Here is a 72089-nt window from a genome sequence, read left to right on the forward strand (position 1 = left end):
CTGGGTTAGATCGGGCGGTTGAGACTTCACGATACCCCTTCACTGTGCGTTGTTTGCAAATAAACCCTTGTAGTTCTGTAGAATAAACCCGTCGTCCTATCTAGAAGTAAGAAAATTTAATCTAGGTCCTAAATATTACACAGAGCACCCTCGCCTTTCCAGAAATTGAAGCCACCGTCCACTAGGAATTTTATTATATATAAAACAAATCTGGAAATGATTTTTAGGTACGAGAATAATTCTAGAACCTTGTTTAACTCATAATTAATTCATTTTAACTCTGTTTCACTCCATTCAAGTTGCGTATCTTTGTATAAATATATATTACGCAGTAGAAACATTGATTATATAATATTCCATACTTTTATAATTACGTAACTAATTTTATTAATCTATGTTTATTGGATTAACTTTTCTAATATTAATATAGTACTCTAATCTTATGGTTAGAATTCGACTAAAAGATGATCTTTAATAACTTGGATTAAAGTTGAGTTAATTATTCATAGAACATTCTCCCATATGATGTATATTAACCAATTTATAATATAGTTTAACATTTAAATCACATTTATCTTCCATAAATCATAACTCCTTAACCGTAACTCTGATTTTAGTCGTTCTTGGACCAACGATCTCGTAGCAGCGTCTAGATTATTACTACACGGTTTATTCTTATGTTTGGTGTGGTGTTAATTTTGTCTATACATGTTTGTTTGTACTGCTACGACTAGCAGTGAGGTCACGTGTCATCTGAAGAGCAAGTTGGTACCTGGAATCTCAAGTCTCAGGCAAGTTGTGCCCTTGATCACTTCTTTTTACCCAGCCATGTTCTGATTAATCATAATGATCTGCATAGGTTAATTTTGATGGGACCCAATAGGTTACCCTAGTTTGATTATCTTTATACCTTGTTACCACTGAACTTTTTGGGTAGTACTTGCTAGTGCTTTATGTGGTTTTGGGTATGAAGATACATTACTCATGATTATACTTTTGTTATCCGTTGTTATTTATCGTTCATGATAAGATCATTATGTTAATTGGAACATGGAGCGACCACCCGGGAAAACAGTGCTACCACAAGGGTATAATGGGACGCCCTTGGCTGATTAATTAGGAAAGCTAGTGGAGGACTACCTTACCCGAAAGGGGCAAGGGCAGTAGGGGAGTGGTCAGTGTAGGGAGGCCCTCGGGAGGATTTTGCTGCGATGGCGGTCCTGCAAGGGATTCCTGCATTGGAGCTTCCTATAAACTGTAGCGGGTTTTCTGAAGCTAGTGGAACTTTGTAAAGGCCTCGTAGTGTTACCCTGCCTCGCCTCCTCGGTAGAGGTGTATGGGAAGTCGCGATCCCTTGGCAGATGGGTAACATGACTTGTGGGTAAAGATGTGCAACCTCTGCAGAGTGTAAAACTGGTATACTAGTCGTGCTCACGGTCATGAGCAGCTCGGACCCTCACATGATTAAATTATGGAACTTAAACTCAATTTGTCATATGCATTGCATCGCAGGTGAGGTTGTTACTTTTGTTCTACTACTTAATTGGGTTGGTATTTACTTATACTTAGTAATTGCTAATAAAATTTTGACCAACTTTAAAAGCAATGCTCAGCTCTAACCATCCTCTTTGGTAAGCCTTACACTTCACGTGAGCTCCCATCTTTGGCGAGTTCATGCACATTATTCCCCACAACTTGTTGAGCGATGAACGTATGTGAGCTCACTCTTGCTGTCTCACACACCCCCCAGGTCAAGAACAGGTACCGCAGGGTGAGGCGCAAGGAGGATGCTGTGGCGATTTCGTGAGAGGTCTAGGTCGTCGTCTCCCAGTCAACTTTGGGTTGCTGGACCGTTGTCTCCTTACAATGTAATTACTTATTTATTTTGTATAGAACTCCTGTTAAATAGTAAAGATGTGACATTCGATCATGTGCCATGATTCATCATATGTGTGAGACTTGGTCCCAGCACACCTGGTGATTATGTTTGCGCCCGGGTTTTGGATCCCTAAAACCCGGGTGTGACAGAAGTGGTATCAGAGGAATGTTGACTGTAGGACGAAACCTAGATAGAACTGGACAACCAATACTTACTTACCTTTGCTACTCTGATTCTTTTCTACACTTATCTTGATCTTTTCTCATCTATTTCCGCTTACTCTGATTATTCTTACCTTTTCTTTCTAAAGACAAATGTGGATTTCACACTTTGAAATCCCGTACCTAAAGTGACCTTTAGGAATAGGAGACCTACTCTTAGGAACAAAAAAAACAAAACTATTTTTATAGGTATTTATACGCTTAAGTGCTTGTTCTTATGATACTTGTCTGATTTGGATCTTTGATTGATTGTGATGGGTTGTGGAGTAATGTCCATAATTACATCTGCATATACATATAAACATAAATAGAATTTATAAGATAACTAGACAATCTAGAAAAAAATATATATAGTATTCCGTATCTATCTCATCTTGACATATTCTATCTTACCTTTGGGCATTCACCTCGTACAACTAGATACCCTAGTCTTGACATAAAATATCTGGTCAAGCCCTACCAAAGAATCTTCAGTACATAACCAACTATTAGCTCATTCATTCCGCCTACCAAATGATTCCCTTGCAAAACTATCTTACCATATGTATCTAACACAGATGGTCAATACTAGGCGGGGTGGTGGAATTGATTTACCTCCTAATTGACACACTCGGCGGATATATAGACAACCCCAGCCACAGCCAGCAGAGATGAATCCTCCTAATCCTCCACCAGGCGGAGTTGACCCACTGATTGCAGCTCAAATGAGGATGATGCAGTAAATGGCTGACACTATGGCAGATATGCGCGCCCAAATGCAGCAAGAACGCCAGGAAATGCGCCAGGAAAGAGAGGATGCACGTCGGGAGATGCACCAAGAGCGGGAAGAGATACGCCAGGAGAGAAGGGTGCAACAACAGCAGCTGCAACAACAACTTCAACAACAGCAGCAACAGCAACAGGTGCCACTGCCTCCACCTCCACCACCAGTTCCACCCCGAGATAAGCATCGGGAATTCATGAGCCACAAACCACCAACCTTCTCCAACTCCACGGATCCACTACAAGCTGATGACTGGCTAAAGTCTATAGAGAAAATGCTCAACATAGCTCAGTGCTCGGACCGAGAGAAAGTACTCTACGCATCAGGTCGTCTCGCTGGTCCTGCTGCAGATTGGTGGGATGCGTACTGCGCTGCTCATGCTGCTGTCGATACAATTACCTGGGCAGAATTCTCCACACAATTCAGGAATTACCATATTCCTGCTGGACTCATGAAGATTAAGAGAAAGGAGTTTCTCTCCCTCAAGCAAGGAAGTATGTCCGTGAGTGAATATAGGGACAAATTCATCCAGTTATCTCGATATGCTCCTAGAGATGTTGAGGATGATGAGCAAAAGCAGGAGCTTTTTTCTGGACGGTTTGATTGGACCCTTGCAATATCAACTGGTATCGCACACATTCCCATCCTTCCAAAGGCTACTGGACAAAGCTATTGCTGTAGAAAATAAGAGGAGTATATTTGGAGAGAAAAGAAGGGCGACCAACCAAGGGCAGGCTGGAAGTAGTTCCCGTCCTCGCTACACTACCACTCCAAGTACACCAGCTAGTGGCAGTTCCGGGCAACAAACTCAACGGGCACCAACTGCTCCTCCGCAAGTAAGCACCCCATCAGGACCCGTTGCTCCTAACACAACCACCAACAGGGCATGCTTCAAGTGTGGACAACCGGGACACTACGCCAACTACTGTCCCAACAGGGCTGCCTACACCACACCGGCTCCGATGAAGCAAGGTCAAGCCTCGGCAGGAAAAAGTCAGCCCCTATCTGTCAACCGGGGACAAGCTCATCATGCCGAAGTAGAAGCTGAACCAGGTGAACTGGAAATTCAAGAAGAAGAGCTGGTTGAAGATGAAGTAGTCGGTGAAGAAGTCAACGAACAACAAGAATAGAGATAAACATAAATATAGATACATATACATATTTTACCATTTGTAAGACCTAAATATTAGTTTAGCTAGTAGTAGTATTTTACTCTTTTAGTAATCATAATAAGGTCTATTGACCCTATGTTTTGCTAATGAGTTATGAATCATGCTGAGATTTTGTTTGTGCATATGTTCTGAGAACAATATGAGTATACATTTTTTTTTCTTCTTACAAATCTCGAGGACGAGATTTCTGTTAAGGGGGTAGGATTTGTAAGGCCCAAAATTGGTACAATAAAAAAATAATGAAATGAAAGGAAAATGTTTAGGAAACCATTTATTCCTTCCATAAATAAATGACAAGGAAAATAAGTAATAACAAGGTAAAACAATAATGTTTATACCCCTTTAGAATAAATTGTGGCATTTGGAGAGAGAGGTGGTTCCAAAACATGAATTTAAATTTAGTTAAAGCTTCAACTCTGTGTGAATTGAATTAAAACTTAGAATTGAAAATAAATAAAAGAATAAACCTTGCGCCCATGTTGATATTGTGGTCTGTGCATTTAATTAGATTGAAGTTGGACTACATTAAAAAGATTAATTCAAAATTCGAATTCAACCTGATTTGAATTTGGGAAAGTGAAAATAATAATAATAAAAAAAAGACCTGGAACGCCTCTGGGCCGGCCTTCCCATCTCCCGGCCCAAAACGCACCACTACACGGCCACTCTCCCCTGATGAAGCGCCAACAACCGGGCCCACCTGTCAGCTTGCCTATCTGTGAACGCCAAAGTTTGGTCGCTGCCGTGCGGGGTCGCTTTGCCAGCATCTGCTACTCCCCTTCCACTACTGTGCATTTTTCCAGCCGGGGATCTCGGCGTTGGTGGTTGCGGCCACCGCAAATCCTTGTGGATCAGGTTGTTGCCGCGCCCCCGATCTCACTGCCCTGGGGACCCATCTTGTCAGCGCATTCTTCCCCCTCTCAACAAACTCGCGCATAACAGAATTGCGCTGCCCGCCGCGTTCGTCGCAACGGCTGACCGCGAAGCTCGCAACTCCAACCCTCGTTCCTAGCTCGGACACCACCGCTAGGGTATAAAATCATGGGTCCCTAAGCTTCCCTGTGCCGTCACCATCGGTGCATCCACAAACCTCATCGAGACCTTGGCGCCATTGACGTATTCCCCTCCCCTGGGCACCATCGATCGGCCCCGTCTTCATCCCAACCCGCGGTGAGGCACCCCTCTCGAGTTCGTTTTAGTTTTCGCTTAATCCTGTGCTAGTCAACGATTGGAAATATGCATCCGGCCGCCGGGCGGGATTGGCTGGCAATGGCACCGCTGCCTGGGCGCTCGCATCCCTTGCGTCCGTCGGCCGGGGTGAAGAAGACAACTGGGATCCGTTGATCTGGTAGCGTGCGGCTAGGATTAGAGCGTGTATACCCGTTCGGCTGGGACGCTTTGGGGCCGTTAGATCCTGGTTGGAGGGCACGGATCGGTTTGCGCCTTAATAAAATCCTGGCCTTTGGATCTTGATCTGTGGGCTTGAATCGTATACCGGTTTGATTAAAGCGTGATCTAATCTGGACCGTCTGGGTTAGATTGGGCGGTTGAGACTTCACGATACCCCTTCACTGTGCGTTGTTTGCAAATAAACCCTTGTAGTTCTGTAGAATAAACCCGCCGTCCTATCTAGAAGTAAGAAAATTTAATCTAGGTCCTAAATATTACACAGAGCACCCTCGCCTTTCCAGAAATTGAAGCCACCGTCCACTAGGAATTTTATTATATATAAAACAAATCTGGAAATGATTTTTAGGTACGAGAATAATTCTAGAACCTTGTTTAACTCATAATTAATTCATTTTAACTCTGTTTCACTCCATTCAAGTTGCGTTATCTTCGTATAAATATATATTACGCAGTAGAAACATTGATTATATAATATTCCATACTTTTATAATTACGTAACTAATTTTATTAATCTATGTTTATTGGATTAACTTTTCTAATATTAATATAGTACTCTAATCTTATGGTTAGAATTCGACTAAAAGATGATCTTTAATAACTTGGATTAAAGTTGAGTTAATTATTCATAGAACATTCTCCCATATGATGTATATTAACCAATTTATAATATAGTTTAACATTTAAATCACATTTATCTTCCATAAATCATAACTCCTTAACCGTAACTCTGATTTTAGTCGTTCTTGGACCAACGATCTCGTAGCAGCGTCTAGATTATTACTACACGGTTTATTCTTATGTTTGGTGTGGTGTTAATTTTGTCTATACATGTTTGTTTGTACTGCTACGACTAGCAGTGAGGTCACGTGTCATCTGAAGAGCAAGTTGGTACCTGGAATCTCAAGTCTCAGGCAAGTTGTGCCCTTGATCACTTCTTTTTACCCAGCCATGTTCTGATTAATCATAATGATCTGCATAGGTTAATTTTGATGGGACCCAATAGGTTACCCTAGTTTGATTATCTTTATACCTTGTTACCACTGAACTTTTTGGGTAGTACTTGCTAGTGCTTTATGTGGTTTTGGGTATGAAGATACATTACTCATGATTATACTTTTGTTATCCGTTGTTATTTATCGTTCATGATAAGATCATTATGTTAATTGGAACATGGAGCGACCACCCGGGAAAACAGTGCTACCACAAGGGTATAATGGGACGCCCTTGGCTGATTAATTAGGAAAGCTAGTGGAGGACTACCTTACCCGAAAGGGGCAAGGGCAGTAGGGGAGTGGTCAGTGTAGGGAGGCCCTCGGGAGGATTTTGCTGCGATGGCGGTCCTGCAAGGGATTCCTGCATTGGAGCTTCCTATAAACTGTAGCGGGTTTTCTGAAGCTAGTGGAACTTTGTAAAGGCCTCGTAGTGTTACCCTGCCTCGCCTCCTCGGTAGAGGTGTATGGGAAGTCGCGATCCCTTGGCAGATGGGTAACATGACTTGTGGGTAAAGATGTGCAACCTCTGCAGAGTGTAAAACTGGTATACTAGCCGTGCTCACGGTCATGAGCAGCTCGGACCCTCACATGATTAAATTATGGAACTTAAACTCAATTTGTCATATGCATTGCATCGCAGGTGAGGTTGTTACTTTTGTTCTACTACTTAATTGGGTTGGTATTTACTTATACTTAGTAATTGCTAATAAAATTTTGACCAACTTTAAAAGCAATGCTCAGCTCTAACCATCCTCTTTGGTAAGCCTTACACTTCACGTGAGCTCCCATCTTTGGCGAGTTCATGCACATTATTCCCCACAACTTGTTGAGCGATGAACGTATGTGAGCTCACTCTTGCTGTCTCACACACCCCCCAGGTCAAGAACAGGTACCGCAGGATGAGGCGCAAGGAGGATGCTGTGGCGATTTCGTGAGAGGTCTAGGTCGTCGTCTCCCAGTCAACTTTGGGTTGCTGGACCGTTGTCTCCTTACAATGTAATTACTTATTTATTTTGTATAGAACTCCTGTTAAATAGTAAAGATGTGACATTCAATCATGTGCCATGATTCATCATATGTGTGAGACTTGGTCCCAGCACACCTGGTGATTATGTTTGCGCCCGGGTTTTGGACCCCTAAAACCCGGGTGTGACAGGGAGGTAAGGCTTCCCTTTGCCACTATCCACTGGATGAAGTTCCGGTCTGATTTGAAGATCTACTAGATCATTGCGTGATTTGAGTCCGTCTTTTGTCTTACTCGGCATGCCCAGCAAGGTTCCAATGATGCTGTCAAAAACATTTTTTGTTACATGCATCAAATCAATGCTGTGGCAAATTTCCATATCCTTCCAGTACGGGAGGTACTTGAAAAAAATTGATTGCTTCTTGAAAGTTGTGTAAGTTGAAGGGTCAGTTCTCTTTCTCTTTTCTCCTTTGTTTTTCCCTTTCCGAATACAACATGAATGTTCTTTACAATTTCAAAAACAAGTTTCCCACTATAAGGCTTTGGTGCACCTTCACTTTCCAGTTGATTGTTAAATTCCGCTTTCATCTTTCGATACTTATGTTGCTTCATCAAGAACCGTCTGTGTCCCATGAACACCAACTTCTTGGATGATTTAAGGTACATGGAAGCAGTTCCATCGACGCACACTACACAACCATTCTTTCCTTTAGTCTTTTGCCCTGATAGTGTGGCGCCACCGGGAGAATCATGGATGGTAACAAATATAATTGCTCTTAAGTTGAAATACTCATGGCAATACTCATCCCATATTCTAACTCCTTCATTCCAGAGCTTTGTCATATCTTCCATAAGAGGTTCTAGGAACACATCAATATCAACACGAGCTGATTTCGGACCTTGAATAAGAATAGTCAACCTAATGTACTTTCTTTTGTGACACAGCCATGATGGAAGGTTGTACATCGTTAAAGTCACGGGCCAGGTGCTATGTACACTTCTTTTTTCACCAAATGGATTCATTCCATCTGTACCCAAAGCAAATCTTACATTTCTGGTTTCTTTGGCAAACTCAGGATACATAAGATCGAAATTTTTCCATTGTGATGCATCAGCAGGGTGTCGAATCTGTTTGTTATTCTGCTTGCGATTTTCAGCATGCCAACGCATAAGCTCAGCCTCCCTAGGATTTGAGAACAAACGTTTTAAGCGATTAATTACTGGAAGATACCACATCACCAAAGCTGGGTTCTTTGACTTTTTTTCCCATCCATGTCATCAAAAGTGTCATCGTCACTTTCAGGTCCAATAGTGGATTTCTTGTTTTTATTTTTCTTCGGGAATTTTTTTACACAGTCTTGATTGTAGCTTTTCTTGTATCGACTGACATTGCAAACTGGGCATCTTGATGCGTTCTCAAAATCGTCACGATACAGAATACAATGGTTCGGACATGCATGAATTTTTTGCACACCCAGAGCTATGGGAGATATAAGCTTCTTCGCTTTATAAGTGCTTGTTGGTAGTTTGTTGGGTTTTGGTAGTAATTGAGACAGAAAATTCAAAAGATCTGTGAAGCTAGTATCAGACCATCCGGCGCTAGCCTTCAACTTCAGAAGTTCTAGAACTGTACGCAGTGTAGTAAACTCTTTGTCACAACCTTTGATTCATCATATAAAGGTTTTTTTGAAGCACTTTTCAGTCCCTCCATTTTAGATAGCCCTTTAAGTGATCCCACATAACTCAACATTTCTGGTTCCATATGGCGCAACATCTCTTCGCAATCAAATTCTTCAAAATCTTGATTAGCATCCACATTATCCACTTTACCATCAACTTTAAGATCTAAAATTCCGACAACTCTCTCGTCATTACCAGGCACTTCACACGGATCCAACTCACCATGTTCTGACCATATCGTGTAATTGTTTGTAAACCCTCTTTTTAGCAGATGTGATTGGATTACTCCTGTATCTCTCCAAGCTATCTTATTATCACAGTCGATGCACGGACATAATATCTCCTTGCTCTTTCGCAAATTCGCGTGCTTTTTGGCCGCTTCAATAAAGCTTCTCAATTTTCGAATATATGACGAATGTGGTCTTGGCACATTGTACATCCAACCTCGGTCCATTACCTATCCTTATATTGATTAACATCAATAAAATCATTAATTAATTGAATTCATCCATAAAACATGAAACGAATTGATATGTATGAAAATAAAACAAACATTGCAACAATAGATACCTTGAGGTGAGACAATTGTGTTTTTAAAGAATCTTTAAACTAGATCAACTATTATAAGTCCAAATCTTGAATTCCAAAGCTTTTCTTCAAATCCGTTCTATATTATAAAATTAAGGCAAAAAATCACATCAAAATGAGAAAGAAAACAAATGGAGATCATATATATGCATAAATTATTGAAATCAATCAATAAACTCAAAAACAAAACCTTCTCCCTGTAGATCTCAAAAAAAACCGCCGCCGCTAGTGCTGTGAATTAGGGTTCTGCGAGTTAGGGTTCTGGAACCCGTCGGGGGCTAGCCCTTTTATAGTGTACACACATCACAGGCGGTTATTTAGCAAAACCGCTTGTGATAGATAACATCACAGGCGGTTTTTTTTGTCGACCGCCTGTGAAGTTAATTTATCACAGGCGGTCGGAATTAACAACCGCATGTGATGTTGTCTATCACAGGCGGTCGGAATTAACAACCGCCTATGATTCTTTACAATATAAAAAGCTGAGCGCCGCCAGGAACCCTAACTCTTCCCGCCCGAGCACGAACCCGAGCGCCGCCAGGCTGCCGTCGTGTCCCCGTCCCCGAGCACGAACCCGAGCGCCGCCGTCCCCGTCCCCGAGCTCGAGCGCCGCCGTCCCCGTCCCCGAGCCCGAGCGCCGCCGTCCCCATCCACGAGCCCGAGCGTCGCCGTCCCCGAGCGCCCGAGCAACGCCGTCCCCTTCACCGAGTCCGAGCGCCGCCGTCCCCTTCACCGAGCTCGAGCCCCGCCGTCCTCGTCCCCGAGCCCGAGCGCCGCCGTCCCCGAGCGCCCGAGCAACGCCGTCCCCGAGACCGAGCCCGAGCGCCGCCGTCCCCTTCACCGAGCCCGAGCGCCCACCGTCCCCGAGCCCGAGCTCGAGCCCCGCCATCCTCGTCCCCGAGCCCAAGGGCCGCCGTCACGGTCCCCGAGCCCGAAGCGCTGCCGTCCCCAAGCTCTTAAACTTCTTCCTCTCGTAGTAAGGTCAAAGTTCAGGTTCATTTCTTCTAAGTTCATGGCTCGAATTTCCTATATGTGTTTGAATCATATATGTGTTTGAATCATATATGTTAATTGATGGCAGATTACTTGTGTTTGAATCATATATGTGTTTGAATACACAGCTGGATATATATGTGTTTGAATCATAGCTTAGGTTAATCAAATGGTTAGGTTAATCGAATGCTTAGGTTAATCAATGGTTCAAACACATTAAGGTGTTAATCAATGGCTATCCCTGATTATCAGTTCTTAGATTAATTACTGTTGTTGTTTTCACTTACATATTTTGTTTGGTTGTCAATATGCTTATTGCTTATTGCTTGGTTGTCAATTACTTGTTTGGCTATCCCTGAATCATATGCTTATTGCTTGGTTGTCAATTACTTCTCATGTATCAATTTTTTTATTTCTTTTATCCCTTCTGATTAAATGTTTGTATACCATTAAGGTGTTAGTATCCTTCGAATGAAGAATTTTGTGTCCCTCCATCGATTGGGATCTATTTTTATCCCTTCTGATTAAATGTCTTTTCACTTACATATTCAGTTATAAGAAAATCATGGAAGTACATAGCCATGACAATGTTATTATCTCCCTATGTTATAAGACTTGTTCTTATCTCCCTTCTTAGTTTTTGGACTACCTATCTTTGCTTCCCAACCCTATGTTATAAGACTTGTTCTTATCTCCCATCTTTGACTTGTTCATAGCCATGACAATGTTATTTGGACCCCTCTTTTTGCCCTATAAGCCACATCCTTGTTTTCCCTTTGATCCCTGCCTTTGTTGCGATCTCAATTTTGATTGTGAGACTTGGCCATTTTCAGTTTTAGAGATGGAAAAAGAGCCACTTGACATGGTTGAGAGCTCAGTTCGAGTCATCGAGACACATGTTGACATCATTCGCAGTCTAGTGACTGATGGGGTTGTGGATACTAGTGAACCGGAATCAGTGTACACACTTAAGACCACTTTGTTTCAAATTGGAGATGTATGCGACATGCTTGAGAAGTGTGCTCTGTCCATCAAAAAGTATGTTGACTCCAAGAGGGCTAAAATTATTCAAGATGAAGCCCTGCAATATGCTGAAGATGATGAAGCTGCAGATGATTTGGAGGAACTCCCAAGCCCAGATCTCCTTACTCAAGCCGACATATTGGAAAAATATTTTGGAATTGAGTATGATAGCGACCAGTCAAGGGGTTGTTGATGTTTAGTCCTAAACAACATGATATGAGTATCGTAGGTTTCACTCTTAGAGATAATGTATTTTGTATGAACCTCTTAGAGAGTGTCAAGTCAATGAACTATCTTCGAGTACTATTGGGAAGTGGATCTCTTTGATGTATTTTTTTAGTGATATCGATGGTGCCGAGTAGCACCAAATTTGGACTTGTGTCCATATCTATAGATGCTAGTAGTTGAGCACTAGCGCCTACAATCTTGACTAGCTCATCCCTATTCTCTGTTTGGGACTTATATGGAGAATGGCATCGGCGGAATGCCTGAATCGGGTCGGGAAGCAAGCTCGTAGATAGAAGTGCACTTTCCAATGCAGTTAGACAGAGAAGGCATGGCTGTGATGTTATAATGCTGAAGGACCCCAAAAAGAGATTAAGCCCTGTAGTCTACCACCTCCCGTTATTTGTGGGCTTCACCGATGGCTGGAAACATTTGGTGATAGCAAACGACCTTCGGGCTGAAGACGTCTGCGAGCTTGTTAAGGGGCCAGACGATGGTGAGCCGGTGTACTATGTCCGGATGTGTGGTCACAAAATTTAAAGCCGCCCCGGCTGCATGTGTGTGCTTCTCTTCTCTTAGGTGGGGTGCTAAGTGATCTTAGTAGCCGACATAAGAGAAGAGAAGCGCACAGATGAAGCCGGGGCGGCTTTAAATTTTGTGACCACACATCCGGACAGAGTACACCGGCTCACCATCGTCTGGCCCCTTAACAAGCTCGCAGACGTCCCCAGCCCGAAGGTCGTTTGATGTCACCAAATGTTTCCCGCCCTCGGTGAAGCCCACAAATAACGAGAGGTGGTAGACTATAGGGCATAATCTCTTCTTGGGGTCCTTCAGCATTATAACATCACAGCCATGCCTTCTCTGTCTAACTGCATTGGAAAGTGCACTTCTATCTGCGAGCTTGCTTCCCGACCCGATCCTGCCCCGGAGGGGGGTTTGGGCTCGATTTCTTTTGAATCACCTTTTCTCCAAGTTCCCTTATTGATGGAACCAGTATATCAGACTAACAGTATATCCCTTTATCGATGGAACCAGCTTGAATGGCAGACAACGAGCAGCCTAGTATGGATGTGGTCTGCACCGGTGCGTCTAACAAAGTTGATGAAGACGCGACCAAACTTGAATGGCAGACATCGAGCAGCTCCGGTGAAGGGAGCGGGGAGGATAGTTCTAGTGACGACAATCCTTGTACTCCTATACCTCCAAGGAAGAAAAAAACATCAGATGAGCTTGATGCCGACTATATTCCCAACGATGAAGAGGTAAATAGAAATATGCCGACTATATTCTAAAATAATGTTCATATATGAAAGGCCATTAATTGTTTCACTATATAGATTTCAAATGAAGAGAAGAAAGAGGATGCATCTTCTACACGAAACACGGAGGATGCTCCGATGCCTGAATCATCCGTTTCACATAAGCGGAAACGAGGGCGACGAGGTCCGAATCAAATGAAAGAAGGTGCAGTTATGTACGTAACAAAACTAAATGCAGAGGGGTTTCCTGAAGAATCACTTGACGTGGTTACAAAGTTTCGAAATTCCTGCGGGTCTACTGTTAGAGATATAGTGCCAATCACACTTCAAAAATGGAAGGATTTAGATGAAGACACCCGCAACAAGCTATGGGCTAAGTTGTCTGAGTCATTCAAGTTCCCAAAAGGCACAGAGGATGCAGTAAGGAAGTCGATGCTCTCTGCTATGGCCAAGATGTTTCGTGGGTGGACGGCCGAGATGAATAGGGAATTTGTTAAGAAGAATAAGGTTCCTCCGCCCAAGAAAATGGGGAAAATCACTCAAGCTCAGTGGGAGGAATTTGTTCGTCAGAAGACCGAACTGAAGGCCAAAGAACTGGGCGAAACTAATTCTCAGAGAGCGAAGATGAACAAACACCCCCATCGCATGGGGTCAACCGGATATCACCATAAAGTTGTGCAGTGGAACAGGATAATCGAGGAAGCTATAACTAACGGCACTTTGGACCCAATATTAAAAGATATCGATGAGAGAGCTATTCGTTGGATCTTAGGTCGGGCAGGTTTGAGTGAGGACGGCAAACTTTTGCATCCAGAATTGGTAGGCGAAGTTTCGACAAAAATTCAAGAATATGCAGATAAGAGAAAAGAAGGAGAATTTAAGCCTCGGAGGGAGAATGACATACTAACTGCAGCACTAGGCAATCCTGAACACACTGGACGGGCTCGGGGAATCTCTTCTAAGATTTCCTGGAGAGAGGCGTTTCCAAAGTATGCGTCGTCATATAGGAAACACGAGAAGTCGAAAAGGACCCTTGAAGAGACTATTGATGAAAGGGTACAAAAGGCTATTAATGACATGATGAACAAAATGAAGAAAACAGAATGCATATCATTTGAACTCAAGCCAAGCCACATGAGTCCACCTATAGTCCCTAGCAGCGTTGGATCTGTGCAAGACTTGACCAAGTACCCTGTAGACGATATTGTTGAGGACAAGCCTTGCTTTCTTCATATTCCAATCAATCGATCTGGGACAAAAACAAAGCAAGCTGCTACTGGTTTGGTAAAACCAGGACTTGTTAACTACAAGGATAATCCTGTCCCGCCACACTATGCTGTGGTCCAAGTTCTAGAAATCACAGACAGTGGTTGTGAAGATTGGGAGATAGATTTTCCAGTTGAGGGGATCATAACTTTGCAGGAGGCAATGAACGAGTTGGTCCTTTGGCATCGACGCGACATCAAGTTGGGTGATGAGCCGAATTCAACACCAATGCAACAAAAAGATAGTTCGATCATTCCACACCCCATGGTGCAGGAAAATATGACACCGACCTCCAAAAAATCGTTGAAACAATCATATCGCCTCTTGCGAAGGAACTCGACGAGGGGGACGTAGACAAAATTGTTCCTCAGAATGTCGACGTCAACATCAAAAAGGAACCAAAGGTTGGCACCAATGTTGAAGGGCCAACTATTTCAAAGAAAATTCATAAGCGAATCGCCACTGACGATGTCAAGAAATCGTCAGAATCAGTGGCACGCTACCTGCATAAATTGCAAAGAGTTATGACAAATCAATCAAAAGCGGAATCAGCATCTCATGGAGTAGGCACACGGTCGACCCAAATAGACAATTTCGAAGTATGGGAAGAAGATGGAATGATTCATACTAGAGAATCATTACGTCTTAAAACCAATATCTCGGTATACAAGGAGGATGTTCCTCCAAAATTTGTGAATGGGAGGCCGTTCTTAACGACGGTGCAACTTTCTAAGTTGTCGACTCCGGAGATTAGAATGCATGAGTGGTACATGGTGGCTAGCAACAAATACAAACTCAAGGAATTCACATTTGTTGTGCCAGAAGATGCATTTTGGAGCAATGATCATATAGATCATGTGCGGCATTTATTCTTTGACGATCTCTGGTCGTTGTACCACCGACAAAGGATGGAAACCAACTACTTAACCCTCTTTTGCTTGTAAGTACCTCTAAACTTTCATATTTGTTAGTTTTGTACACGCACACATAAACGAGAGTCTAACGATTAACACTATTACACGTAGGATGCAATACATGGATGATAAGAAGAAACAACTTAAGACAGGGTTTCTTGACCCGTTGATGATATCCCAAGCTCGCTACAAAGTAGTTGTTCGGAGGCATGGAGAAGAATATAAAGACTTGGACGATGCTGAATTTGAGAAAGCCGTCAAACAGAATCAGAGAAAGAAAATGAAGGTAATGGCGGCATACATTGGACGAGCCATGTATAATCATGTACAACATGGCAAGGACTTAATAATAGCTCCGCACCACTTTAAGTAAGTTATCGACATGGTTTAATTTTGAACTATAAATTATGGCAATCGTGATATTAACATGTGTTTTCGTCTATGTCTATATAGTGACCACTACATTTGTATCATGATCTGGCCAAAGGATGGTAAAGTCGTGGTCTTCGACTCACTGAGAATGGAAAAGACTACGTATAATGACTTCTTGAAGATTTTAGAGAAGTATGATTATTATTGCACACTTGTACTTATTACAACTTAACAAATGTATTCTTAATCTCACAATGCTATTCTTATATGCAGTGCATACCGTTTTTATTGGAAAGATCTTGGCGGCGAACATCCAGAGGACAAGCCTAATTTGTCAATATCATTATTTCCATATGGTGACAAACAACCTCCGAGTACTGTCCTGTGTGGTTATTATGTATGCGAATGGTGTCGTGTCACCTTCCATTACATGGTCAATCGTGAGGATGTAAGTTCGCTATCATTGTCTATGTTGCAATTTTTATGTTATATTGTTGCTCATCACATTACTCTTAGCACCGCTTGCTTTTTGCTTTCATTGCAGGTTCCTAAATCCAAGATCAATGCTGAATGGTTAGAAAGAGATATGGTTTCCGTCGGCGTTGCTAAGGTTGTAAGAGACTTGCTTTACTTTATGCGCCGTGAAGTTCTTCATCAACAAGGGCTATTCTACAATATAAATGGAAATTTGCAAAAATTCCCAGAACTAAGTTTGTACACAATATCACACAGTGTTTAGGTCTTTAGTTAGGAACTTTAGATGTTTAGTTGTCTATGGAACTTTGAGATGTTTAGTTGTATATGGAACTTGATATGTGTATAATTCTGTGTATGACGATGGAACTTGATATGTGGATGAATCTGTGTATTATACCTGTTATGGAACTTGTAATCTGTGTATTATACCTGTTATGGAACTTGTAATATGTGTAAATCTGTGTATGTGGATGAATCTGTGTACAATCTGTGTATTATGCAATCTGTGTGAATCTGTGTATAATCTGTTTATACCTGTTTGAAAATTCTGTGTATTATACCTGTTTGAAAATTCTATATATATGAATCTGTATAATGAAAACCGTCTGTGATTTATAGTGTATGCAGTCGGTTCCTTTGAACTGGACCGCCTGTGATGTGTGTCTATCACAGGCGGTTCCTTTGAACTGGACCGCCTGTAATCTGTGTTTTTCACAGGCGGTTTTTGATTGACCGCCTGTGATGTTGTTTTACATCACAGGCGGTGCACCACAAGCGGTTCCTGGAACCGCCTGTGTAGTGGCGAACCAGACCGCCTGTACAGAGGTATGCTGTAGTAGTGTTTGGTGATGTACATGGAGCTTTTGCATAGAGTAGTTTATGTGGCAGTTATCTCAAGAATTTTCATCTGGTGGATGTACAGGGTTTGTATAGCAACATTTCCTTGTAGAAAGTTGAAGTTGTATATCGAGGGTGGATTTACATGTGTTTATCTTTTCGACCCCAAGCCTCTAGGAAGCTGTGAACCATAGCCTCATGAAATATGCCTGTTGTTGATTCAGTGTTTGTGTTTTTCTTGTTTGTCATCAATGTGCACTCACTTTTAATATAACACACATTTTGTATATAAGTTACCGTAGTATTATATATCCCCGTTGCAACGCACGGGCACTCACCTAGTCTATTTTGAAGTATTATCTTGTCTGACATTATGCCACCACATTTTTCTTAACAAGTGTGTTGACATGCCTCTGTTCTTCATGCATATGTGACCATAGAATGTCTAATCTACACAGGAACAACATCCCACCATTTCTAGGAGACCCTCCAAATCAAGGTACCCCAAGCTCCCACCCCCTAGTGTGGCCACCCCAGTACTGGAACCACCAAACATTTGATGGCAACATGGTTGGTCCCAACATGTATTGGAATCCCTATCCTGGCATGGGCTATAGGAAATTTGGTATGACACCACCTCTAGTTCAAGGACAATCCGAGCAGCGACCCATGGGAGGCCAACCTAAAACCCAGAATACCCAAGGCCAGAACTCTCCTGAACCCAACAAATCCCAAGGGGATCCAAGCCTGCAAGAGATAAGTAGCCTACCCGACAAGTACCCCCTTAGGAATGTTCTTAGGAAGGTAAAAGAATATAATTTCAAGGCTAATGAGGACATATTATTATGCAAGACATGGCTGTAGATAGCTAGTGATTTAGTGGACAACACCGACAGAGAAGAGAGGGGATGTGGACTAGAATCGAACAGAGGTACAATGCCCAGTGAGGTAACTACCCTCTTAGAGCTAATAGGGCACTTAGTATTCAGTGGGATAAAATTCGTCCAGAATGTGGCAAATTTGCAGGCTATTATGCCAGGGTTCAAAGAGAAAACTAGAGCAGCCTCAGGGACCATGACAAGGTAATAACATGTCATATATTCTATGTATACACATTTTCATGTTTACAAAGCTTTACAAAGTATTGTAAGTATGGTCTCTAATTCAAGTCATATGTGTGGACAAACTACCGGGCTGCAACTAGTTATGCAACGGAGAAAGGGAAGGTGTTCTAGTATATGCATTGTTGGGAAATCTTGAAGAACGAACCAAAATGGGAAATTTTGGTGGATGGATAAAATGGATGAGTTGGTACTAGTCCACCAACCCCCGGTTACTGAAGCGTTTCAATCCTTTGGGACTCAAATGTGATATAAATACTAGTCCAAAGAGGCTAGTATCCATATTTATACGTCAGATGGTTCTAAATCCACATTATGTTGTGGCCCAAAGAAATGGAAGAATCCAAACATTGTTCAAGGGAGGAGTTAAGGAAGGGAATGAAGCAAGGAAGAAGCTGATGAAATGGAAGTAGAATGTGTGTCGTAGCTTGGGCGTTGTGCACCATTTTATAGGCTAAAGAGTGGACAAGCTTCAACTGGAAGCTACTCCTTTGCTTGAAGCTTACATTGGAAGCTTGGCTTTTGGTTCAGTTTTCGAAAAGTTGAGGGATGAGTTTTCGAGAAGGAACACTACCTATGACAGGAGTGCCAAATCGTGCCGGAGAAGATAGATGGACTGTATAAATATGTGATACTTGATAATGCTTTGATTCAAGGTCCTTTCGGTTGCTAAAATTGAAACGTTTCGATTACAGTTGAACAACATATGGTACATCGATTTTGCTTTTTTTAATTTAGAATATTGCTCTGTTGGGGGTATGCTTCGTAGCCGAAGATCCTAAAGGGAGAAAACACCTTCGGCAGATCTTCTCAGAAGCAGTGCCGAAGTTGTCACCTGTGAAGCTTCGGCATAATGACAAATCTCAAGACGAAGGGGTGAACCGACTTAAAGATGAAATGACTTAAAAGACCTATGATGTTCTATGTCATTATTGTTATCAATTGTGAAGGGCATAAATGTAATTATACATAGGCTGCATCCTGTGCCTATAAATAGATGAGCAGTACCCCTGTACTGTTCACGCAATCTTGTAATCAGCATTGTATTACACTAGAATTATTGCTTTCTGCCAAGGCGAAGGTATAAATGTACCTAAATATTATGTTTTAATATTTAGGTTTGTATAATAAAATATGTGAGTAATATTATCTGATTTTGGCATATCTTTTTATAATGTTTTGTATTTCATACTACGTTTTACATTGTTTCATAAGTCTGATCACGAAGGTATGACCTTCGTGACATTTTGTCCATGGCCTTCGTCCGAAGTTCATTAAATCCCTAGGGAGATAATGCTTCAGCGGACGAAGGGCATCAATGTTTAACATTTTATGTTGCCTTGTTCTTAATTCATAGCATTTGAGAACAAATCCCCAACATTGGCGCCCACCTCCGGTGAACTCGCTTCCACATTTTGAACTAATGGTTTCGTTCAACAACCAAGCTGGAGCTGCTTCGGCTACGAAGCTGGTGCTCCCGATAACAGGCGGTTCATGCTCAGAGTCGGCTAACAAGAAGCAGAAGAAGGAGGCACAGAGAAGGGTACAGCATGTCAGGGTGCAAGGACCCTTCATCAAATCAAGATGGTCTCACATCCCAATCACCTTCTCCCAAGAGGACCTTCAGCTCAAGGATTACCCTCACAATGATGCTATGGTCATATCTTGTGTCATCAAAGGATTTCTGGTCCATAATGTTTTGGTTGATACAGGCAGTGCAGCTGACATCATATTTGCTAAGGCCTTCAGACAGATGCAAGAGCCAGAAGACAAGATTCATGATGCTACGCACCCTCTTTGTGGCTTCGGAGGAAGGCAGATTGTAGCGCTCGGCAAGATCACCATGCCAGTGACCTTCGGATTTGTCAACAATACAAGGACTGAGCAAGTTGTGTTTGACATTGTCGACATGGAGTACCCTTACAATGCAATCATTGGTCGTGGGACACTCAATACTTTTGAAGCAATTCTTCATCCAGCATATCTTTGCATGAAAATACCTTCGGATCAAGGACCTATTGCTATTCATGGAAGTCAGGAAGCTGCCAGAAAGGCTGAAGGAAACTGGACAAATTCGAAAGCAATTCATAACATAGATGGAGCCGAAGTTTGTGAGCAGTACAAGTACAGAAGGGAGAAGGTTGCTTCAGCTGATCAGCCGAAGCCCATGCTCTTATGTGAAGATATAACAGAGCAGAAGGTGTTACTGGGATCTCAACTGTCTGAGGAACAGGAGAAAAATCTAACAAGGTTTCTGTTCAACAACAAAGATGTCTTCGCCTGGTCCGCCAATGATCTCTGTGGTGTCAACAGGGATGCCATTGAACACTCGCTCAATGTCGATCCATCCTTCAGACCCAGAAAACAGAGGCTTCGGAAGATGTCTGATGACAAAGTCGAAGGTGCTCGAAATGAAGTGAAAAGACTTCTTAGTGCTGGAGTCATTAGAAAAGTAAAATACCCAGAATGGCTAGCTAACACTGTCATGGTGAAAAAGGCCAATGGTAAATAGAGGATGTGCATTGATTTTACTGATCTCAACAAAGCTTGTCCGATGGATGAGTTTCCATTACCAAGGATAGATTCTCTAGTAGATGCAGCAGCTTCGTCAGAGCTCATGAGTCTACTAGATTGTTATTCAGGCTACCATCAAATCTGGATGAAGAAGGAAGATGAGCCAAAACCAGCTTCATAACCCCCAGTGGTACATATTGTTACCTTCGGATGCCTGGGGGGCTCAAGAATGTTGGAGGAAGCTTCAGCAGAATGACAGCTAAAGTCCTTCATTCTCAAATAGGCAGAAATGTGCTAACATATGTCGATGATATCATCGTTAAAAGCACGAAGCAAGAAAATCACATTGCTGATCTGCAGGAAACATTTGCTAACTTTAGGCAAGCTGGCCTGAAGCTGAATCCAGAAAAGTGTCTTCGGAGTGAAGAAGGGGAAATTCCTTGGTTGTTTAGTTTCAACAAAAGGGATCGAAGCTAATCCAAATAAAATTGAAGCTATTCTTCGGATGGAGCCGCCAAGCACAAAGAAGGGGGCTCAACGGCTGACAGGGAGACTGGCATCTCTGAATCGATTTATATCTAGATCAGCAGAGAGAAATTTACCATTTTTTGAAGTGCTGAAGTCGGCCGAAGTCTTTCAATGGGGATCAGCTCAGCAGAAAGCCTTCGAAGAGCTGAAGCAGTATCTGATAGACTTAACAACGTTAACTCCACCCACGCCAGGGGCTCCTCTGTTATTATATGTGGCAGCTTCGCATTCTGTGGTAAGCGCAGCACTTGTGCAGGAAAAGCTTGAAGGGCAACTTAAAAAGCAAGCCCCAGTATACTTTGTCTCCGAAGTTCTCAGCCTATCAAAGAAAAACTATACATAATTGGAGAAGGTGCTATATGTTGTCTTAATGGCCTCCAGGAAGCTTCGGCATTACTTTCAAGCATTCCATATAATTATTTTTCATCACAGCCTCTCAAGGATATTATGAGAAACAGAGAAGCTACTGGAAGGATTGGAAAGTGGGCTGCGGAACTCAACGAGTTCAGCATTGGTTATGTACACAGATCTTCGATTCAGTCCCAGGCATTAGCAGACTTCATCGCTGACTGGACGCCAGGGGCTCAGGAAGAAGAAGCAAGTAAATATGTCGAAGCTTGGACAGTGTTCTACGACGGTTCTTGGGGAACCTTCGGGGCAGGTGCAGCTGCTGTTTTAGTTGCACCTTCCAAAGTCAGAACATGTTACGCAGTGAAACTTGATTTTAGCTGCACAAATAATATTGATGAATACGAAGCTTTGCTTTTGGGGCTTCGGAAGTTAAAGGCAATGGGGATAAGAAGGGCGGTTCTTAAAACTGATTCCCAAGTTATTTCTGGTCATATTGACAAGAGTTGTAAAGCAAGAGACCCGAAGCTTGAGAAATACTTGGATACAGTCCGAAGGCTTGAAGCTTCTTTCGAAGGGTTTTCTGTCAAGAATATTCCTCGAGGAGAAAATGAACATGCTGATCTGCTAGCCAAGTCAGTGGCACAGGGGCTGCCTTTACCTTCGGAAGTATTTTTTGAGACAATAAGAGCACCTTCGGTGGAATTACTTGAAAGAGCAGTGCTTAATATATCTCCTGTTCATAGCGAAGATTGGAGAACTGAAATTATATCCTTTCTCCAGGGCAATCACCTTTCAGATGACGAAGCTTATAATAAGAGAATAGAAGCAAGAGTCCGACCATATGTAATAATAGAAGGGGAGTTATACAAACATGGAGTCTGCTCTCCATTACTCAAATGTTTATCCAGAGCTGAAGGTATAGAATTGATGAAGGAAATACACGCAGGTCTGTGTGGATCTCACATCGGATCTAGGCCTTTGCTGGGAAAAGTTTTTCGTCAAGGATTTTATTGGCCGAAGGCAGCTTCGGATGCAGCAGAATTAGTTCAGAAATGTGAAGGTTGTCAAAAATGTGCAAGAGATCAAAAACAACCTTCATCTCTGACTCAGTTAATACAGCTCACTTGGCCATTGCAAAGGTGGGGTCTTGATTTGCTCGGCCCACTTCCACCAGCACAAGGAAACTTAAAATATGTTGTGGTGGCGGTAGAATATTTTTCCAAATGGATTGAGGCAAAGCCTTTAGCCACAATAACTTCGGTCACTGTTCAGAAATTTTTCTGGCAGAATATTGTTTGTCGCTTCGGAGTGCCGAAGGCTATTACTGTAGACAACGGAACACAGTTTGATGTCGAAGCTTTCAAAGAGTTCTGTGAGCAAATAGGCACGAAGATCCATTTTGCATCAGTTAGACATCCGGAGTCAAATGGACTTGTCGAAAGAGCCAACGGTATTATAATGACGGGAATAATGAAGTTAATCTTCAATTAGCCTAGGGGAAAGTGGCCAGATGAATTGATTAAAGTGGTGTGGAGCCACAACACAACAACGTCAAGGTCAACAGGCTTTTCACCATTCAAATTGTTGTTTGGTGACGAAGCAATAACTACGGAAGAAGCTAAAGCATGATAAATAAGAACAGTGGCTTCGGTAGAGGATGAAGTTGATTATTCTGTGGAAAAAGATGCTTTAGAAGGGATCAGGCTTCAGGCCGTGGAGAACATCAATAAATATCAAGCCGAAACAATAAAATGGCGTGATAGAAAAGTCCGGTTAAAAAATATCAGGCCAGGGCACTTGGTACTTCGGAGAGTTGCCAACCCAGATACAGTAGGCAAGCTACAGTTGAAGTGGGAAGGACCTTTTCTGGTAGTATCTTCGTCAAGACCCGGTTCCTACAGATTGAAGGATATGGACGGCAACGACATTCCAAGATCTTGGAATGCGGATGAGCTTCGGCGATATTATGTATAGTTTGATGTAACCTTTTTATTTTTTCCTATGGCACCCTTTTCCTTTCCAAAGGGGGAGAAAGGTTTTTAATGGGGCCATAGCATGTAATTTTTTTTCTTATTTCAGCTCTACAAGAGCAATATCCCCCAAAAATGTAAATGTAAAAGCTGAGCACGCACCATCGAGTGCAAAGAGAAAAGAAAAAACAGGGAGAAGCTCGAAAGACGTCCCTAAGGGGATGCAGAGCACGACGAAGCCACAAAAAGCCATTCCTAAGGGAGCGCAGCGTAAGTTTTCTGCTCAAAAGTCGTTCCTTAGGGAATGCAGAGCCAAATACCGCCGAAATAGAAGGCGAAGTAGCTCCTGAGGGAGGCTTACAGCGAAAAGTCAACGCTGATACCGCCGAAATATAAGGCGAAGAAGCTCCTGATGGAGGCTTACAGCGAAAAGTCAACATTGATACCGCCGAAATAGAAGGCGAAGAAGCTCCTTAGGGAGGCTTACAGCGAAAAGTCAGTGCTGATACACCGAAAAATAAACGGTGAAGCCGAAAAATAAGCGGCAAAGAGATTTGAGTCATTCCTAAGGGAATGAAGGCTATGGTTGTGGCTTCGTATATGTGTTTGGACATTCATTTGCACGGTACATTACATCATAACATTTGCATTCATAAACATTCATTTAGACATACATAGGATCATCATCATCATATCATACAGATAAGGGCAGATGCTTCGGCTATAAGGATAAAACTTCGGCAAAAGCAGGAAAAGAAGTAGTTTCACGCTTCGTTGTGTACGAAAAGAAGGGAACGTGTTTTTCGCCTTCAGCTCAAAAATGCTAATTTCGTCCACACCAAAGCACTTCATACATTGATGGAAAGGTGAGAATATATTAAAAGGTATGGACATAGTTCACAGAGTAAAATTTAAATACATTTGCAAAAGTTATTACAAAAAGCTTTTAGAATTTCTTCTACAGTCATCTATCTAAGCTTCATCAGTATTCATCGAGCTTCAGCTTCGTCATTGTCATCCATTAAAAGCTTCGGCGTCATCTTCTTACTCTTCAAGCTTCGGCTTCGGCTTCGTCATCCTACACGAATTAAAGTATTGTAAGCAAAATTCAATTTCGAAGGAAGAGGTAAGCACAAGGTATGATTTTGTTACCAGCTTAAGATGACTCCGAGCTTCATCACCAGCTTTCTCTCGCCCACCCTTTGTCCATACCACCTTTATGAATTTATTCGCTATGCTTCGGGCAAGGTTGGGAATATCATCTAGATCTGCTGGTGATAGACTGAAATTGGGTCTATTAATAATCTTTCCGTGCTCGCAGCCAGATTTCAGGAACGCAGCAGCGGTGCCTCGAGAAGCTACCAGGGCACAGAAGTCACCATGTCCAGCAATAACATCATCAAGGTCATCAATTTCACCTTCGATGTGTTCGAAGGCTCCTGGTAGATCTTCAGCCGAAGGAGTAAATTTTTCGCTGCTGGCCCCGATCGAATAGAAGACCTTCTTCAGCCGTTGAACACATTGATTGCTGAATTCCAAGCATTTGTTTTGAAGGCTTGTCAATGATTTTTTCAAATCTGAACTTTGCTGGACCTCGGGCTCAAATTTTGCATTCAGCTCCTGCTTTTCTTGTTTGAAGTTTTCTGATTGGGAGAGAAGCTTAGTATTTAGTTCTGCTATTTTAGCTTCAGCTTCCGCCAATAAGCCTTCGGTTGTCTGAAGCTCGAAGTCTTTCTTTTCAAGAGCAGCAGATTGGTCTTTTATTTTGCTTTCTAAATTTTCGATTATAGCCTCGTGTTTTTGTCTTCCACATCTTGCTGCATTTTCAAAGCTTTGCTCAGCAACATACTCTGCACATAAACAATCTTCGTTAGAAAACACTTTCGTTATAAAAAACAATAAAAAGTTAGAGAAAAAGTTGTTTACCTTGAAATTGGAATAAAATAAACTACCGACGATATGTTGTCGTCGGTAGCGGCTAATATCTGTTTCGAGCTTCGGGAAACCAATACTCTTTGATAGAGTACCGATAACCTTCGCTCCGGTCTGATCCCGGATACAGCACAGCTTCTCATCATCAACACCGCCGAAGAGAAATGCCCCCGGCCGATATCCGCAAGATATGGTGTATTCTTTTAGTTCTTCTTTTTCGGTTTTTGTCAACTCTTGCCCAACTAAGTTTTGAAAATTGAAAATTTCATCTTCCGAAGTTTCTTCGGCTATTTCTTTCTTTTTCTCGGGCTTTGGGGCCGAAATCTCTTTGGTGGCTTCGGCAGCTTCTTCTGCGGCCATGTCTTGCAGTATCTTATCAATATCCACAATTGTGGTTTCTAGCTCGGTATCTTCGGCTGTGGCAGCTTCGGTGGCTGCGGCCTCCAAAGGTGCATCTTCAGTAGTTGTTATATCCTCAACAGCTGGCGCCTTCGGAGCTGAAGCTCTTGGTGGTGTTTTTTCAATGACTTCTGTCACTGTGATGATCCTTTGCTTTTTTGGCCTACCTGCCTTCTTCGTTTTTGCCAGCTCATTTTCCTTCTCAAAAAGCTTCGTCAGATGTGGCCCTAATGGACTCAGCTTGACAGGCAAGGTTTCAGTCATTACCTTTAAAATCTCCTCCACGTCGGTGGTAGAGGGTGATGCAGCAGTTGCTTCTCCTTCGTCAGTTGCCCTCTGCTTCGGAGTAGCAGCCTTTCTCTTCTTCGAAGCATCCATTTTTGGCTCAGGCTTCGGTTTTTTTCTCTTTTAATTGATCTTCATCATTTTTATTCAGAACATCAGCCACTCTCTTCCTTTTTTGCCCTTCGGCACCCTTGTCTAGCCGCTCATAGTCGGGATATTCAAAGCCCACTGCATCCATCACTCGGTTAAGCCTTCGCTTCGGACGGGTGCCGAAGGCGGCAGTCATCAATTGATCTTCTTTCTTAGAATAATTGCCGAGTATTTCGTTGCACATTACTTCGATTGTGTCCAGCCATTCTTGGCAGGGCACTTTGAAATGCCTCTTGAATTTGTAATGGTAAGGCAACCGAATAAGTTCCCCTTGCTTCTTTTCTTCCTCAAGCTTCGGCATGGCCCACTCTTTCATAGTGGGGAATACTCTGAAGGCCAGAAATTCTTACAATAAGTCCCTAGTGCCGATGTGCTTCGAAATAACCCTAAATTCAGCCAGAGCAATTTGGGTTGGGCCCCCTGGTGTCATGTTGCACGGAGGTCTGGTCTCTCCGAAGGTCAACTCTAACAGACTCTGGACCAACTTATCCTCATCTTCGTCAACTTTGATGTAAAACCACTCAGATTTCCATCCAGCTGGCCACTTGCTTCGATAACTGATCACTGGAAATTTTGTAGTCTTGTGGTAGGCAAAATTGTAGCAGCCAAAGTTTTCATGTAGCCCATCTCCTCTAGCCTTGGTCTGGTAATGAAGCTCGTGCACTCGGCAAAAACCTTCGACAAATGGCTCCACCCCTTGGCTTCGGAGAGCCCAAATATAAACGCTAAGTCTAACGATAGCGTTAGGAGTTAGCTGATGAAGGTAGATCCCAAACTTCTTCAGCACGTCAGCAATCATCTTGTTTAAAGTGAATCTTAAACCAGCCTTAAAGAAACTTTTGAAAATCACTACTTCATCTTTTCCTGGCTTCGGAGTAGTTTCCTCCCCACCAAAGCGAACCAACTCTTTCTTTGCTTCACTTAAATAGCCCAAATTCAGCATCTTAGGTAAATCAGCTTCGGAGATGGTGGATTTTCCGAAATCCAGATGGCTGGGTTTGCTGGGTACTGCGCTGCTGTAATCATCATCAGATTCAGTCTCTTCAACGTCAACCTGCTCTGCTTCTGGGGCAGGTGCATCCTCCGATGTTACCAGCCCAGATCGCTTCATTGCTTCAGAAATTGGAACGGTTTCAGTAGCTTCGGTCTCATCTTCCTCACGATCAACCCTGGCAGTGGAACGAACTCTTGCCATTTGATTATGAATTTCTTGAAATTTTTTGAAGATTGTTGACTTTTTTTATGTTTCCAAAGCTCTTCTTCTTGTGACGAAGCAGAATCAAAAGCGGCGCTTTGTCTGAGCACGATGACCAAGCTACGGCTATGGTTAAAATTTTGGCAGCAAAACAGTGCAATAGCAATGAATGTTGTGGTAACTTCACACCTACTCGTCTGTTTATATAGTGCCGCAGGTGGGAAGGTGAATCGTCAAGGTCTTCCGCACCGGACAAACAGCCACCTACACTCGCTAAACGGTGGGCCACAAGGTCCAGGAAGGTGAATCGCCAGGGCGCGTGCAACTGTTGCAAGGTGGGGCCACCTCGCGCAAAGACTATTTTAATCGTTTCTCGCCAACGAGCTCAGGGAAGGTGTTTTTCGGATCTTCGGCATCCCGAAGCCTAGAAGACTTTTTTCACGGATCAAGCTCGTTACGAAAAACGATCTGACACCGCGAAGGGGCTACTGTTGGGGGTATGCTTCGTAGCCGAAGATCCTAAAGGGAGAAAACACCTTCGGTAGATCTTCTCAGAAGCAGTGCCGAAGTTGTCACCTGTGAAGCTTCGGCATAATGACAAATCTCAAGACGAAGGGGTGAACCGACTTAAAGATGAAATGACTTAAAAGATCTATGATGTTCTATGTCATTATTGTTATCAATTGTGAAGGGTATAAATGTAATTATACACAAGCTGTGTCCTGTGCCTATAAATAGATGAACAGTACCCCTGTACTGTTCACGCAATCTTGTAATCAGCATTGTATTACACTGGAATTATTGCTTTCTGTCAAGGCGAAGGTATAAATGTACCTAAATATTATGTTTTAATATTTAGGTTTGTATAATAAAATATGTGAGTAATTTTATCTGATTTTAGCATATCTTTTTATAATGTTTTATATTTCATACTCCGTTTTATATTGTTTCATAAGTATGATCACGAAGGTATGACCTTCGTGACATTTTATCCATGGCCTTCGTCCGAAGTTCATTAAATCCCTGGGGAGATAATGCTTTAGCGGACGAAGGGCATCAATGTTTAACATTTTATGTTGCCTTGTTCTTAATTCATAGCATTTGAGAACAAGTCCCCAACATGCTCCATACAAGAGTTTCATACAAGCAAGTAGCGACGAGAGTCACGAGAAACAAATACGCAATGCATGTTATTTCACGGATTTTTTGAAAATTGATTTCCAGCAAGGAATAGTGATGTGAATTTTAAATAACATTTAATTAACTGAATAATTATTTTTGCCAAACTCCATTTTGTTGATTATATTTTATTTGCGCAAAGTGGAGTTCAAAAATTAATACAAAATGAAAATGTAGGTGGTTGTGATAGTTGAAAGGAGAGATATATATTTTATTGTGATAGTGGGCAAGGCCGTACCGAAAGGGGGTGCGGAGGGTGCGGCCGCACCGGACCCCAAAAAACAGAGGGTCCCTTAGTCACTGGACGCTAGCACTTTTTCATGTTAAACATATCTATTCTAAACACAAATACGCAAAGAGCGATGCGCTATCGACTAGTTTCGTTTAGATTGTTAAACTAATGTCTCAATTACTTATCGAATACTCCATATGTTTCAAAATAGTATTTGTTTTAGCTCTTGATTTTTATGCTTATATTCAACTATATAACGATGAATCCACTAAAGAAGCAAAACAAATTCTATTTTGATATAGAGAGTATTATTTACTATACACATGATGGTTGCATCGACAGAGAGAAGCTTTTTAAAATTGAAATATTTTTGTGAACTATTTATGGTCAACAATAACTCAATAGAGGTTAAATGGCTTGCCGATTCTATATATCGAAAAAAAAGTTGTTGAATGAGATTGCTCTCAATAATATAAGCGATGACTTTGTATCACAAAACGTTAGAAGATATTTTTAATGATATCAGATAACAAGTAAGTGTTTTCGGCTATATTTTATTTCTGTTATCTTATAAACTTCAAAACAATGCATAATAATTTCTATACGTCAAATGTTTGATACTACATGTATAGTTATATATATTTGTGTGCGGATGGGACCTCCATATCAGATTTCGCACTGGGCCCCCGAAAAGTCAGGAACGGCCCTGATAGAGGGTTATAGGAGGGTGAAATAGAGGGAACCGCGTAGGAATGAGGATATAGGGGGAGATGTTGCTAAGGATGAGGATATAGGGGGAGATGTTGCTAAGACTATGCTCAACGGTCCCCAAGAGCCTCCCCTCCCCTTGTTGAGGCGGCAACAGTGCTCCAATCAAGCGTTCAAATGCGCCCTATGCTGCTGCTACAATGGTAATGATTGGTACAGGACCACACTATATTAAGGGTCTATTTGGTTGGGTTGTGACTGTAAAAAAAGTTGTTGTGGGCTGTGAGCTGTGGAAAAAGCTGTTGTAGGCTGTAAGCTGTTAAAAAGCTAAAAAAATGTTTAGTGGAAACCACTAAAAATCGTTAAAAGTTCTTTGATATATGTTTTCACAGTTCCATCCGAAAAGCCACTAAAAGCAGGTCCAGGAGTGCTTTCAGATTTGCACTGCGAGAAAGTTAGCTTTTAAAAAAAGCTGCTTCCTAGATCCAGCCCTTTGGTTGGCTTTTGGCTTTTAGGGGGGCAAAAGCTAAAGCCAAAAATCAAACCAAACACACCCTAAGAACGCGGCGGTTGGACCTCCTTTCATCGGTTTTAGTGCACGTGGGTATTATTAGTTGTGAAAAAATGATAATGAGTGATAAATAGGTATTTTTTCTGAACACGCAGTAGAGATGCGCATCATTAAATTAAGAGAAGAAAAAAGTCCAAAATGGACCAAAGTATAATGCCAAAATAGGCAAAACACAAAACCACCAACTCCTGTTGCGCACAGAATTGTAGCCTCCCTATGCGCATGAAAACAGCAACACACAAAAGGAGACCAATCAGCAAAAAGTGCCAGCAGACCACACACACCTGCTCTTCACTAATCACCCAAAAGAACCCTTGACCTAAAAATTACAGCACCAGGACCCAAAGTCTCAAGATGTCTAGCACCGATAAGCCTCTAGTACTCAACTTCAACCAAAAAAATTGTCTGTATGCCATTAATTGAAGGACTGACACCATCAAAAACTGTCGTATTACGATGAAGCCATAAACACCAAGCCCCCAAGATGATGATATTGTTAAAGCCTATTCTTTTGGATTTATGCACTTGCTTAGTTACTTTCACCCACCAGTCAGCAAAAGCGGACTCATTAGAGGCAGGAGAAAGATTAGCCATCCCCAACGAAGAAAGAATGTAATACCAAAATTGTCGCGCAAAAATGCAAGTGCAAAGGAGGTGTTGGATATTTTCCGGCTCTTGATCACATAAAGGACAAACCTCAGGATGATCTAACACTCTTTTCTGCAGTCTATCATCTGTCCAACATTTAATCCTTATTGCCAACCAAAGAAAAAAATTGCATTTGGGTGGAGCCAAGTCTTCCATAACCTCTTCCATGGTTCAAAAGTAATCGAACCCATGAATAAAGCCTTATAAGATGATTTAGAAGAGAACTGTCCAGAGGAAGAATGAATCCACACATGTCTATCAGCCTCCTGAGTGAGCACCACTCCCCTTAATGCGTCCCAAAGGTTTAGATATTGTTGTATCCCAGACAAATTAAGAGGGGTCTCAATGTCGCTGACCCACTGCCAGTTCTCAAGAGCATGGGCCACCGTCCTGGAAGAAATAGCTTGTTTCCCTACATTAGCCACAACAGCAGGGGCAAAATCTTGGATACAAGACCCATCCACCCACCGATCTGTCCAAAATAAAGTATTACACCCATTGCCAACCAGGGTAACAATTGAAGAAGAAAAGAAGCTCTTGACATGCTGCTGAATAGGAAATTCTAGACTAGACCACGGCTTGTTAGGATCTGTTTTTTCCAACCATAACCATTTAGCTTGTGGCGCCCAACTTTGGTACAGCAGGTTAGAAATCCCAAGCCCACCGAGATTTAAAGGCCTTGTAACAATGTCCCACGAAACAAGGCAATTACCACCATTTACCTCCTTCTTCCTCTCCAAATAAATCCTCTCCGAATCTTGTCTATGGAATTAATCACCCACTTGGGACCAATACCAAGATGTGAAAGCACTTGAGAAGATAGACTGGGATGGTTGAAAGCACAAAGCGCACCATAGCTGTCCTGCCAGCAATTACCACCACTTGCGTAGAGGAAGAGGCCAGAATATTTGATATCATATTCCGCCACACAGGACCAATACCAAGATGTGAAAGCACTTCAAACAAGAAGGCCCAAGAGACCGAATCAAATGCTTTGGAGATATCCAACTTCAAGAACAAACTAGAGACTCTTCTTGTAGAGAGACTTAATTGAATGTTGCACCAACATGAAGTTGTCATGAATTGATCTGCCTCTCACAAAGGCACTCTGATTAGTTGTCACCAACTCCTGAAGGTAGGGGCCCAATCTATTAGCAAGCATTTTGGTGACCAACTTAGCAAAACTATGAATTAAGCTAATTGGTCTAAAATCTCTTGCAGACAAGGCAACATCTTTCTTAGGGAGGAGAGCTAAATAAGCTGAATTTAGTATCCCCAACTTGTGAGCATTTCCTTGATGGAGGGAATTCATGGCTGCCAACAGATCTGACTTAATAATATGCCAACAATATTTGTAAAATTTTCCAGTGAACCCGTCAGGACCCGGAGCCTTATCAGATGAGAGAGCACCAATAGTGTCGCGAACCTCCTTCTCTGAGAAAGGAGCCTCCAGTGAACTCAAGTCAATAGCTTCTCTGTGGCAAGCAACCAGATTAAGAGAATACGGTCTCTGAATATTAGGACCCAAAAGATTAGAGAAAAAATCATCCAAAACCTCCTGCATTTGTTCATGACTGGCGACAGTTCTCCCCTCATTCTCCAAATGGGAAATAAAATTCCTCTTCTTGCGGAGGCGAGCCGGTAAGTGAAAAAAAAATTGTGTTGGCATCTCCATCTCTCAAGTAGTGCAACCGGGAACGCAAACGAGCAATTGTCCTCTTCAAAGAAGCAAGGACAAGGCAGTGCTGCTTCAATTTCTGCAGCAGTCATACTTCATCTGTAGACAACAGCCTGCTATCCTGCCCCATCTCCAACCTGTGCAGTACCTCGCGAGCCAGCCCCAGCTAAGAATTGACATTTCCAACCACACTATGCCCCCATGACTGCAACCTTCATGCTAATCTTTTAAACTTTATGGTATTTTATAATTGTAGTGGAGTATAGAAAAAGAATTTAGGAGAAACCGTTGTAGAGGGTGAAGATATAAAGAAGAGAGAGCAAGATAGTAAGTATATGGGGAGAAATTTAGAGGCCTCCGTTGAAGAGAGTGTAAGATGTCCCAGGGGTGAGGATATAGGGAGAGAGGTTGCTGAGATAACAAAAACAGCTGGAGAGTAATAAAACACAGTGAAGAACAAAGAGTAACTGTTACGCAAATCGTCAGAAAAAAATGCCAATAAACTACAATCGAAATGTTGGTGAGAACTGAGAAAATATGACGCGGCCAAGCGAATTATTGCATACATGCAGAAACGCTAGTGTTGGATAGTTCCAGAAGGAATTAATTATTAATTATACATGTTATTGTGCTCCGAGATCAAAATAATGTAATGATTCTCTATGCGTCAAACATTATAACATCCAAATTCCACCAATGGTAATTAAGCTGAAGCCCTGCTACATGTTCAGCATGAGCGTAAACTAAGCTCAGAGTACTAGGTCTTAAGATAATCTAAGGACAACGACGATCATCCCAAACAACTTAAGTAACAATTCTACAGCGACAACACCAGTACACGGGGCGCCTCAAGGACCAAAACCGTTCTCTTCTCTACAGTAGTGACGTAACACTGGACCGATCAAGAGACAATGGCCAAAGGTAGTACAATACATCCGGTGGAAACCTACTTCCCAGCTGAATCAGGAGTGCCATCACCGTAGGAAACCAAACCTTTCTTGCCTCCACCAGACGGTGATGGGGACCGAGATTTCCCATCACTTGCACGCTCCAGAGATGGAGAATCAAGTGGGGAGGGATGATGCACTGGTGGAGACTTTGATACTGACCTAGAAAGGTGGCTCCTAGAAACTGACCGTGCACGATCGCTAGGTGACCTTTTCCTGGCGGGGGGTGAACGGCTCCGTACAGGACTCTTGTTGTACCCACCTCTCCTTCCTCTGTGGACAGGACTGCGTGATGCGCTTCGGCTCCTCCTCCTGTACCTGCTAAACAAAGAACCACCCACAAGAATGAGCTACGCATATCGATTGGAAAACAAAATCCAAATAAAATTGATTCAATCATTTCAAAATAGTACTCCATTCATTCCAAATAATAAATCTCTTTAACTTTTTTTACATAGATTTATCTAGATACATAGTAAATTGATGTATCAAAAAAGTCAAAAGAACTTATAAGTTGAAACGGAGAGTAACAAACAAAAATGATTGTCTGTTCAGAAGATAGCATGCCACATGCCATCAGAAATGATAAAAGTTGATACCATACAAAAAAAAATTAACTGTAACCTATAAACAGTTCATTTACCTTGGCGATGACACTCTGCCTCTAGAGGGGCTCCTATAACGTCGAGGAGGTGATCGGTGGCGAAAACCCCGGTAACCCATGTATCTACATAAGGGGGAAACATAATTTAAAACTCTAAATCGATTAAAAAACAGATTAAACTTTGATTCGGTTACCTGTCACGGTCATTTCTTCCGCCATAACGATGCAAGCGATCAGCGGAAGGTGAGCGATATTGTCTTGCAAATGAATAGCGTTGAGTAAAACCACGTCCACGTCTTATGCGTTTGGGTGACCCATCAGGAGAATCACTCCTAGATCGGCTCCTTCCATTGTTTGGTGGTGTTAATGCCCTGCGAAGTGGACTGGGACTTCTGCTAATGTTCCGGCGAGGTCGACCACCTCTTACTGGACTTCTGCTCACACTTCTAAGTATTCTTGCAGGGCTCCTGCTGAGACTTCTGTGAATGTTCCGTCGTGGACTTCTCATAGGGCTTCTCCTAGAAGGCCTAAGTGGGCTCCTTGAAATCCTAGCTGGGCTCCGGCTAACGCTTCGCAATGGAGATGTCACAGGGGTTCGGGTAATGCTTTTTGGCTTCGCCAATGGTGGTCTTGGGCTGACACTTTTTCGTACATGAATTCTCTCCAGGCTCCTGCTTAGACTTCTCTGTTCCATGGACCTAGCTGAGCTCCTGCTAATGCTTCTTCTGTGAGCTTTAACAGGAGTCCTGCTTATGTGGGGGCTTCTGCTTGCATCTCTGGGTGGGCTCTTGCTGAGGCTCCTAGCAGGGCTCCTGCTGATGCTCTGCCTTCTGGCTGAACTCCTGCTCACGCTTTTTTGGGGAGCACCGACAGGACTTCCACTGCGATTATGGTGAACAGGGCTCCTGCTAACTGACCTCTTTGTGGTGGTAATTGACCTTTTCATTGGGCTTCTTCTTGGGCTGATGCTCATACTCTTGCTCATTGAGTGATTAACACTCATGCTCTGGCTCCTGCTTATCAATGTCAGATGAAACACCGCTTCCAGAAGCAGTAAGCACAAAGAATGATGTATGAAGAAGTATAGGAAACCTAGATTTGCTTTGGTTGCCAGTTAGAACAGGCATGACAGCTGCATTCCTTTCAATTTTTGATTCGTTAACACCATTTGTATAGTTTTCCCCATTTTGCAGCGGGGAGACATCTTGTGCTGGACTGTTTGGTATGCCACTCTTTTGTTGAGGTGACGTGGCATCCTTCAAAGCAGACACTGCAGCAATATTTTCCTCTGAAAGGCAAGTGTAGATTACAATCGTTAGTTAAACTAAACTAAACTAAACATGTACCACATAACCAAGCAAGAACTATACATCCCTTACTAGATGGCCAATCAGTACAATTGTACATCCAAAACATATAACAGAACAATACCACCGATAATATAATACCATGCAACCATGATCTAGAGATTAACAAGTTGTTCGGCTGCCACTTAAACTGCAGCCAGCTGCAACTGCACCTGCTTCCGAGAACTGTAGCGAACGTCTAGAAAAGCCGCAGCCGCAGCGGCTTCCAGCCACACAGCGACCGGAGCCTAAAAGAGATATCCAGCCAATCAGAATTTCCTGATTTTAGGACATGCATGGCCTACCTTAAGCTGTTGTTTTCCACTGTAATATATTTGTTTTTATAAATTATAAATTCAATAAAATTATGAGAATATGACAGTATGTTTAAGACAAATCTGAGTGAATGGTTCTCGTAATTCCAAACATACTATCTGCATTTCATAAGTTATTGATAGTGAGTTTCAAAAGTTCGACCAAATCCTTGTCCACAACCCAAGTATTTATGATGGGTAAGTAAACAGTGAACCAGTAAGGCATTCAAGCATGCAAGAAATTGAACTCACTTTTGTGAAGTCCCTTGATTGTGCTTGGGTCGCATTAACTACTGCCATTGCATTACCTTGTCAGATTTATTCTATCAGTTTCTTGAAATACAATGAAATACTTAACCAGATATGGTATTCTATTGCATTTATACCATTCATAGATGATGATGAATGCCACCCCAGCCCCACTATTAAGTTACAAAGAACTGGCTGACGTAGTACATAGCACAAGTTTAAGGGCATGTTACTCCAACTCTAAGGGTTCAAAAACCTAAACTTGCCGAGAAATCGGAACAAATTTCAGGAACCTATGCTTCGATTTATTGGTACTTTGGTAGTTGGTATTAGTGAAACAAAGAAGCCCAACATACATTGGGGTAAAGAATATATATAGGGAAAAAGAAAAGAAACTACCAAAAACTTGAGATGATGCCTTGGACTTCCGCCCGTGGCGGTGTCTCTTGCTTCTAGCATCTTCAGAGCTGCTATCACTCGAACTTTCAGCTTCACTGTCACCCTTTATCCTGCTAATAAAAGAACATATATTACAGATCAAAGGTCAGGAATGTTAAATTTGACAATGTTAACAGACCTTTTTGACTTCTGTTTTGATTTCCTATCACGCTTCCTACGCCTTCTTTCACGCCTTTGGTCATGCTTTCTTCTTGAACGCTTGCGTTTATTTTTCTTCGAATGTCTCTTTCTGCGCCTTCGCCTGTCATCACTTGAACTGCTGACATCAGATGAGTCACTTGAGTAAGTATCAGAATCGCTCTCAGAATCAGATGATTCAGTCTCCGACTCAGAAGAGCTATCTGACTCCGAATAAAAATATCTCTTCTTCCTTCTCCTTTTTGAAGATTTGTTACGGCGGCCCTTGTGCTGTCCTTCATTACTTTCCTCATCAGAAGATATACCCTTTGACAACTTTGATTTGGCGGCCCTCTTTTTATCTGTATGACCATTATCATATGAAAAGAGCGTCCAAAAGGTAAATACAAAAGTGCCCTACTTTAGCTAAATGCCCCCCAAAAAGGGCTTAAACCTTTATATCAAATGGAGCAATAGGTGCTGCGGAAATTCCAATCAGTTGATAAGAATTACCAATTCCTATTCTCATAGATCCAATATCTTTACGGTCAGTGAGCTCCCCACAATTTACTATAGTAACCGGAACAACAGGAGTTGAATCAGGGGATTGCACATCTACTTGCTCGATTCTCTTCAGAACATCACTTCCAACAACAAGCTTGCCAAAAACTGTGTGCTTCCTGCAACACAGTAGAATGGCATATTATCAACAAAACTGTACTAACTCAGAAAACCATGGAGTTCACGAATGATACTGAACAAGACATCATAAAGACTTGACCAGTTAACAGTTTATGCCACAAGCCTGCGCCATTCCTAACATAGTAAAACGCCAAACAGAAAAACCAAAACTAAGCCTCACTCCATCCAAATATGCACAAGTCAGACAGGTTTGCTCCTACTCTCACCTTCTATTTTCACAACCAAAAAAGAAATGGGCAGACCGTAGGAAACAAATTTCCACAGTGCAAAATTCCACAGACATAGCGCAAAATGAATGCAACATGTCAAACCTAATAAACTAGCAAATCGATTTCACATATAATACTGAAACAAAACTATATCAAATCCTTGCAATTCAACAAGCAGTGTTACTCTTGGTCATTTTGAATTAGGCAACAATGAAGATCCAAAGACTACAAGTAAAAGTAGCAGCAGAAAACTATTCTGTAGTTCCAATGCTTGACAAAACAGATAATTAAGCAAATGATTAATGTAGTATCAGTGATTATGGCCATCGGACACTTAGAGCTTTAATTTAGGATGAGAAAAAAAATAGTTTGGTACTGGAAATAAGCATCAACCTGAGAAACATCTCCAGAACTTATATTCAGTTCAATACAGGAAATGGATGTGAGATTAGTCTGTCTGAAGATATATTTTATACAAAACTGAAACACACTGTCATTCAAATGGAATTGACCGGTACAAACCTGTCAAGATGAGAATTAGGCTTGAAAGTAATGCAGAACTGGGAGCCACTAGCTTTGGATCCAGTATCTGCTGTTGTCAAGAGACCACGATCATCATGAGGTAGAACACAAGTTTCATCTGAAATGCAAACAATATACTGTCATTACAGATATACTACATGCTTTAGTGCTTACCAGAACAGTTGGATACTATCTCCAGATCCGCAGAGCAAAGCAGAGTAGCAGACAAAAAGATAAAAGCAGTAACTTGAAATAGATTATTAGAATTTGAACACACTCCTAATATAGACAGTAGACACATAACAACACAGCATTTGACTATGTACTGGTAACCAACATTATAAATCCTCAAATAAAAGGTTGCAAGGTTATTCTGTTATTGGTATTCAACATCTCCGCTATATAAAAGAATTCACACCAAGGTTGATACCTGCAGATTTTCCACTATATATGTTTTCTCCACCAGACCCTGTAACATAGTTAAAATCAGTCATTTCCAAAAACAAGATGTACCACATGAAGCTGCAACTATACATGCAAGGTAGATTTACATCAAACAAACAGAACTAATGTGCAACAGAAAAATATACCAAAAAAGTAAAGATGTTAACATGCATCACCGTATGTAACATTAATAGACAAAAATACAGCAATCTACAAATGTGGGCACAGTATAAATCTGGATCCTGGAACAAATCATTGCATATGAAAACAAACTAACCATAAGCAAACTTGAAAAATTTAATACCAATATTAAGGCCATTTAACCATATATGACATGAAAAACTGCTAAACTACTCCATTTAAAAAAGAGTATGAATCTAAAAGAACGTCAAATGCTAGTGAGGAGCGCACAACATAATCATCAAATCAAAAGAGAGGGGCATTGTGATAACATATAGAAATGAAAACAAAAATCATCACAATTATCATAAGTAGCCCATAACTGCACAACTTACAGGGAGTGCTATGTGCATGCAAGCCCATAAGTTGACGTACACAAGAACATTGGTATATAAGAGAACACAAAAAATGAGAGGCCGTGAAAGTGGGGAGGGGAATTGCTGCTTTTTTTCTGGGAAGGGAAAGAAATAGCAAAATGTAAAGGAAGAACTAATTGTGCAAACTCACCATTTCCTTTCGCAATGTCACCTCCCTGAAAGAAAAAGCAATGCACACTCAGCAGTTATAACTAAGAAACAAATAAGCTTTCCACTCATTATTAGAATTGCAGACGTAGACAACACTGCAGACGACCTTAAATACTATATGATAAAAAAAACAGTCGATATCATCTGTCTTGCATCCTACATCATGAACAAGGAAAGGAACTGACTAAAAACAGAACAAGACAAAGCTAACCAAATTCTAACCATAAAATACAAACATTAACAAAACAATACATTTTCCACTCATTATTAGAATTGCAGACATAGATAATACTGCATTCGACCTTAAATACTATGTGATAAGAAAAGCAGTCAATATCATCTGTCTTGCATCCTACATTATGAGCAACTAAACAAGGAACTGACTAAAAACAGAACAAGACAAAGCTAACCAAATTCTAACCACAAAATACAAACATCGTAACGGTGATGGAAGCAAAATGCATAAATACAAAAGAAAAACTAACTTGTGCCATGAACCCTTCGATGACACGGTGGAACGATGATCCCTTGTAACATAATGGCTTCTTAGTCTTGTGTCCAATTCCCAGCTCACCTAAAGTGTGCAACATCAATTAAGAGCAACAATGCTAGGAAATAAGGAGGCCTTTTTAAACTGAGAATGGAATATATTCTGTGGATTTGTCTATGCACAAGCACAAGGTGGGCTGTGACACAAAGAACAAAGGTACCCACTACATTATCAGAAGATTTCCAAAACACATATTAGTATATTAACCGCTCAGATCAACATCAAAATAGCTTTTTATGCATAAATTAGGCGGAAAGCTTACAAGACAAGAAACGGACTAAAAAGTCTACAGCCCAAGTTATACTAATTGCATGCGAATGCGAGTATGTATGTGTTTACTGATGTACACAAGTTCAGAATCTTCGTTCCATATCCTGATTTTAGTTGATGTCATAAACCGAAGAATATTATAACAAATTGTCTGCCAAAACATAACTTTTCAAAATAGAAACATCAACCGGTATGTCATGCATCCAACTTTACATGAAATCTGTAAGAGACTCCCTTGTAGTAACATAATCACCTTGCTCAAAAATTCAAAATGAAGTTTCATAATTTAAAAAGAGATCATAAATTTGTAGTCCAGTATATTAAAGCTAAACATATATAAAAATATAGTCAACCATTAAGGATGCAGAATTACTTTGCCAGGAAATTAACTAAATTCCTATGAAACAATGAACATCGAAATGTGTATCTTTGATCATCACAGAAAGAAAAGATTAGGTTCTCAGATTTCGGAAATATTCAAACAGAATCACAGAATGGCACATTGGATATGGCTTGAAAGATGACAGAGTGGAAGTTTGAATGATATTCCAAAGTGGGTTTTAAGCAAAGAAAAAAATAACAATAAAAATCATTAGGACTACCAAGTGATGATAGAAGGATTAGTATCACCAGAACATCAGTTACAATTGCCTAGTGCAGATAATTAAAACAGTAGTAGGAGCAGTAATAGAAGACATTATTGCGGCATTCTTCAATGTTGCAAAAAGAAGCTACACATTACTTCCATTGGCCACAAGTACATGTTCATTTAAGTTTGTCCTAGGTCAAATTGTTTCTAGTTCCAAACATCAATATCTATAATTCACAAAGATTTGCAACAGAAGATCTCGATTAGTAGATTCATCAGGGTAAATTTTCAAAATATGAACTCTTTTATTTTGATATTATCCATTTTTCTTGATATTGCTAGTCAAACTTAAGCATTGGACAATGCATCAATGTCCTAATGGGCTTGTATTAGTAAGGATAGGAAGTAAAGCATTTGTACATAAATATAGGAAAAATATTTCCTCAACAACTGGAATCGTTGGAGCGAAATTAAACAAAGCAGAAAAACTGTGGCCTATTTCAATCAGAGTAAAATTTCACAAGCATCCCAAAGTAATTAAAAGAAAGTTACACTTGAACTTGAAATTAAACTTGTAGTTTCCTAAAATTAAAAAGAATTGCAATCTTAGCACTGGAACATTATTCACCACAGAAACTCTCAGTGAAACAGTTTTCATTTTTACTGTTTGGATGGGGCGTCAACAGATCTAACTTTCCCTGGATATGACCCACATCTGGATAAACAAGGGCAATTGTAGCATAACCCTAGCAATTTGGTGATAACATCACAATCCCTCCTAAACAATATGACATGATTTGCACTTGGTTCCTATTTCCTAGCACCATGTCATTAAGTGGCCATTGTAAGCACTAAGCATGGTCTAAATCTCCAGTGTACTTGAGTGTTTTACTACTCAGTAACCTCCAAGCACTAAAAGGGTGTCGCTCTACGCCGTAGGCAATAAAAAGTGTTGTTGCTCAAAGCAAGCTCTTGGAATTGTCAGTTTTTTATAATTTCAGAAGAGTGTGGCTTTGTGAATTTACAGCATTTTACATCATATCATGCTACTTCAAATATTTAATAGTCTGACAATAAAAACGCAAGTATTTTGATGAACGCATTATGTGAAACCACGACCATTAAAAATCTCGAGCAACATGTCCAATTGCCACATAAACCAATTTACAAAATAATAAGTAACACTAACTAACAGATGAACTTTTACTGATTTGACGAAAAGGAAGTGGTGAGAAGGTTACCTGTGCATAAAGCTCTGAAGTTCTCAGTCACAAGGGGTGCAACATCAGCGAACAACTGCAAAAAAAGGTTCTCATGCTTTTAAACAGAATCAAGTAGACAAGTACCACCATTAGCCTTCGATATAAAAAGACAAAGCTACAGCTCCTGATCTTTGATGTTGCAACTTGCACGGTCTTAGTCATGCTTGCACTACCATCTGAATACGGATTTGAGAAACAGTAATAACAAACATACCTCAAAGATCATTCTTTCATCTGGCTCATCACCTACAGATACATCCAGAAAGACAATGGGGTTTCTCTTTCTCTCCATGTTCTTGAATAATCCCTGGGCCAACACGGTAGCTTCACAATGAATAATGGAAAGATATCAACAAAGTAAGCAATTGGTAAACGTGGTAAAAATGGCATTGCTGCCCTAGACAATACTTAATGTTACAAGATTGAAACCACATAAACTGGCTATATGCCTTCAAATTTGCATGCGCTTACATAGTTAAATAGCTGCAGAACTATACTTTTCCTACTACTCACAAAACACATAAATGCAGTTTCTTTTGCATCCTTCTAAAAGAAACTCGCAAGCATGGAGTAGAGGATATGCAGATGCAACAAGCACAGTACCCAATTCTACTAGCAAAAACCAGATTTTACAATAAATAGCCATTGCAAACAAGCAACGAGGCAAGACAAGAACATCAGAGAACATTCATCTAGAAGTTCATGGCCTTGTCATAAATCACTTAATAATAATAAATCTTTACTTATATATTTATATATTATTATAAAATTAAAGAGTGGAAATTTCTTCCTCCAAATTTTGATCCATCACTCTCTCTTAGTCTCTCTCTCTCTCTCTCTCTCTTGGTCAGTCTGTCCCTACACTCCCCCAAGCACAGTTCTCACCAATTTTAAGAGTAGTACGACTAGAGTCATAATTGGTTTAATATCCCGTCCGTGACCTAAAACTCACGACCTCTGCTCATACGAATTAGAAAAGTGAGCATACAGTCCAGTTCCAAAGTGTGTTCCATTGCAAAGCACGAACATGTTTGCTAGTTAATAATAGTATATCATTACGCCTGTTCAAGTTTCGTACATCTGTTCCACTGCCAGTGATGGAGCTAGAATTATATGATTATATGGGGCTCAAATCAGTTAATCCATGAAATAAATATTAAAGCATGCACTGAAGTCAATGAAAAAATAATCATGGGGGCATCCGTTCAGCATGCGCCAGCCCCCCCCCCCCCCCCCCCCTACTGACTCCGACAGCGCTGCAGCCTACATCGCACGGTGCCAGCCAACACTAACTTGAGTAACCAGTAATCACGCAGAGAGACATCCTGGTGCAACGGCAGGAATCTAGACAAACAATCCTGGCCCCAGATCAGGATCCGTGCACAACACCGCAAACCCTGAAAATCCCTACAAACCCCCCAAAACCCTATCGCGAACTCAACCCCAAACCCTGGAACCTCCTCCCCATCCAAACATCAGAGAGCCCAAACGCGCATGAAACACTCTGGCCATGCAGATCGAAACGCGCAAGCCAGGCCCTTGGCGTGCGATCCAGCGATTGCGAAGTAGAGGGGAGCAGCCCGGGACCCGGGTAGAGAGGGAGAGCACGAACCACAAGGGAAGACCCGGTGGTTCTACGGCGCCGGTCACGTCGGAGAGGTGCGACTGTGCGAGGGTCTCGTGGGGGCAAGGATATTTGCTCGCTCCGGCGGAGCGCAGCCGCAGCCCCGTGGAAGGCACCGCCACAAGCGGCCGCAAAAGCGGAGTGATGTGGGGAATAGGGGAGTGGAGGAGCGCAGCGGCCAAGTACCCTGGCAGCCTGGCTCCCTGAGAGCCCTGCGACAGGGCCAATTACAGTTCTGTCCCCGACACGTGGAGCGTTGAATGCTAGTCCTGGATGCACTGCATGTGGGCCCTCATGGTGGTGACAGTGTGGTCAGGCGACATGGAGTCCGGGTCCGGGTCCGGATCCTCGGCCGACGGCGTAGGGTGTGATTGGTACGCGTGCTCTCTGGCGCTGGGCTCGGGCCGGTTGGACGGACGGCGAAGGTCCCGCCCGCCTTGCATGCAGGCAGTGAGGCAGAGCGGTGGAAAAGTGCCTACCTGCAGGTAGATCGGTTTCTCACAGCTAAATATGGCAATAGTTACCAGATCCGGTGACTCGTGATTATTTATCCATACGTATATGGTCTAAATATTCTATTTATGAGTTTTTTATTAGACAAAAACTTCACTCAGTACGTAAAAATATTAGAACGCTTCGGCCTCATCTATACCTGTTAACACATGGGTATAAAATACCCAATATAAAAGTGTAAACTTAGGCCTCGATAATCCATATATTTTAACTATTTAACAAACTTTTTTGTGATGATGTAATAGAAGGCTTAACAGCTATTTGATAACCATGTAATGAAACATGTAATGTGTTATGTGGTATTATCTTAGTGTTGCTACTTTATCCAATTATATATGGTGTGTGTTGAATAGAGTGTTGAATGGATGATTGAATGGTGCTCGAAATTTTGTAATGGCATTTAGATTGATATACTTGACGTTTGTATGATGTATTATTTTGATATATGTTTAATCTTTATAGGTACAGGTGACCCAACGGGTGATCTATAATCACATGGGTATGGGTATGAGAGTAAATCCATACCTACCATTGGATATAGGTGACCCAACGAGGTTACTTTTTGTCGCGGATATGAGTGTGGGATAGTAATACCCAGTAGGTATTTATCTATTGCCATCTCTACTCGTAGCATAGGCAACTAATCACCCTCTCGTAGATTAATGCATGAAGTGAGCCTGGGCACGTCTAGGCAACCAATCAGCCCTGTAGTCGCCGCCGACTGGCTGACGCGTGGGCCGGCCACGGCCAGGCCCCACCTAGCAGCGGTCGGACATTACAACAGAGGATCTGGCCGAATCCAGGATGGGAGATGCGGTTCAAGCTCTAGCAACTTCATTTGAAACATGGTACAAAGCGGTATTTTGTCCCCTTTTGGCAGGGCTCCGGTTCCTCTGAAAAGAGTTTCAACTTTAGGTCCTCTAGCTCTTTGGCTTCTCAGGAGGAGCTAGAGTTGTTTTGTAATTCGTTTGGCTAAACAGTTTCTCTTGTGTTTCTTTCGAATGATGTATTAGGGAAATGAATGAGGAGCCGATAGAAACCACATTTTTTGTGCTTCGGCTCCCAACACGAAAACGACTCTAGCTCCTCGAGGGCTCTCGACAAGAAGTCGTTTTATGACCGTTTGGTAGGGCTTCACGATGAGCCCGAGCTGGAGCCGCCCAAGGAGCCATGCCAAAGGGGCCCTTTATAAGGTCATATACATGATATGCTGGCCATAGCTTAGAGCATCTGCATTAGTTACCTAAAATACATCCTATATTTTGATTTAGGGGAATAGTAACAAAAAATGGCTCCAACTGGTCTATCGGGGATCAAATCCCTGAGCCATAGGGACGCGAATCAGAAGGCGAATGGAGGGAGAGTCCGCCCTAGAAGGACCCGCCCCTGAGTAACCTCGAGCACCGACCTTGGTGGCTGGGCGAGACGGAGCCAAAAGGGGGGTTGAGCGAACCGAGGGGAGGCCACTCGAGTGGATTCTGCACCCGACCCAGGGATTGCACTGCCATAAATGATTGATCGCACTAAATGCGCCTGGCACCAAGCCACGACAGAGAAGTCGGTCCTCCTTCCGATCCCCACACGCGAAGCCGAGCCAGAGTCGCACTCATGACCTACGAGGCCATAGACCTGTGGCTCACTTATGGCCTACCGAGTCTAGGCCTGAGCCCCTTGACCATTTACAGGGCCTGCTGATAGCACCTATAGGGGGTCAATAGATAATCCTAAATAAAATGCTTCAAACAATAGAAATATGGTATATAAAAGGTGTTAGAGTGAACTAAAACCAAGTTTGGATGAGAAAAGTAGAGAAAAATAGACTCTTCACTTATTGCTCTCTTGATATGTGTATTAAACTAGGAGCAATATGTAAGTGAAGTTTAAGCACTAAGGAAGACATAAATTGTAATAAAGAAAAATGGACAAGAGACATGCCGAATTTTCTCGTGGTTTGGCAAAAGCATACTCCAAGTTATGATGACCTGCTTTGGTCAAGGGTTGCACTCAACCCCTCTCAAGTGACCCAAAGATCAAACTTGAGTGCCACGGTATTCTTCCTTATATCCCAACCTGTTTGTGAAGAATTTCCACAAGTTGGAGTCTCTCACACCTTACACAAGATGATCATAATCAAAATCTGAGTAAGGGAGGGAGTTAGAACACACACAAGTACACAATGCAATAATAACATGCACAAAAGCAAAGACAAGAGCGCAACTACAAAAATGATAGAGTAACAGCTAAAAAACGAGCTCAAATCTCTCACAAATCACTGAACGACATGGTTGCAGAGTCTCGGAGTTGTAGTCTGCAATTGTGATGCTTGGGTACCAGGAAAGGGCGCCTAGGGGCTGCTTTTATAGCCCCAAAAGGCATACGAGTCGTTGCCTTCTCTACAAGGAAGCTGGAAAACTTCCCTATATGCGAGATTACCAGACAATACGGTGTGCCGCCGGACAATCCGGTGCGCCACTGGAAATTCGGCCAGGAATGGTCGGCCGCCGATCTGATTGGCCGACTTCCTTTCCAGCGAGGCACTAGACTGTCTGGTGCGTCATCGGACAGCCGCCACGTTAGTTAGTCATTGGTGGATGGTGCCCGTTTACGGGGAGAGTCGTTGAAGACCTTGTCCAGTGCACCGGACAGTGCATTGTTCATTGTTTGGTGAATTTTATAATTAAAATTCCCGACAGTAGTGTCTTCGGCTGTACGCATAACCGACTGGCCCAAGTTTGGCTCTTTTGAGCCAAACCTATCAAACTTCTTTTCTTGAGAGGTTCCCTAGCACTTAGACAAATATAATCAACAACTAAAACAATTTACTAAATATTGGGATCATACCACTTTCATTCATTTTCTTCAGGATTTACTATGTGTCCCAAAACTAAGTCCAAATTCCACTTTTCTTGCACAAAGGAGTTAGTATTCAAACAAAGGTACAAGAAACATAGTATAATGTAAGTGCAAGTTATTCAAATACGTAAACCTCGTGTTTTTGTAGCTTTACCCAAAGTTGCACTTTTGGCCTTCTAATTCAACTTATTTGGACTTTTTGCCTTCAATTATGCAGTGGAAGCCTTTTCCTTTGTCCAAACCCCCCATTTCCCTTTCAATCCACCTTTGAGACTACATCAAAATCATTCAAACAAACACATTAGTCTCAAAGGGTCAAGTTGCAGTATATCCTCCCCCTCAATATATGCATCAATGCACAAGGACTTGTGAGGTCCGGGGAAGACTTTCTACAACTTGAGCACCAAAACAAGCAATAAAGAAGCATAACTAACATGATCAAAGGTACATAAAGGATGTATACTATAGATCAATCCAAGTGTTGGGGGCCTTCGTCTTCCGAACCTCAAAAACACGGCTAACCACTTGTTATCAGCATGTTATTAAGTATTACAAGAGCTTCGTTACCAGAAAAACTTCGACATATGTCAATGGAAGTACGACAAAGCAAGCTTCGCTACGTTGATGTAGGGAGGCGACGTAAGGAGAAGGTGTTGTTCAAGTTGCTAAATGCAAATGACAATATTATCCTTGTGACATTTGTAAACCTTGTATGTAATCTTTAAGGATATGAATGTAATATCGTACGAAGCTGTACGATTGCCTATAAATAGATAAACATTACCTCCGTACTGTTCACGTTGGATTGGAATTGCATTCATGCATTTACCTTCGAGCAAGCCGAAGGTATCAATGTAATGTGCATTGTGTATCAGTTTGTTAATATATGAGATATATCTTAATAATGTTTAAACATTCGATATGAAATGAATAAATGGCATAATGTTACACTCGTAACTATGTTTTTATATTTGTGAATGATGAAGACATGTTCTTCATGACCTTCGTCCAAGACTTATTTTGTCTGAAGATAGATAATGCTTCAAAGGACGAAGGCCTTTAACGTTTAACAATTGTGTTGCCTTGTTCTTGGTTCACGGCAATCAGAAACAAGTGACCAACATTGGCGCCCACCTCCGGTGAACTCAAACGACCACCTTCATCTAGATAACTCTACAACCACCTTCGTCATGCCGCCGAAGAAGACAACGATGCTAGGGGTTGTCCTTGCTCCTCTGGACACCAATAAAGATGGGCTTCTTCAAAGGGAGGTCCGAAGCCAGAAGAGGAAAGCTACTAGCCCAACATCACATGATGAAGAGTTCGATCAAGAGATCAGGGATCTAGAAGCTATTCATCAACAAGTGGAGAGAAGAAGAGAGAAGATGCTTCGGTTGGCTGAGCTCCAGAAAAAGATTGACGAAGTAGCCGAAGAAATGCGACACATCGCACAAGACAATGAACAAGGGCATAAGCCACAACAGAGAGACCTTCGTCAAGAAGGCCCTAGCTGTGATGATATATGGTATGACGACTTTCACCATGATAGCATTGCTTTCGGTGATGCTTCCCCTCTAGCTACAGAGTTGCAGGCTACCCCATGGCCACCTTCATACAAGCCACCCCAGCTTTCCATGTATACTGGCCACTTGGACTTGAAGCAGTTTCTCATGAGCTACGAAGCAACCATATCATCATATGGTGGAAACACCGCTGTCATGGTGAAATCCTTCGTCATGGCAATCAGAAGTGTTGCTCAAACTTGGTATTCTTCTCTTAGGCCAGGAACAATTACGTCATGGCAGAAGTTGAAGGATATGTTGGTCACTAGCTTTCAGGGGGTTCAAACGAAGCCAGTGACCGCTCAAGCCTTATTCCAGTGCACACAAGACTACGAGGAGTATCTGCAAGCATACGTCCAAAGATTTCTGCGTCTCAGAGTTTAGGCGCCAACAGTGCCAAATGAGATCGTCATTGAAGCCATGATCAAGGGACTTCGTATTTGGTAGGCCCATTGAGGAAAGTGCTTTTCATGTCCATTTGAAAGAGCTTAAAAGAATGGTGAACAACATAGGCTAATAAAATTTGGATAGACTCTAGCCTAGCTATAGGAGCAAAAGTCTCCTCAAAATCCAAATCTATGACTTGGGCATAACCTTTTGCCACAGGTCGAGCCTTGTTTCTTATCACCATCCCATACTCATCTTGCTTGTTGCGAAACAGACACTTGGTTCCCACAACCTTTTGCTTTGGACGTGGCATCAGGCTCCAGACTTCATTTCTCTTGAAGTTACTGAGCTCTTCCTGCATGGCCATCATCCAGTCTGGATCCTGCAACGCTTCTTCTATCCTAAAAGGCTCAATAAAGATAAAAAGGAGTAGTGCTCACAAAATAGCGATACATGAACAAGTAGTTAGTCCATTGCTGATGTCACATAGAATTTGATCCACCGGATGATCTCGTTGTATGGTGGTACAGATTGGAGCTGGAGGTGCATGTGGTGCGTCTTGTTCCACCTTGTCTTCTTGTTCATGTGCTCCCCCTTGAACCATGCTATCATTTTGAAGTACCTTTCCTCACCTTGACTTGGAGGTTGCGCCATCGTTGAGCAAGAAAGCTGATCTTGTTCTTGTTGTTCCTATGATCGCACATCACCAACTGCCATAGTCCTCACTACGACCATCGAAACCTTGTTCTCATTTATATCATCAAGATTAACTTGCTTCCTTGGAGAGTCATTAGTCTCATAAAATACAACATCACTAGTGACTTCAACGAGTCTAGAAGATTTGTTGAAGACTCTATATGCTTTTGTATTTGAATCATAACCAAGTAAAACCCCTTCAATAGCTTTAGGAGCAATTTTTGAATGTCTACCCATCTTAACCAAAATTTAGCATTTGCTCCCAAATACACTAAAATAAGAAACATTGGGTTTGTTATCAGTTAGAAGCTCATATGTCGTCTTCTTGAGGAGGCGGTGAAGATAGAGCTGGTTTATGGGGTGATAAGCCGTGTTCGCATCTTCCAACCAAAAACACTCAGGCATCTTGTATTCTCTAAACATTGTTCTCGCCATGTCGATGAGTGTCATGTTCTTCCTCTCTACCAGACCATTTTGCTGTGGAGTGTAGGGGGCGGAGAACTCATGCTTGATGTCTTCCTCCTTAAGGTATCTCCACTTGAAGGTTCTTAAACTCAAAACTATTGTCGCTCCATATCTTCTTCACCTTTAATTCAAACTCATTTGAGCCCGCTTAATGAAGCGCTTGAGGGTTCCTTGGGTTTCAGATTTATTCTGCAAAAAGAATACCCAAGTGAAGCGAGAATAGTCATATACAATAACTAGACCATACTTAGTTCCCCTCGATGCTAAGATAAGTAATGTGTCTGAATAGATCCATATGAAGTAACTCTAGCGGTCTTGACGTCGTCATTACGTTCTTGCTTGGATGACTTGTTCCCACCTGTTTTCCTGCTTGACACGCTACACAAGGTATGTCTTTCTCAAAAAAAACACTGGTTAGTCCTAACACATGTTCTCTTTTTATAAGCTTATGAAGGTCCTTCGTCCCAACATGTGTTAGATGACGATGCCACAACTAGCCCATTTTAGTCTTAGCAAGTAAACATGCATCTAGATCGGCATTCTCTTTAGTGAGGTCAACCAAATAAAGCTTGTAGTTTAATACACCTTTAAATGCTAATGAACCATCACTTCTTCTAAAGACAGTTACATCAACATTTGTAAATAAACAATTATAACTCATATGACATAACTGGCTAACAGAAAGTAAATTATAACCAAACGATTCTACCAAAACTACATTTGAAATTGAATGCTCGATAGTAATCGCTATCTTGCCTAACCTCTTTACCTTGCCTTGGTTCCCATCTCCAAAGATGATTGAGTCATGGGAATCCTTATTCTTGACGTAGGAAGTGAACATCTTCTTCTCCCCCATCATGTGGTTTGTGCATTCGCTATCGATAATCCATCTTGAGCCGACGGATGCATAAACCTGCAAGGAATTTAGGCTTGGGTTTTAGGTCCCCAACTAGTGTTGGGCCTTATCAGGTTAGTTACATAAGCTTTTGGAACCCAAATGCAGGTTTTACCATTTTTGCATTTCAGTTTCACATTATAAGCAACTACTCTATTATTCTTGCAATATAACACATATGAAGCATCAAATGTACGAAAATAGCATAGAAGGACCATGAGATGAATTCCTATCCTTAGGTGCATGAGAATCAACATGAGATGCATGGCAGCTAGGTCTACCATGAGCATGTGAAGAACTAGAAGATGCAGTCATGGCATATGAAGAATAAACAACATCATGACGCATAACATGTTCAACACAAGCATCACGATAAACATTACGATCACAATGAGAACCATTCTTTACATGAGCATATAAATAAGCACAATTCTTTCTATCGTGTGAAGAATGTGAACTACAAGCCATAGGTGCCTTTCCCTTCTCTTTAATGAAGTTGGGGACCTTATGGCTTTTTGTGTCCTTAGCTCCCCATGGAAGCCAAGTTCATGTTTAATGCAGGGTGTTGGAACTTGCTCTCCTGGGCAAGTTGATCCAACGGGGGAGTGGAAAGAGTGCAAACAAGGTTTAACTCGAGATGGCAATTGCTCTGTTAATCCAGCCTCTCAAGGGCACTGTACGGGGGTATTTATAGGTGCCCGAGTGTCCAACGTCCCAATGTAAGGACGTTTATGTCCTTGGGCACCTGGACTATCCCCAGAATATTCCCATAAGGGAGGGTTACAGACCATCATTACAGAAAAGCTATTACAAATCAGGCCCGTAACACGCTTCTCCGTGCGGGGCCTGTTACAGTGGGTCGAATCCCACGTGGGCCTCCAGGTCGGGTGAGGATGTGGGATGGAGAGACTTCATCGTAGACCTTCGTCTTGCTGTGAGGAGTACGAAGGGTGGGCCGCGCCGGTCAGCTTGCCTCCGTTGGTGCAGCGAGTTGACGAAGGCCTAGAGCGAAGGGTAGCGTCTTCGCCTTCGCCCCAACATTTGCCCTCCGAGGGACCAGTTCGACTGAGTCATCTGGTGCCGAAGACGTCGCTAGATGGTGGAGACGCTGCCCTCGCTCAAAGTGGTTCCGTGGGGGTTTTTGATGTGACCGTTGATGGACGTGGTACTGCTGGACTGCGGGCTTCCCGAAGCGTCGCGCCCTGTGTATAAAAAGGGGGCGGCGCGGCTCAGGCTCTCTTACCTTTCTGTGCGCCGCAAACCCTAACATTTTGAAACCGTTCGCCCTCTCGCCTGCCCTCCTTGTTCCTCTTCATCGGGGATCTGGCCCGCGTCAAGCAAACCATGCGCCGCCGCCAACGATACGTAGTAATGTTGTCTTCTTCTTCATTTGCTGCGAATGCGCCGTCGGGCGAATCGTCGTCTGAGGATACCTTTAGCGATTTGGCGGCGATGGAGTTACACCCAGGCCACACGGTGGAGTTCGGCGTTTCGAGGATCTCCTCGGTTCGCGTGCAAGACATGCAACACTTGGGGTATTTTGGGAATGGAGTTGGACGAGTTTCGGGGGCAGAAGAGATTCCTGAGCCGGAGGGTGAGATAGTTGTGTTCGAGGCATTCTTTATCGTCGGCCTTCGCCTACCTGCACATCGTTTTGTGGCGGAGGTCTTGCAGAGGTATGACGTGCAGATCCACCAATTGACACCTAATGCTGTGGTGGCCCTGGCGAAGTATGTCTGGGCGGTGACTTCGTATGGCGGTCAGCCCTCTGTAGAGGTCTTCGCCAAGAATTATTGTCTGCACTGGCAGAAGAGAAAAATTGGAAGCAAGATTACACACTTTGGATCATGCACCTTTACGCCGAGGACCTGGAAGACTTCGGCGGAAGTTGTGGAACTAGTTCACTGCGTCCGCAACAAGTGGGGCAACTGGTATGATTATTGGTTTTATGTGTCGGGAGGCGAAGTCGAAGACCTCCCAGGACTCCCGACGGCCGTGATGTGTTCCCACTGTTATGTGGTGTTCCCGCCGTTTGAGGTGGCGGAGGATGATAAGGATGAAGGGGCCCTACGGTGTGCTGCCCGCATGAGCAGCGGGCGCGATTTGGTTGAGGAATTCATCGATTATGGGGTGTGGCCCTTGGCGCATGGCTGGGCGCTGGGCGAAGTATGCCCTCGCCAGATGCCCTCCCTGGGCGAGCAGCAAGTGCGAAGTCCGGCCTTCATGGTGGATCTGCGCGGCCGGGACCCAGCTGCATTCGTGCGTGAGTTGGAGGACGGAGTTGTGAGGATTGTGGGGCGGTATGTGCCAAGGACGGAGGCACTGCGGAGTTGGGATATTTGTGGATCCAACGTTCGCTTGAATAGGGTCTTCGAGTTGAATCGTTTGCCGTACGGTGGCTATCTCGGGGATGACGCTGTTGTGGTCGTCGATCGCCGCGGGAAGAAACCGATGGCTGCGGCTGGGGAAGGCTCTTCACAGGAGGCTGCGCCGACCATGAAGAAGAGAAAATTAGGTACTGCAGCTGAAGGGTTGGGAGTCTCCGATCGTTTAGGTACTTGCGCGGCCCTCGGGGAAGGATGTCTTCGCTCGAGCTCCAGGAGTCTTTGGCGCGAATGCTAAGGGTTACCGGGGGTCGATGGCCAAGGAACGTTTCGATCCCCCGCGTGGCCGGCAAAGACATATTTACGTCTCGTATGGCTCGTGAGTTGAAGATTTTTCCTTATGGACGGAATATTGTTGCTGTTGTATCGGCAATGATGGAGAAGGATCATCAAGATGCAGCGCGGAAGCGTCGGGCGGTCACTAGGGTCGGGGACCCTTTCCGTGAGGCGAAGAAGGCGCGGGGAGGCGCGAAGTTTGCCGCCCCTAGCAGTAGCAAACCACAACCGACTGTGAAGCCGCCCGCCCCCGAGCCCAGCAAGTCTTCGGCGGGTGCAAAGGCTGCTGCTTCTGGTGCGGGCAAGCTGCCCTCGGCCGAGCCCGCGAAGGAGCGAAGGCTGCCGTCGCCGGCGCGCACTGACGTGGCGGCGACGCGTGTTGCTGACTTTGACACGGACATCTGCGTGGAGAATTATCTCGTTGGTAAGTTTTTTTGTTTTTTAAATGGGGACTAGGTCCTAAACAAGATCATGGTGCAGGGTCGGATGTGGGACAACTGGCTGTTGTCTCGACTCCGGTGGCGGCCACTTCGCCGACGGTGGCGGTTGGTGCGAAGGGTGCTTCGAAGGACCCATGGTCCAACTTCTGCGCGAGCGGCGAGATTTCGTCGGCCGCCACCGCTAAAGATGTGGCGGGCTCTGTGTCCCTGCAGCTGAGGCATGCGCCGCAGCAGCTGAAGCATGTAAGTCTTGTTGGACTCCGATAGTTCATTATTCGTATGTGATTGCGAATCTCATGGGGTTTTTTGTGGCAGGCGGCTGCCTTCGCCGACCATGTTGCGTCGGGTGCTCTGACTTCGGAGTTTGCTGTCGAAATCGAGCGTCTCCGGACGTAGCATATGGATGCTGTTCGGGAGAAGTTAGCTGCGTAAAACAAAAGTCGCAGGCTGACAGAGAGGTTGGCTGCTGCAGAGGCCGAGAAGGGGGATCTCTGACGTCAGCTAGTGGAGGAGAGGAGGGACGCGAACAAGGCCATTACCGATGCACATGCTGCTCAAGCCAAGGCCAAACTTGCACGGGCGGAGGCCAGTCTCACCCGCCAACGCGTCGAGGAGCTGGAGGCGAGGCTCAACGGCCTGCGCAACCGCGTGGACAAAACCGAGGCCTCGACGCGTGCGGAGGTCGAGCGGACGCATGCGCAGCTCGTGGACGCGTACCGGGAGCTGGGTGCGCGGACCGCCGCCTTCGAAGCGCCCGACCAAGAGGTGGGCCTCTGCTTCCTCGAGTGGCTACAAGAGGAGTTGGGGGTGCTCCCGACAATCGTGACGGGCCTCATGTCCTTTGCCTCCCTCGTCACTTGCGAGGGGGTTGTGAATGCTCTGTCCCGTGAGGGGTGCGGGCACTTCGAGGTCTTCGACCAGTCGGATGAAGGCTTCGAACGCGAAATCTTCCTGGTCGAGGACCCGGTTCTGAAGCTGTCGGCGAGGGCGCTCTTTGACAGGATGTGGGGCCCTCATGGCTGAGAGACGGTCCGAGAGAGGTCCGACCGGGCGATTGATCAAGTAAAGGCTCATCTTTGTGTGGTTATATGTGTGGGTATGTTTGGGTATGTGTGGTTTTGCTGAAGGAATGTGCTATTGCTGTAGATGGCGCACGACAAAGAGGTTGAGGATCTTGGCGATCTAGACGGCACGCTGCCCGAAAGCATGCTCCCCGAGGCATCGGGGGTGGAGCTGGCGCCGCCATCCGATGCGTGCAAGGGCCCCTCGGCGACCCCTACGTCGACCGCGCCGACTGGAGCTGGCGAAGACCCCACGCCAGCCCTTGCGCTGACGGGTGAGGACGCTTCGAAGGCGATGGGTGAACCAGCTACCGGAGACCCTGCGGCGGCGGCGGCCGGGCCTTCACAGGTGGTGGAATAGAGTTTAGGGATTTTAAGTGTAAACTTTTGTCTCTGTGATACTGAACCTCGGTTGCTGCGCATGTTCCGTCGTTTGGGCCTGCGCAAGCAACCGTTGCTGACAATACTGATTTTGTGGCGGCCTCAACCGTAGTGCTTGCCGATGATAGTTTGTTTGGTTCTGTGTCTGAGTGTTTTGAGTCTGATGGTGAATCTGGGAGTTCATTTCCTTGGACGGAGGAGTCCTCAGATGAAGGCTTGGATTATTTTGTTGCGTTGGATGTGGCTGAGGCGGAGACTTCGCCGCGTGTGGAGGATGTCGGGATCTTCCTAGTGCGAGTACTGGGTGTAGGCGGCGAAGGGTGGTGGGAAACCATAGCGTGGGTGAATTTTCGCGAAGTGGCAGGCACCGTTGTATGGGGATGGAGCGTGGCCGTCTCCGAGTAGACCGAGTTGGTAAACGAGAATTGTTGTCCTCGCCGATTGGGTCAAGCATAGGCGAGGGGGATCTTCAGAAGCTTTTTGAGGGTGAGGAATTGAGGATAATGTTGTTTAATTACAGGGAGATGGGTATCATCCCGAAAGTTGAGCCGATGTAATATATGATGCCCTCGTCGTGTGTATGTAATTGTAATTTGTATGGTAATGTGGCCTGTTTGTCGTATTCGTACGCCTGTGTTGGTCCGGCTGCGCCCGTGGGCGAATTTGCGCGGAGTGTCTTTTTGATGAGAGACTTCGATTAACGTGCTTGGTGTGCTATTCCGGCTGCACCCTTAGGCGACTTTTGCGCGGAGTGTCTTTTAAATAAAAGACTTCGATTAACGCACTTGTTGTGCTATTCCGGTGCACCCTTAGGCGACTTTTGCGTGGAGTGTCTTTTAAATAAAAGACTTCGATTAACACACTTGTTGTGCTATTCCGGCTGCACCCTTAGGCGACTTTTGAGCGGAGTGTCTTTTAAATAAAAGACTTCGATTAACGCACTTGTTGTGCTATTCCGGCTGCACCCTTAGGCGACTTTTGCGCGGAGTGTCTTTTAAATAAAAGACTTCGATTAACGCACTTGTTGTGCTATTCCGGTTGCACCCTTAGGTGACTTTTGCGTGGAGTGTCGCACGCAAGGGTAGTCTGCGCTGCCTCTCGCGGTGACTTTCGGAGTGGTCGAATGTCGAAGACCGTCGATGCGGTCTTTTTCAACATGTTGCGTTTGAGTTTTTGCGGGGGATTTTTGCAGATATATTACATGGCTCCGCCTCGTTAAAAACCTCACCCCCGGGAGGAAAATAGTGTGGGCCGAAATAGTATTGTTTGGTGGATTACAAGGACGCGTGGGCCCTGAGGGTTTAAACAAAAAATTGCAGAGATTGTCAATATTCTAGGAATGCTCTTGGTCTTCGCCGGATGGCGTTGTCAGCCTGTACGCGCTGGGGGACGCCTTCGATTTGACGATGAATGGACCCTCCCACTTCAGCTCCAGTTTGCCCTGTGACTCTGTCCGAGTGGTTCGGATGAGTACGAGGTCTCCTTTGTTGAATTCTCTTGGGATGACCGCGTGGTCGCGCCAGACCTTGGTTTGAGCTTGGTATTTGTTGAGGGCCTGTAGGGCGAAGACGCGGTCTCCGTCGATGAGGTCTTTTGACGTAGGTTCGTCGACGTCGGGGACCGCTGATGCGCTTGTTCGGGGTGACCCATGCTTTATTTCCTGCGGGGTCATGGCCTCCGATCCATATAGTAGGCGAAAAGGAGTGAATCCAGTTGCCCGGCATTCGGTCGTGTTTAGTGCCTAGACCACTTCGGGTAGTTGGTCGGTATTCGACGGCGACGAAGGTGAACTTGAGGTTCCCTTGAGCCATAGGTAGTGGCCCGACAATATCCAGCCCTCAGCGTTGAAGTGGCCATGTGTGGGCGATCAGCTTGGTGAACTGCAAAGGGTTGCCCGAGCAGGGAGAAAACTTCTGGCAAGCTTCGCATGACCACGTGACGCGATTCACGGCGCAGATTATCGCGGGCCAGTAAAATCCTTGACGGATCACCTTGGCAGCGAGGGCCCTAGGCCCTGAGTGGGAGTCACAAATTTCGCTGTGGACTTCGCATAGGATCTGAATGCCTTCAGTTTCGGTGACGCATTTTAGCATTGGTTGACTGATCCCCTTCTTGTATAGCTGATCCCCGACTAGTACGAAGTCCCTGCTTCGGTGCTTGAGGCGCTTGGCCTCATTGATGTCACTCGGGTGGTAGTATCCTTGCAGAAACAGTGTTATTGGGCCCGCCAATCTTTAGTCATAATGAGGTTGACGATGCGATGGCCTTCGTCGTCGTTGGTTACTTGTAATCCCTCTGGGTTGCGGACGGCCGATGTGCCAATGACGTGGTAGAACACGTCGGAGGGCAAGGTCTCGCCTCTGGCGCTGCCTTAGCCAACGCGTCGGCCTCTTCGTTCCTGGCGCGGTCCACATGCTGTAAGGTGAAACCCTTGAATTGTCTCTCGAGACTGCGAATAGCTGTGAGATACTGCATGAGTGCGGGGTCTTTTGCTGAATATTCTTTTTCGACCTGGCCGACAATGACTTTGGAGTCTGTCTTGACTATGCAGGTGGTGACACCGAGTGCTCTCAGCTTGCAAAGGCCTAGGATGACGACTTCGTACTCTGCTATGTTGTTGGTGCATCTGTCGGACTCCAGAGCGAAGCTAAGGCATGCTGTGTATCTGTGCTTGACGCCTGTGGGTGATGTGATAACTGCAGCCACGCCTGCCCCCGCATGGCACCATGCGCCATCACAGTGGATGGTCCACACCTTCTCTGAGGGCTCTTCTTGTTGCCGTGTTGGCCCTGTCCAGACGACGATGAAGTCTGTCAGGACTTGCGGCTTGATTGCTGTCCTAGGCTCGAAGGTGATATGGTACCCGGAGAGTTCGGCTGCCCATTTGGCGATTCGGACGGACGCCTCTAGGTTCCTGAATAGTTCGCCCAGTCCCCTATCCGAGGTGACCCGCACCTTAAACGCCTCGAAATAGTGGTGCAACTTGCGCGGTGCCAAGACGACTGCGTAGGAATTTTTTTCTAATTCCGTCATGTTGCATTTGGAAGTCGTGAGGACTTCGGAGACATAGTAGACTGGACACTGCCGGGTCGTGCCATCTCTGTCTTGCTCTTGGACCAACGATGCGCTGACTGCGTGTGGCAAGGCTACGACGTAGAGCAGCAGAGGCAGCGAGGAGTCGGGGCTGGTAAGAATTGCAAATTCTGACAGGTGCTGCTTGAGTGATGCGAAGGCTGCCGCTTGTTCTGGTCCCCATGCGAAGTCTTTTTGCACCGCGCACTGTCTTGAGGAAAGGTAGACTCCGCTCTGCGGACTTGGAAATGAATATGTTAAGGGCGGCTAATCTGCCTGTCAGACGCTGGACGTCCCTGGCTGACTGCGGAGGTGTCATGTTGATGATTGCTTGAATCTTGGTCGGTTGGCTTCGATCCCGCGGTGCGACACCAAGTAGCCCAGTATCTTCCCTTGGCGAACACTGAAGACGCACTTCTCGGGGTTGAGGCGAAGTCGTGCGTCCCGCATGTTTGCAAATGTCTCTGCGAGGTCAGCCAGGTGGTCTTCTTTATTTCTGCTTGCGACGACGATGTCGTCCATGTACGTGAAAATGTTGCAGCCCACTTGGCTCTCGAGCACCGTCTTGGTGAGGCGAGAGAAGGTTGAGCCAGCGTTCTTGAGTCCCTCCGGCATTCTGATGAAGCAGTACGTGCCGAAGGGTGTGATGAAACTGGTGCTGGCCTTATCTTCCTCCTTCATATATATCTGGTGGTAGCCGGAGAAGCAGTCAAGAAGTGACATGACTTCGCATCCGGCTGCATTATCGACTATCTTGTCGATCCGTGGTAGCGAGAAATTGTCCTTGGGACAGGCCTTATTGAGGCTGGTGAAGTCAATGCACATGCGCCACTTGCCGCTTTTCTTTTATACCATGACTATGTTGGCGAGCCACGTGGGGTAGGCGATTGGTTCAATGAAATTGGCCTCCAGCAGGCGGTGCACTTCGGCTTTGGCGGCTTCTGTCTTTTCATTGGACATTTTGCGCGGCCGCTGCTTTTTTGGGTGCATCGAAGGGTCGATGCCCAGACTATGCTCGATGACTATGCGGCTGACTCCGACCAGGTCGAGGGCGGACCAGGCAAAGACATCCTTGTTTATGGAGAGACAGGAGATGAGTTTTTCCTCGTCCTACGAAGTCAGGTCTTCGCTTATTACAACCGTCTGCTTGGGCGTTGCTGGGTCGAGGGGAACTGTCTTCGTACCGTTGTTGCTCTGCAGCTGTGCCTTGACTTTTTCGTCGGTGGTTGGGCGGGTCGCCTCGGAGACTTCGCGCTGTGTTGTAAGGCAGTGTATGTTCCGCTGGCCTGGAACGAAGTCTCTCTCAATGTTGTGCGCAGTCTGCTGGTTACCGTTAACCGTTATCACACCTTGTGGGCCCGGGATTTTCATGCAGAGGTACAGGCCATGAATGGCCGCTTCAAATTTGTTGATGGAGCCCCGACCCATTATGGCGTTGTAGGGGTAGACCATGTCGACGATGTCAAAGGTGACCTGTTCGCTTCGCGCATTGGGTGCTACGCCGAATGACAGAGGTAGCTCTATCTTGCCCACAGGGAAAGTGCCCTTGTCATCGAAGCCATATAGGGGGTTGTCCGAAGGCTTGAGTAAGTTGTGGCTGATGCCCAAGCGGTCGAAGGCGTGCAAGAAGATGATGTCGCCTGGCTGCCGTTGTCAACTAGTACTTTGTGCAGGTCCCAGCCTGCTACACTGCAGTTGATTACCATGGCGTCGACGTGGGGTGCGCTGCGCAGATCAACATCTCTGGCGTCGAAGGTTAGTGGCACATGTGACCACTTCATTTGTACGACTGGGCCGGTGAGGGCGACGTGGTTGACGCTTCGGTAGTGATCCCTCTTTTGCCGCTTCATTTCGAAGTCAACGCTGGACCCTCCGGTGATCATGTGAATGACTCCGCGATATGGCTGATCGACGAAATCTTCTTGTTTTGGTGCTTGGGGGTGATTTTGGTGGTGTGGATTTGGTTGATGCGGAGGCGGGAGTGGGGGTGGTACGACTTTGTACCTCCTGGTGGTGCTGATATGCATGGTTGGATAGATGCTGGGCGTGGCCGTGGTTGTATGGTTGTGGGTGGTGGTGTTGATATGTGTGCGCGCAACTCTTTGGTTGTCGGCGGGTTGTGCCCGAGACATCCTGTCCCTGGTGGCCTTCGTTTCCGGGCAATCCCTCATTGGGTGCGTGCAGTCTTTGCCATGAAATAGGCAGTAATATCTGCGCAGTTGCTGCACCTGTCCCCGGCCCAGCCACGCGTGCCATTGCCGCGGCCCTGGGGGGATAATCTTGACGGCGAGCGGCTTCGCCGGCGGGGTGCTGGTTGGCTATGTTATGCACCTGCTGCTGACTGCGGTTGTCCCGTCCGGAGTCTGACTGCGAAGGCCTTGTCCAGGTTTGGCTGGACTGCGGAGGGTCCTTGGGCTTTCTCTAAGACTCGACCTTGCGCTGATGGAGCTCTTCGGATCTAGCGTACTTCTCAAATAACTGATAGATCTCTTGGAGGTTTTTGGGTGGGTCCCTGATGCAGTGACTGTATAGGACACCAGCCCGATGGCCACTGATGGCGTAGTGTATGGCAATTTGTTCGTCGACCGAAGGCAATTGTGACTTGAGAGTCAGGAACTTGCGGTAGTACTCCCGTAGGGTTTCCTTCTCTTGTTGTTTGTAGAGTGACAGCTCGGCCAAGGCATCGGTGTCTGGGCGGTACCCTTGGAAGTTGAGCAGAAACTTGTCTCGGAGACTTCTCCAGGAGTCGATGGACAATGGGGGCAACCTGGTGTACCAGGTCAAGGCCAGACCCTCGAGGGCGATGATGAAGGACTTGGCCATTGTGGCGTCGTCCCCTCCGGATGATGCGACGACGACTTGATAGCTCATGATGTATTGTGCTGGGTCGGTGCTGCCATTGTACTTGGGGTAGGTCCCTGCCCTAAAGTTGGTGGGCCATGGTGACACTTGGAGTTGCGGCGCCAGGGGGCTTCGCTCATCAAGGTAGTTGATGCCCTGGAAAGCTGCGGCGTGCGTGATGAAGGGTCCGCGCTGGGGAATGAATAAGTCTCCGGCCGGCGCGCGCTGTTGGAGGGGTGGTCCGTGCTGTAGATCGTGTTGGCCTTCACGATGCATGAGCGCAATCTCTTGCTCGAGTTCCCGGGCCCTCTGCTCCTCGTCTCGTATCATCTGGCGCACCTTGGCTTGCGCGGAGACACATTGGCGCTTGGCCTCGAGGATTTATTTCTGCTTTTGGAGGTTGCGGTTCTTGATGCGCAGTGCCCGTAGCTATAGCTGTTCTTCCGCTGAGACGCCGATGACTTCACCGTCCTCTGTTGCGTCCTTGCCCTCTAGTGGAGCGAAGCCTGGGGGTGGTGCTTGTGGTTGTCCTCCGGAGCTGCAGGTGCGTAGGATGCCTTCGGGAGTGGGTTGTTCATTGTGTTGTCTCTTGCTGAGAGCTTCGTCTTTGCAGGCTTCTTGGTGGGTGTTGTCTATGAGGGCCTTGCCCTTTTTCTCAGCTAGCAGTGCTGCCTTCGCTGCTTCGTCGACGGATGGGGCTGTCTCCGAACTAGCTCTCTTGGATGTCATCACGGGTGGTTTGTTCGTAGCACGAACAGTGGGCGCCAAATGTTGTAACTTGCTCTCCTGGGCAAGTTGATCCAACGGGGGAGTGGAAAGAGTGCAAACAATGTTTAACTCGAGATGGCAATTGCTCTGTTAATCCAGCCTCTCAAGGGCACTGTACGGGGGTATTTATAAGTGCCCGAGTGTCCAACGTCCCATGTAAGGACGTTTATGCCCTCAGGCACCTAGACTATCCCCAGAATATTCCCATAAGGGAGGGTTACAGACCGTCATTACAGAAAAGCTATTACAAATCAAGCCCGTAACACGCTTCTCCGTGCGGGGCCTGTTACAGTGGGCCGAATCCCACGTGGGCCTCCAGGTCGGGTGAGGACATGGGATGGAGAGACTTCGTCGTAGACCTTCGTCTTGCAGTGAGGAGGACGAAGGGTGGGTGAAAGGGAAATAGGCTTACACCTTTTCCTAAATGATTTTGGTTGTTGAATTGCCCAACACAAATAATTGGACTAACTAGTTTGCTCTAGATTATAAGTTCTACAGGTGCCAAAGGTTCAACACAAACCAATAAAAAGTCCAAGAAAGGGTTCAAATAAAAAGGAGCAAAGAAAACCGAAGGCTGCCCTGGTCTGGCGCACCGGACTGTCCGGTGTGCCACCGGACAGTGTCCTGTGCACCAGGGAGAATTCCCTCCAACTTGCTAGCTTCGGGTTTTCTGGGAGCCACTCCGCTATAATTCACCGGACTGTCCGGTGTAGCACCTGACTGTCCGGTGTGCCAGCGGAGCAACGTCTAACTACGCCAACGGTCGTTTGCAAAAGTCTACAGTGAACAGTGAACAGTGCAATTGCGCGCGCAGAAGTCAGAGCAGGCGCTAGATGGCACACCGGACAGTGAACAAGACCTATCCGGTGCACCACCGGACTGTCCGGTGGCCCACATGTCAGAAGCTCCAACGGTCGAACCCTAACGGTTGGGTGACGTGGCTGGCGCACCGGACTGTCCGGTGCGCCATATGACAGCAGCCTTCCCCAACGACCATTTTGGTGGTGGGGCTATAAATACCCGCAACCACCACTCTTCAAGACATCCAAGCATTCACTACTCCTCATTCAATACAAGAGCAATACACAACACTCCAAGACACAAATCAAAGCCTCCAATCGAATCAAAGTCCACAATTCAACTCTAGTTTTTAGGACTTGTGAGAAGATCGACTTGTGTTCTTTTGTTATTCTTGTTGCTTGGTTGGCCTTTCTTCTTTCTCTCATTCTCATTCTCAAAGCCTTGTAAGCGAAGCAAGAGACACCAATTGTGTGGTGGTCCTTGTGGGGTCTAAGTGACCCGGAAAATCAAGGAAGGAAACTCACTCAGTCTAAGTGACCGTTTGAGAGAGGGAAAGGGTTGAAAGAGACCCGGTCTTTGTGACCACCTCAACGGGGAGTAGGTTTGCAAGAACCGAACCTCGATAAAACAAATCACCGTGTCATCCGCTCTTATTTGCTTGTGATTTGTTTTCGCCCTCTCTTTCGGACTCGATTATATTTCTAACGCTAACCCCGACTTGTAGTTATGCTTAAACTTTATAAATTTCAGAATTGCCTATTCACCCCCCTCTAGGCGACTTTCAATTGGCTGCGCCGGTCAGCTTGCCTCTGTTGGTGCAGCGAGTTGACGAAGGCCTGGAGCGAAGGGTAGTGTCTTCGCCTTCACCCCAACACATGGATTTCTACCAATGGTGTAGGCATCCCTAACAAATTTTATTTTTTCACATTAACCTTTGCAAATTTTAAGTTGAGCATTGAGTTTAGCAATATCATCATTCAATTTTGAAATCATAGAAACATGATCATTGCAAGCACTAATATCAAAATCCTTACATTTATTCCAAATAGATACATGTTCCAAAGATGAACTAGCAACACTCGACTTTTTTATTCTAGCGTTTAAATCAGTATTTGTATTCTCAAGGCTTGAAATAGAAGCATGGCATGAAGATAACTCAAAAGATAGCAATTCATTCTTCTCCATGGCTAAAGCAAGGGATTTTTATACTTCAATAAATTTATCATGTTCCTCATAAAGCAAATCCTCTTGCTTTTCAAGCAATCTATCTTTTTCAATAAAAGCATCAATTAGTTCATTGATTTTATCTACCTTAGATCTATCCAAGCCCTTAAAAAGATCATTGTAATTAACATCATCTTCAGAATCCTCATCACTAGGAGAAGTGTACTTGGGAATGTCACATACATGTAGCTTCTTCTCCTTATCCATGAGCCATGTGTGGTGCTCGTTGGCGAAGAGGGAAGACTTGTTGAAGGTGGAGGCGGTAAGTCTCTCCTCGTCGGAGTCGGAGCACGAGCAATCCGAGTCCCATTCCTTGCCGATGTGCGCTTCACCCTTCTTCTTCTTGTAAAACTTATTCTTTTCTTTCTTCCTCTTATTGTCTTGGTCATGTCATTTTCATTATCAAGACATTGTGCAATAAAATGACCTGACTTGTCGAACTTGAAGCATGCACGCTTTCCCCTTGATTTGTTATTATTGGGGTACCCCTTGCGTCCCTTCAATGCAGTCTTGAAGCCTTGATCACAAGCGTCATCTCATCCTCATTAAGGTTGTCCGCCTCAATTTGCGCCACCTTGTTCGAAAGCGCCTATTTGTTGGTTGTCGCTTTAAGAGCAACATGTTGCGGCTCGTAGTGTTGAGGAAGAGGTCCGTTGGCGATGTCGTCAATGTACCTAGCCTCCTTTTGCATCATGCGCTCGCTCACAAATTTGCCAAGAATTTCCTCAGGCGACATCTTGGTTTACTCGGTGGTTCTCACTAATAAGGTTTACAAGATTAAGATAAATGATGGTAAATGACCTTAGCATTAGTCGCACAACATCGTGGTCTATCTATCTTGTGCTCCCGTAGCTTCGTATCTTGTTCACAAGGGTCTTGAGACTGTTGTACGTTTCAGTTGGCTCTTCACCCCTCTTCATGGCAAACCTCCCTAGTTCACCCTCAACCAGCTCCATCTTGGTGATCATGGTGATATCGTTTCCATCTTGAGAGATCTTATGGGTGTCCCAAATTTCCTTGGCGTTGTCCAAGCCACTAACATTGTTGTATTCATCCCTGCCTAGAGAAGCTATAAGAACAGTACTAGTTGGGTATTTTTATGAATCATTTCTTTCATGTGAATATGTAAACCCTAAAAATATGTATTTAAGATATTTGAAGCTTCTTCATCATTTGAGAAATAAAATGTAGCATCTATTCTACTATGTGAATCTTTATCCCAGCATATCCTTCTAAATAGTTATACAAATAAAAAAAAGTAATATGGAATTTGATACCTCAAATCTAAATTTGAGATTTTAAAATTTTAGAATGTAATTTTGGACTTAGGAAAATAAGCAATAAAAGGATTTCCTATTTGACCAAGTGAATATTCCTTTCATTTACAATACATGTAGAGTCATTCACTTAAATAAATAATAAACAAACAAATATAATTTTGCATCCCATGTTGGATTAGATATTTGAATTTAAAATTTAAAAATTGAACCTAGAAACTCAAACTAGAAAACAACATGGAAATGTTAAAAGAAAAGAAAAGCCCTACCTACTTGGGCCGACTATCCCCCCACTCGGCATAAGCCCAGTAGTCCTACGTGGCCCAATCCACCAACGCCGGCGCTGACAGCATGGGCCCACGCGGCAACCGAATCACCATGGTACTCTTTCGCTCTCACTCTTGGGTCGGGTCCGTTCATCAGAGACCGGGTTCACCTGCGTGACGCCCGTGCACCTACCTCAGTCACGCGGCCCCACCCCCTCGGACTCACTCGCATTCGCGTGACCTGGTGCCTCTGGTAAGCGGGTACCGCCTGGCAGTCAAACACGATGCGCGTGTGGAAACCACCTTTGGTAGACATGTGGGCTCTCCTCGTCAGCCCCCCGCTTGCTTCTGTTCCAGCGTCGTGAGTCCGATCTTTGTCAACCTCCCGACCGATTCGGTCGCGGTTGTTGCGCCCTTGCTTCGGCCTACAAAACTGAGCCTAGCCGAGCCGTGCGCCATGAACCTGTCCCTCTTTTCCTCCACCCTAGCCATCACCAGCCAATAGAGCTTGGGAGGGTCCCTACTCGACCGCCATGGGAAATCACCCGACCATCGTCACCGAGTCTGTAATCGAGGTGTCGGGGGGCCTTCGCCAGGTCACATCGGTGGGCGCGTGTGCGATCTGGGGTTTGACATCGACCAGGGCGACGACAAATTGCTCGCCGGTGGCGGAGGGCCGCCTCTGCTGTGGACTGCTGTACTCGCCGCGCCTAACTCCGATAAGCCACTGCCCATTCGGTTCACCACGTTATCCTCGTCGCGTAGCACCGGTCGGGGTAGAAAATAGGCCCTCGGGGTGCCTATTGGCCATACTCCGGCGGGCTCGCCGCCGTCTGCTCGGGCGGCACCGCCGCGGTCCGGCTGACGCTGACGCGGGATGGCATGGAAGTAGTTGTGGCCATTGATCCCTACATTAACGATTCAGATTAGATCGGGTACCCCCCTTTCACTGGATTGGACGTGGGCGGTCGGATCGGGATCCAACGACTACAAGCGCGTACCGGTTCGGTGCGTAAGTGGATTTAATCTGAACCCTCCATCGTTGATCAACTGGTAGGGTTCGGTCGATACCGTTTTGGTCAGGGCAATTCACAAAAGAGTCCTTGTCTAATCTAGATTTTAACCCACCGTCCACACTTGACGTAAAGTAATTACTATAAGACCCTGCAATTAACAAAAACGACCCCGAGCTCTCTGGTATTAGTGTCCGCAGTCCAGGGTCACTAGGAAAATTCAGAATTAATTTAGAAAAAGGATTTCTAGTATAAAAAATTCAGAAACTTATTTAATTCATTCTAACTCCGAATTGAACCATTATAGTTGCAATAAATTCATATTAATATTGTTTATCATCTTGTAACCCTATTTTGTCATGAAACATAGGTAGAAATTGTGCACTTAATTTCTTTTGTATCTGAAAGTGCATTCATCCCTTTTGTGAGTTTTAGTGATTTGGATAACAACACATTTAAAGGTCTAATGAGTTTGCTAAGTGTTGAACAGGAAATTCAGTATGATGAACATACTTGAATAGTGTATAATGATCAATGAACAAAGGTTCAACACGAGGTTAAATAACTAATGAGATAATGCAAATAGATATAATATGGTCGCTGTATTGGTTTGAATATATATGAACAAGACCTAAGAAATCACTACATAGATATGATCAGAATAGAGGTTGAAGTGATTAGAGGATTGGTCAAGCCAAAGTGAATAATATATGAGGAATCGTGAATTGGCTCGACCATATTACTTTCAGTCCATATATGCTTCTATGAGAATCAAACTAGAGCTTGATTGATCTTAACAGTTATATCTAGAAGACATTCAAGCAATGTTCACAATTTTGAAGAAATGATTCTCTTAATGGATGCTCAATATGATGTGACTCAAGAATGGCTTGATAGGGTGAAGATAGCAAGGAAAGGGCTTCGAGGAACTAAGCGAAGGTTAAGGCCAAGCGACAGCTTGTGGACCGAGGTACCATGGCTAAGGTGAAGAAAAGAGTACTTGCACTAAGTCGATGAACAAATCAGCTATGAAGAGTTATAATATGTTGATGCATCAGTAAGGTAACTTGAAGCCATAATTTGAACTCATATATGGTGAAATGGTACAAGTCATAGGGTTTGATTTGTGTTTGCTTCAAAAGGTGAGACAAAGATATTTGTGATCCTTATGAAGCAACGCCATGGAGAAATCACACATGAGACACCAATGACTCAAGGAGTTAACTTAATTATATTTTATTTAACTTGAGTATAGGAATCATCGTACTATCAAGGGGGATCCATAAAGAAGGTTGGTGTTGGTACTAAAGCTCAAAATCCTTGATCCAAAACTTCTAGTTTACCCTTGTTAATCCTTAGTGAAAGTATGTAGTACAACCTTTTTAAGTCTATCTTGGCCAAAATTGCTCTCTGGAAAATACTGGTTCAGCTGGTTTTCAGGCTGGTTCAGCTGGTATTCAAATGCTGGTTCAACTGGTTTTCAGGCTGGTCCAGCTGGTATTCAAATACTGGTTCAGCCGAACACTCAACCGGTTTTCAATCTGGTGGAAACCGGTTCAACCAGTTTTTGCACTGTTCACTTTTTTCTGCCAGTCTGCTGTGTCAGCCAAAAAGCTGTGCGCAACTTTTTGAAAACTGGTTAAACTGGTTTTGGGACCAGTTCAACCGGTTTTAGTGCAGAAAAGTAAAAAACGACTAGTTTTGGAGCCCCGCCTATATATACTCACTCCTACCTCTCTCCTCTAGACACGAGCACGACTGGACCTCCATTTCTAACCTGAGAAACACCTCCCACTCCCTCTGACACACCTCTTGCCTCTCCCATTTCAAATCTTTGGAGAGAAATCTTTGAGTGAGATTGAAGAGCTACGATTTTTGTGCTTCATCTCCAAATCCTTCTTGTTCTTCTTGATTCGAGCTTTGGTACTACATTGAGTTCTTTGTGGATTCATTACTCTTGGAGCTTCTAGCTCATAGACGACTAGGTGTCTCTTGTGAGTCTCCAAATCTTGTGGAAGACCATAAGAAAGTTTGTATTACCCGCTCGTTTGAGCAAAGATTAGTGTGTGGGCTTGACCTTTGTGGTCGGCAAAGGGAGGATTAGGGTTGAAAGAGACCCGGCTCTTTGTGGGCGCCTCAACGAGGAAGTAGGGCACCTTGGTGGTGTGACCAAACCTAGGGATAAATCTTGTGTCCCTTGTGTTTGTTTGTGTTCTTCGTTCTCTCATCATTGTGTGGAAGATTTGTTTATAACTTTTGGGTGTGTGGATTTTGAGAAGTGCCCATCTCAGATCTACTACTTTGAACCATGTGGATCAACTAGAACATCTCATTTCCAAAGTTAACTAGGTGAATTTCGAGATCAATTCAGTTTATATCTCATTCTTTAGTTGAGCTCGTGTAAACCGGTTTTGACACCGGTTGAACCGGTTTTACCCAGTTCGTTTCTAGTTTTTGTTGAAAAAGTTTCCTCTTGCCTATTCACCCCCCTCTAGGCAACTTTCAGTATCCAACACTTCAATCGTCAGTAAATCATAACTTTTTAGCCGTAACTCCGATTTTAGTGGTTCTTGAGCCCACGATCTCATAGCATCGCGTAGAATATTATTATGCAATTTGTTCTTATGTTTAGTGTGAGAGCACCTAGAGGGGGTGAATAGGTGATCCTGTACAACTTGAAACTTAATACCACAAAACTTGATTAGGAGTTAGCACAAGAATGCCAAGTGGCTAGAGAAGAGTCTTTGCAAGACACGATAACCACAAGAAGATCAATCACAGATAGACACAATGGTTTATCCCGTGGTTCGACCAAGTTCAACACTTGCCTAGTCCACGTTGTGGCGTCCCAACGGACGAGGGTTGCAATCAACCCCTCTCAAGCGGTCCAAAGACCCACTTGAATACCACGGTGTTTTCCTTTGCTTTACTATATCCCGTTTGCGAGGAATCTCCACAACTTGAAGCCTCTCGCCCTTACACTTTGATGTTCACAAAGAAGCACGGAGTAAGGAAGGGATGAGCAACACACACAAGACACGAAATCAGATCGACAACACGCACACAAGTCGCAACAAGAGCTCACAACACAACTCGACGAGTTCACAACTCAAATAGAGCTCTAATTGCTATCACAAAGAATCAAATGCGCGGAATCGAGGTCTTGGTGCTTAGGAATGCTTAGAGAATGCTTGGTGTACTCCTCCAGGCGCCTAGGGGTCCCTTTTATAGCCCCAAGGCACCTAGGAGCCGTTGAGTGCATTCCAGGAAGGCAATTCTTGCATTATGTCGCCTGGCGCACCGGACAGTCCGGTGCACCACCGGACACTGTCCGGTGCGGATTTCTTTCCTTCTTTGGCGAAGCCGACCATTGGCGCTTTGGAACCGTTGGCGCACCGGACAGTCCGGTGCCCCCTTCCGACCGTTGGCTCGGCCACGTGTCTCGCGCGGATCGCGCGACCAACCGTTGGCCCGACCGACTGTTGGCTCACCGGACAGTCCGGTGCACACCGGACAGTCCGGTGAATTATAGTCGTACGCCGTTAATCACTTCCCGAGAGCAGCAAGTTCTCCTGAGTCAGTCTGGCGCACCGGACACTGTCCGGTGCACCACCGAACACTCCGGTGCACCCAGACAGAGCTGACTATGGCTGAACAAAGCCATCTTTAATTTCAACTTGATTTTTCCTGTTTCCAGCACTTAGACACAATACATTAGTCTCTAAAACAATGTACTAAGTCCGAGAAACATACCTTTATACTTGATTTATACTTTGTCCACCATTTAACACTTAGGCACTTGTGTTGGACACTAAATCACCAAAATACTTAGAAATGGCCCAAGGGCACATTTCCCTTTCAATCTCCCCCTTTTTGGTGATTTATGCCAACACAACATAAAGCAAGTAGAACAAGTGCAAAATCACTTCAAATAAGAACTCAAAATTGTTTTGATTCAAATTTGACATATATGGATCATTCTTTGCCACCACTTGGTTTGTTTTTGCAAATCAAACTCAATTTCCTATCTCTAAGTCAAACACACATGTTGAAACATAAAGAGAGATTTTTCACGAAAAATTGATCAAGGATTCAAAAACTCCCCTTTTTCCCATAATTAAGCCTTCTCCCCACAAGAGACCAACTTTTGACAATAAGAGGCAAACAAGAGTATTTTGACAAACAAAAACTCTAACTCTATTTTTTTCAAAATTCTCAAGTGGTAGCTGATCCATTTCTTGCTTTGGCCTTATTTTCTCCCCCTTTGGCACCACACCAAAACGGGATCAATTTTGGTCCTTTAACCCCATTGCCTCACCAAAATCTTCAACTAAGAGTAAAAAGGCAATAGGAGTACAAAGTTGAACTTGGAAAAGTTACTCTTTCATCGGAGTGCAGTGGAAGTCTTGCATGGTCCAAGTCCACATTTTCCCTTTCAAACCTCCTTTGAGACTAAATTAAGCAAACTCAAGCACAAGGTTAGTCTCAAAGGGTCAAGTTGTAGCACATCTCCCCCTAAATTTGTGCATCACTTGCAAATGGACTTGTAAGGTCCCGGGAGTACTTGTACAACTTGAGCACCATAAATAAACAACAAATTGCATATGGAACATGATCAAAGGCATAAGCACATGTATGCTACAAATCAATCCAAGTTCCGCGAATCTAAGACATTTAGCTCACTACGCAACTTGCAAAAGGTCTGCTCATCTAAAGGCTTGGTAAAGATATCGGCTAGCTGGTTCTCGGTGCTAACATGAAACACTTCGATATCCCCCTTTTGCTGGTGGTCTCTCAAAAAGTGATGCTGGATGTCTATGTGCTTTGTGCGGCTGTGTTCAACAGGATTATCTGCCATGCGGATAGCACTCTCATTATCACATAGGAGTGGAACTTTGCTCAAATTGTAGCCAAAGTCCCTGAGGGTTTGCCTCATCCAAAGTAGTTGCAAGCAACACTGTCCTGCGGCAACATACTCGACCTCAGCGGTGGATAGGGCGACGGAGGTTTGTTTCTTAGAAACTCCATGACACCAGGGACCTTCCTAAGAATTGGCACGTCCCCGATGTACTCTTCCTACCGACCTTACATCCAGCATAGTCGGAGTCTGAATATCCAATCAAGTCAAAGGTAGACCCCTTTGGATACCAGATCCCGAAGCAAGGCGTAGCAACTAAATATCTAAGAATTCGCTTCACCGCCACTAAGTGACATTCCCTTGGATCAGATTGAAATCTAGCACACATGCCTACACTAAGCATAATATCCGGTCTACTAGCACATAAATAAAGTAAAGACCCTGTCATAGACCGGTATGCCTTTTGATCAACAGACTTACCTCCGTTGTTGAGGTCGGTGTGTCCGTCGGTTCCCATTGGAGTCTTTGCGGGCTTGGCGTCCTTCATCCCAAACCGTTTGATCAAGTCTTGCGTGTACTTCGTTTGGGAGATGAAGGTCCCATCCTTGAGTTGCCTCACTTGGAACCCAAGGAAATAGCTTA

The 72089-nt window shown here is 44.2% G+C and overlaps 1 protein-coding gene across 8 annotated transcripts; it reads right to left on the reverse strand.

Moving 5' to 3' along the window:
- Window positions 1–33082: 33082 nt before the first annotated feature.
- Window positions 33083–43791, reverse strand: LOC103654819 (peptidyl-prolyl cis-trans isomerase CYP95). 8 transcript variants are annotated; one of them, XM_020552903.2, is made up of 14 exons: window positions 43403–43791; window positions 42005–42097; window positions 41770–41824; window positions 39605–39693; window positions 39100–39124; window positions 38399–38437; window positions 37969–38086; window positions 37049–37215; window positions 36537–36897; window positions 36359–36468; window positions 35143–35338; window positions 34245–35063; window positions 34090–34173; window positions 33083–33764 (listed from the first exon to the last, which is right to left on the reverse strand). In XM_020552903.2, the coding sequence occupies exons 2-14, from the start codon at window positions 42080–42082 to the stop codon at window positions 33446–33448; spliced, it is 2460 nt and encodes an 819-aa protein (XP_020408492.1). In that variant the 5' UTR covers window positions 42083–42097; window positions 43403–43791; the 3' UTR covers window positions 33083–33445. The 8 variants fall into 8 exon arrangements, with proteins under 8 accessions (XP_020408492.1, XP_008679865.1, XP_008679866.1 ...); XM_008681643.4 differs by having other exon boundaries at window positions 33083–33767; XM_008681644.4 differs by having other exon boundaries at window positions 36359–36471.
- Between the last annotated feature and the right edge of the window lie 28298 nt (window positions 43792–72089).

The sequence above is a fragment of the Zea mays genome, chromosome 4, assembly GCF_902167145.1.
Source record: "Zea mays cultivar B73 chromosome 4, Zm-B73-REFERENCE-NAM-5.0, whole genome shotgun sequence".
NCBI lineage: Eukaryota > Viridiplantae > Streptophyta > Magnoliopsida > Poales > Poaceae > Zea > Zea mays.

Bases quoted from the DNA above. Each gene is read 5' to 3' on its own strand.
- LOC103654819 (XM_035967552.1), bottom strand. From the start codon at position 42,082: ATGGAGAGAAAGAGAAACCCCATTGTCTTTCTGGATGTATCTGTAGGT. The intron at 41,825-42,004 runs GTATGTTTGTTA...CTTTTTTTGCAG, and splicing joins ATGAAAGAATGATCTTTGAG to TTGTTCGCTGATGTTGCACC. The intron at 34,174-34,244 runs GTAACCGAATCA...CCCCTTATGTAG, and splicing joins GGAAGAAATGACCGTGACAG to ATACATGGGTTACCGGGGTT.